The following is a 72,089-nucleotide window of genomic DNA, read 5'->3' as shown; positions in this document are numbered from 1 at the left end:
ATGTTATACTTTTAGATCTGTGAAGTACCAACAGAATGGCCAGTGTTTCATTCCTAAAATTTATAACGTGATTAGAAAAAAGCTCACGTTTAGACAGGAAAAATAGTATAATAACTACTAAATAAACACAAATAGATGATTACTTTACCAGCGTGGACTAAAAATATAACAAAGACAAATACATGGAGAAATTGTATTTTGTAAATAATGATGTGCAACTATCTATTCATAACTAGGTGCAGACATGAATTATTGAAACAAACTACTTTAAGCTCTACAAACATGTGTGTTTAAAAGAACGATTGTATGGATTATTAATATATTTCATTCAAAACAAGTTCGATACTTGTTCTGGCATTTTCTGCCAGATTAATAATTTATCACTAAAACAACTATGAGAAGGACACACACGAAGCATAATGTTACTTCATATTATTAGATTACTTTTATTTGTTTTATAATAATCACAAAGTATAAGTCGGTTCGTGAGTTGTTTTAAATGTTTTAATCATAGTTACTATTAACATCGATCATCTATTGGTCTCCGATGGATAGTTGTTTTATTGGCAATTATACCACATTTCATTGTTTTTATATATTCTTTTGAAACATGCATTCTCAGGTGAATCTATACATGACTTTCATCCTACGATTTTAAAGTTGATTTTCCACAGCGCGAACATTTTAAACAGAATTATTAGCTGAGTTTTCTCTGAACCGTCAGACCGCCGATGATGCAAGAGTGCAATTCAAAACTCGCTGTGAAATCAGTTTTGATACTGTGGACAACTTGTCATTTTGTCGCAAATATTTGTGGTAAGTTTATCTGCAACCTTTTTTATACTCAATCTAATTTACACTGCTCTTTCTATGCACTCACAGAGTATATTTTAAATGTTTTTTTTTCAGTTAATATAGTGAAAATAAAATTGCGTCTTATGATGATAGAGTCTAGAAAATTAATAATAAAACAATGCTTTTACCGAATTTTATTAAAAGTCATTTCTAAAACAAATTTGTACATTTTAAAAAAAGAATGTGTCATTAGAAATGTACATGAAAATACACGATATGTTACGTGCAGATTTTTATCGAGACAATTGAAAAAAAAAACCTTGCGAAACTGCTAAAATATGCGAATGTTAGCAGCATACTGTTAAAAAATGGAAATAAATCATGTACATACTAAATCATTCCGTCAAATGAACATATTTATATATATTCTCCCAGTTTATGTAGTTTTGCATTGATAAAAATCGAATTATTTTTTAGTCTAACATCTGTTTCTACTGATTAGAAATCTTCCCAGAAGTCCTTAACATGTTAAAATTTCTCAAAAAGTATTTTCACAATCTTCGATTATACCGGTCTGCCCTTTTCACATGAAAATTCAAAAGAAAGAAATATTGTCTTTTCATGAATATAACAATATACACGTTTGTCTGTGTAGATTCGACAATTGACAATAATATGATAAAGTAGACATTTTTGTACTATTTGATTTACAATTTTAAGAAAGTTAGGATTGTCTCGATGTTTTACATTGTATTGGCAGTTTTCCCGGTCTATTCGTTGAGTGGTTACATTAAGATTAGGTTCGTTTGAATTTGCCTAGTACATGTAACTAATTTGAAAAGTTCAAATTTTTGCCGCATATCAATTGTTTCTTTAATTTTGTTTTGCTCTGGCTTTCTCTGATCTAGCTACATTATATATACACGGTTAATTAGAATGTTCCAGGGAGGTATACAGCTATAACATTAGAAATGTATTTGGATGGTAGCATTTTAAACAATTTATACACACAGCTCATTTTTTAGTCCAGCGTTCGAATTTTGAGTCTAGTATGCAATTTCCGCTTTTCAAATAAAATGGTTAAGTGTCTCTTGCTCACTGCTTATACAAATCAACCAGAACTGTCAAAAAGGGTATCTCTGCTGGTGGACGTCTCGTCTCCGAAGGTATCACCAGCCCAGTAGTCAGCACTTCGGTGTTGACATGCATATCAATTATATGGTCATTTTGTTTTAGATTACTGTTACAAAACTTTGAATTTTTCGAAAAACTAAAGATTTCTGATCCCAGGAATATATTTATTACCTTCGCTGTATTTGGCAGAACTTGTTAGAAGTTTGGGTCCTCAATGCTCTTCAACTTTGTACTAGTTTTGCCTCATAACTAAATTGATCTGATCGTCACTGATGAGTCTTATTTAGACGAAACGCGCGTCTAGCGTACTAAATTATACTCCTGGTACCTTTGATATCTATGTACACCACTGGGTCGATGCCACTGCTGGTGGACATTTTGTCCCCGATTGTATCTCCAGCCCAGTAGTCAGCACTTCGGTGTTGACTTGAATATCAATTATTTGGTCACTGATGACTCATATGAAGACAAAACGCGCGTCTGGCGTATTAAATTACAATCCTGCTACTTTTGACAACAATAAGCATGATATTTCTTCTTGTTCTCAAATCTTTTGACAAATGCCCTTATTGTACCTTTAGATAGCCTATTTGGTTTTTTTTCTGAGGAATCTTATTGCATCCAGACAACAACACTGTGTTTTTTCAGTAGATTTCAGCAGTTGTTTATGTACATTTATTGATACTCAAATTGTATATCCGTTTTAGTAATTAACATAAAACACAACATTGATTTAAAGACATATATGCATCTTCGATAAACTTACCGTTCGCAACAGATGAAGTACATGGTACCTTTGATATCTATTTACAATTATAGAAAATTTACGTGCTAATGATTGTATAGTAGAGTTTGTATCAAGCATGAATGTATGAACGAACTGACAATGAAAAAGTTCAATGCGACAAAAATGTTTGGCTGAGAGAATACCAACTAGATAGAAAAAAGACCCAATAAAAACCAGAAATATCCATAATTGTGATCATTTACAAGCGTACGCAAGTTTAGTTAACAAAGTTACTAGTGATAAAATTAACAGTCCCAGTATTTTTCACCAGTTCCGCATTTCAACAATAAATGTCTTTTTTTTGTGATGCACAACATGCACAAGGCCAAGATATTTACAATTCATACACTTTTTGAGCATATGAAGAGTTTATAAAACAATTAGGACAGAAGGTATAGGCACAACCGTACAATTAGAGCTTTGAAAAGGAGAGCTAAATTTTAGAAAGTAAAATAGTTGCCCAAATGTGTTAACGGAATGTTTTAACCACGCAATACCTGCAGCTTCATGACAGTCCGAAGTCATGTTTTCTGGGCTGGTGATAACCTACTTTGACTTATTCGGATGTGTCTATTTTTTGTGTTGCATTTTGTCGGGTTATGTAATGTATTTCGATTGTTTCCTGTAATTAGTTAATACTTCAGTTTTATCATATATATCTTTTGTATAGTCATTTTATGAAATTTACTGTTTGCAAAAGTATAAATTATTCTAAATAATAGGGATGTTCTGGTACCTAACAGAAAACCCTGACCGTTTTTGACACAACTTTTTTGAACTTTTGGTCCTCGATGCTGTTCAACTTTGTACTTGTTTCGGCTTTCAAACTTTTGTATCTGGGCGTCACTAGTAAGTCTTGTGTGGACAAAATGCACTTCTGGCGTATTAAAATTTTAAACTTGTTGCCTTTTGTTAGCTATTATTCGTGTGTTTCTTTGTCAATTGTGTTCTCCTATTTGTGTATATTGTAGTCCTGTAATGTTGTGTTGTCATTTTAATGTTATATTTCACATGACCATAAAAGAGGGAGGTTTGGCATGCCACAAAACCAGGTTCAATCCATCATTTTTTTCTTTGAAAAAAATGTCCTGTACCAAGTCAGGAATATGGCCATTGTTATATTATAGTTCGTTTCTGTCTGTGTTACATTTTAACGTTGTGTTTCCGTTGTGTCGTTTGTTTTCTCTTATATTTGAGTGTGAATTCACATTACTATAAGACGTGTCACGGTACTTTTCTATCTCAAATTCATGTATTTGGTTTTGATGTTATATTTGTTATTCTCAACGGATTTTGTCTAATACTTAGTCCGTTTCTGTGTGTGCTACATTTAATGTTGTGCCGTTGTACTCCTCTTGTGTTTGATGCGTTTCCCTCGGTTTTGGTTTGTTGCCCCGATTTTGTTTTTTTGTCCATGGATTTACGAGTTTTGAACAGCGGTATACTATTGTTGTCTTTACTTACCTACAACAGAGATACGACCAGTAATAGTTATAACATTAACGGTGCACCGTATGAATATTTTAACAATAAAATTCCTTCATTGATGTTTGAAATATATCAATTACAAAGTCAAACAAAGTACGAAGTTGAAGAGCATTGCAGACCACAAAGTCCGAAAGTGTTTGTAAAATACAGTCCAGGTAATTTATCCGAGGGATGGAAAATCCTTAGTATAACAATCATTTCAATGTTAGGTACACAGTTTATTTATAAATGTGAGAAAAGACCAATGATATTTCAATTTAACACAGAAGTGCTACAAATTTTATATTCATTTAAGAATACTTTTTCTGGGATGATTAAATATACATCAACGTTCAATTTTATACAGAAATTACTCAATCTAAATATGACATTTTATCCTGCAATTGCGTGTCGTACTAAACATATACAGCCACTGTTGTTTAATGTTTCTGTATGAATTTTCGTGACCTCAGAATGTGTATTTCATTCGCATTCCAATGACGTATTGTTTTACCTTCTTTGAACTATGCATTTATGTTCTGTTTGTGTATTTTATCATTTGTTTTAGAGCAATATTAAATAAAATGAAAATATATTGCCTTCCATTCTTTTAATCACTGTCTTTAAAATCTCAAAAATGCATAATTGTCAACTGCTTCAATGTTGCTTTCGAAAATGGACGAAATCCGAAATTTCGCCTTGAGGGTGTGTGGTCTGATTTAGACGATATGAATGAAATTGAGGTTGTAAGTGATCTGAGGCTTGGCTAAACATAATACAACCGGTTGAAGACACAGAATTGTCAGTGCAAACAATGTCTACACTCACCACAGACAATACTGCTGTTTCAATGGCACCAAACAATGAAACCAACAATTTACAAAAAAACAGAAACTCACAATGCGATAATCAGTGACCAAACATCAAATGTCCGAGTTTGAAATGACCTCCTGTTTCCTAGTGCAAATTTATTTTACTTTCAAATTTTCTAGTTTGTCTTTCGGAAGATCAATGTATGGAAAATGTATAAATAGATTAAAAGTCTAAATAAATAACAATAGGTGTACATCTGCTCTTAGAAACAATCTACACATACTGATCAGGGTATTTTAAGTTATTGCATACTGCATGTTATTTTAAAACGTTGCAACGAAATAGACTATGAGTAAGAAAGTTCTGTTCCAACAAGTCTTCTACAAATATCTTTACTGTCTAGCATGTTTAACATATTTTATGGTTTTTATTCTGAACAATATATAGCTCTTACATTTGTTTTGGACAAAAGTAAATGAGTGTACTTAACTACATTGGCAATTAACAACATTTCCAAATCGATGTAGTTGTGATGTGTTTAATTTCATTTTAAAAAATGTAATTAAATGTATTACATGTAATTTCTTTGGGACGTAATTGACTCCAGTTCTGCATTAAATGCCAACTTCGAATTTTGAGAAACTTTTGTATTTACGCATCAGATTATGAAAGAGTCAGTCAGACCTAAATGCTCACCGGTTGTGTTTTTGTGATATAAGAACAATTACTTTTATTATTTGTTTATGTAATTTTATTTTGCAGTTGCATTGAATGTCGCTCAGCACAAACAAACAACGCAGTCGTCCACATACAATGAAGGAAATACTAAATCTGAAAATGCAGTAGATGGAAATTATGAACAAGATATGATGCTGACCAGGTGTTCACACACAGCTATATCTTCCAATCAACCCCATTGGTGGGCAGTAGATCTTGGAGCAATTTATACTATAAGTCATGTTGTAATTTTTGGAAGATCTGACTGTTGTTGTAAGTTATCAATAATATATATCTTACTTTCTTATTCTATGTGACACATTTTCGTTACAAAATGTAATGAATGATGTTTTGAAGAGGATAAAGTATCTCCTTGAAAAACTAGCCATAGGTCATGAATATTAACATGTTAATTTCATTAATCATAAGTTCACGAGACGGAAAGTTCACCATCCACTTTTTGTGTATGGAACTCCCAATTAATATCGTAGCTGCATATGACCAATCCTTTCGGATTTTTGGGTTCTTAATACTCTACAACATTTTACTTTATTTTGGATTTTGAACTTTTTTATTCAAGCGTCAATGGTGAGACTTTAGTTGACGGAGCGTACGTCTGACATGCACAGTTTTTATACTGGTCCATGATCAGAATAGATACGGAAGATCATCGCTTCATTTTGAATAAGAATTCTTAGATCGATGATTCCGCCTATAATGGAGCTATTCCATCATTCTATTATTGAACTCTGCAAACTCCATGTGAATGAGTCAAACACGACAGGTGCCGTATACGGAGCAGGAAATGCTTACCCTTCCGGAGCACCTGATTTCACTCCCGGTTTTTAGTGGAGTTCGTCATGTTTCTTATTTATTATTTATAACTGTTGATGTAAATAACGCGCGTTTCGAGTACAAAAGACTCACCAGTGACGCTCGAATCTAAAAAAGTTAAAAAGGCCAAATAAAGTCCGAAGTTAAAGAGCATTGACGATCAAAATTCTTAAACGTTTTGCCAAATACAGCTAAGGTAATCTATGCCTGAAGTAGAAAAGCCTTAGAATTTCAAAAATTCAAAATTTTGTAAACAGTTAATTTATAAATATAACCATATCAATGATAATTCATGTCAGCATAAATGTCTTTTGGTTTTACGAGTCTTTGTTTACTCCTTGGTTTTGATTGTTATTGTGTCAAAGTAACATCGCCGTCTAAAAAGGAAAATTACGAGTACAAACGACTTGTTGGCGACATTATGACTACGGTAAGTGGTATATTATTAGTTATATTTGGTATGTATTTTAGCTGAGAGACTCTCAAATTTCAACATTGACGTCATTAAGCCATGTAAAAACGCAACCAATTGGTTTGAAGGAGTCACTATACTGTGCCACCACAGACAGGAGGCTACAATCTATCTGTATGCTACCTGTTCTAAAGGGGCCACCGGAAGGTATGTTCGCATACAGCAGCCAAAAGGAGAGAATGGTTTAGGCCTATGTGAAGTAGAGGTTCATGGACTATTTGAGCAGGATTTAAATTCAGGTAAATTAATTTGTTTATATACTTTAAAAAGGGCTATACAAACTGGACAATAAATATTATGGGCGATAAACAAATCCAGCAGATTAGATTCTCAATATATCTAATCACTGGTTATATGTAATCAGGGAATTGATGTGTGATTAGGATGTGAGAGATTTGGCTAGGTAACAAATCAGGTTTAATCCACCATGTTCTACATCAGAAACTGTGTGTACAAAGTCATTAATATGACAATTGTTTCCTATTCGTTTGATGTGCTTGAGCATTTGATTTTGTCATTTGGGACTTTCCATTTTGAATTTCCCTCTTAGTTCGGTAGATTTGTTATTTAACTTTTTATAATCAATTTTTAAACCTGCTCAGCATATAACTTATACCCCACTAAAACAAAAAGTTAGATAATTATTATTCGAGTGAATTGATTTCAATTTTCTTAAATTGCACAAGATCATCTGATGCAACTTTTGATTCTGAATAGATTTCGGGGGTACTAAATTTGTTATTAACTACGAAATGAATTTGGAATTGTTATACGAAAGTTTTAGCAGGGGACAATAACTAAACATTGCAACTTTACTTTCCATTACATACAATTTTGAAAGGAACTCAATATTGACGACTTCGAGTCTAAACTCATGGTTGCACCTTTGCTAATTCCCCATTCATATATAATCTAGTAAGGAGTCACATTATTACTGGTAAACTGAACATTGTCGACAACACTTGTCTCCGAAATGTGATATGCAATGGCTCAAAAAGACCTATCACCGGTTTTGTACCCCGAGTGTAACATGTGGAGCAGGATTTGCTTACCTTGCTGGAAAACCTGAATCCATCCCGAGATTTGAATGGGTTCGTGTTATTCAATCTTTAGTTTTCTATGCTAGTTTTGTAGACAAGGTCTTTTGGAATCTTGTTTGTGTTGCCATGATATTTTCAGTATACAACGTATGAGTCTGAATATTCCCTTGGTATCATCTACCTCTACTTGACTATTATTGTATTAAAGTTTACACTTACAAAGCGATTTAATTTGAACAAAAGTTGATCTATTGAGAGTTTTGGTATGGAATAATGTTTTGTTTTACGATTACGAGACAGTTTAATATTGCCTACATATACGAAGGGATATGTGGATTTTATCAGAGCAAGTTTTCGTCCCCGAAGGTATCACCACCAAGTAGTCAGCACTTGACATTTTACAGGTGTTGACATGAATATCAATTATATGGTAATTTTTATAAAATATGAAATATTCGAAATTCTAACTGGATTTTTTTTTTATCCAAGGCATATTACCTTCGCACAGCTTTTTGGAATTTAGGGTCCTCAATGCTCTTCTTCGTACTTGTTTTGGCTTTCTAAATATTGTGATCTGAGCGTCACCGATGAGTCTTCTTAAGACGGAACACACTTGGTACATTTGATAGCTATACGATTTGTTTAACTGTCTTCTCAAATATCCAATTTATATACTATGTCTTAAACTTTATTGTTATTTGTATATGCACAAACGCAACACAAGGATGACGTTAATCGTCTGAACTGGATCAATGTTTCTACTATCAAATGAACCGTATTAAGTGATCTAATATCGCAGGGCCTTAGTACAGTAATTGGCAGGAAAAGTTAGATTAAAATTAAAATCGATTAAGAGTTATGCTATTAGAGGCGGTCTATGTTATTTTGTTTACCAAATGACTGCTGCCAAGTCGCATTATTTTGACGATTGCAATATTTTCGAGAAAAATTACTATTTTTATTATTTCCTTTTTTTAAACTTCAGTGAACTTGCCATATACATGTGGATTTGAAGGTCACAGTTATGATGGACTAGAAGGATTAATTAAAACAGCCAATGTCAACAGCGAAATTCAGTGTACATACATGTGTGCTTATGTACACGGATGTCATGCTGCAGACTTCGTGAGAAAGAACAATGCATGTTATTTAATGGAGAGAAAAAATGGGTCAAATGTTGTTTTTGATCCTGACCACAATGTCTTTCTTGTCAATTGACTATATATATATATATATATTACTTTTTTTTTATATAATTTAATCAAAGTTTTATTGCACTTTTGCTGTTAACAATTTACTCAATCTACAGCTTCAATTAAGTATCCCTTAAATTAATTTATTAGTTATTGAATATTTAGGGAAAAATATTCAATAAAGTATATCTATAAAGTTAGTTATATTTATTAAATACATTAGAAGAGTTCTATAGAGTACAATTTTATACCGGAATACGGTACGTTTCTTAACCTAAACTGTATTTATTTATTTACTAAAGCTTCACTGAACCGTGAAATTAATGGTGATCTTTGATACTGATAGCATGACTTTTCAGCCGACAGTAGAATTTCGAAATTTTTGTTCGTTTACTCCGTTGAATTGTTCAAAGGTCTTAAATGATGAGGTAAGACAGTTTGTTTTCACAAATTATATTTACAACATAGTCTTTAACAGTCAATGTTATTTTTTTTTATTTTTTTTTGTGATCAAACCAAAGATAAAAAAAAAATGATCGAAAGTACACGTGGTATAATTTACATATGAATGCAGAATCGAAGCATTGTGTTGTGTAAACTAATAACAATACTAATTCAGTGTAGCTTTAATAAAGATGATAAATTATATAAACATGACAAAAGAGTAAAATTGAGAGTTTAATGTGATGCACATCACCTGACAGGACACATGTGCAGTCATGAACTAACGAGGTCGCAGCTTGAACATGCTTTACATTGATAGAAATTCGAAATATTCTCATGCTTTAAATATAATTCTCTTGGTTTTGTCCTTATTCTATTCATGTTAGTTATGTCCCTGATTTCATTTTTGAAGATTTTAAAGATATCGATGACATTGTCTTTCTTGTCAGACATGTTTTATGCTTTATAGATGGAAAATAAAATGATAGATAATAGACAGTTCATATCAAAAAAGGCTTCATCTTCAATTTTATAGCCGGTTATTAAACTTTCAAGACTAAGAATATGCTTATCAATTTAATAATGTTAATATCTGGTCAACTTTATGCCAATAATGTACATTATATGAACATGAAAATAGAAATCATCATGTTGCTTACAATGGAAGCACAAACTGCTTGCTACTATTTCCCATTAATAAAGTAATTCATTACAGGCTAGTATAATATATAATGTATTATTGTCCATTTAAACATTTTTCAATTTGTTTTTTCAAGGTAGTTAAAAATAAAGTTGAATGTGCATATCAATTTTGTAGACATCTTATTATGCAAAATTCTATCCTATATTAGAATTCCTGTTGGTTTATCATTTGTAAATTGACTTTGTAAGAGATATATATTTCTTTGTTGCTCATATCGGTGAAATTTCATGTTTAAATTCATCGATTATTTTATGTTGACAACACTATGTATATCATCAATAAATTGAAATGGTGTGCGATGTGTTATTTGTTTTATAATTGAAACATATATCAAATGTTCTGGAGGTAATACAATAGCACGCATTTAGTATGATATACAAAGATGCTTCTAACTCATGAAGAAGGAGTAGACAAATGTTAACATTTTACAAACCTTAACTTAAAACTTAAAGTCTCTAGCATCTTTTTAATATATGTATGCAGTTTCTTTACATTTAGTCTATCCCTAAAACGCCACCAATGTGTAAAACAAATGCGAAAGATACCAAGGGGACATTCATAATAAAGTCGAAATACACTGACAACGCGATTACAAGAAATGAAAAAGAGACCAAAAAGAATATAGTACACTAAACAAAGCTTATGAAAATAAAGTCTGGAGTAATTAGAAATCAAACAGTAATTAGAGATGATTGCAGGTTCTCCGTTCCGTGAACTAGCTAGTTCAAACTCGGTACTAGTTCTAGTTAGGTGGGTCCCATTTGTGAAACAGAGGATGTGATTGCGGTTAGCGACAACTGGAAAAGAGATCGAAAATAAATTAACAACGCCATGGCTATAAAAAAAAGACAAACAGACAAATAATAGTACACAAGACACAAGATATGAAACTATAGACTAAGCAACACGAACCCCACCAAAAACTAGGGGTGATCTCAGGTGATCCGGAAGGGTAAGCAGAGCCTGCTCCACATGTGGCACCCGTCGTGTTGCTCATGTTATTACAAACCCGGTAAATAGTTCTATTCGGTAGGTGACATTTGTGAAAAGGGAAGGGGATTGAAGGTACGACATAAGGAGCATATCCGAAATCATCTGTGAAAGGGCTATTCCATAAGGGTCAACCTACTCTTTGTGGCGTCCGTAAAATGTATGAAGGGATAATTTCAACTTCATCATTTGGATCTCTTGGTTTAAAAGCTTTATTAGCATCAACGCTCTATCAAGGAAATCATGATAGGAAAAACAATCCCGGGAATATCGTATCAATTGGGAGATATATACTCCGTATAAAGGCGCTGGTAAAATGTAACTACATAGAAAAGGAAAGTTCACAATTGAGAAGCCAAAATCATCTCTTTTGTCGTAAAGTTTTGTTTTTGACCGACCCTTATTGTCCATTTCTAGATGAAAGTCAAGATATGAGGCAGACTTAACTATCTAGTGTATCCTATATCTCGAGTTTGATGGTATAGATGCCTTCAACATAGTCACCAATCTTTGATTTTTTTTAGTGAAAGAACATAATCTATATAGCGGACAGCAAAGTTAAGAGATATTGCTAACCTCTTATATTTCTTTCTAAGAAGTTCATGTATTAAGTCAGCCTTATAATGATAAAGAAACAAGTCGATAAGGAGAGGGGCACAATTGGTTCCCATTTAATGCCGATAGTCCGTGTTCACTTTAGATATTCCATAGCATGATAGCGTCTGTAAATTTTTCAAAGGGATGATTTTAACTCAACCACTTGAAACACTTCATATACAAGCGTTCTTATAGTTATGAATCATGTCAGTGCTATTAATATACATGTAGTTAGGAATGGAATTTAAATGAATAAGTATTTAGCGATAAACACAAGTGGTGTGACATTTTGCATGAAGCACGGAAGAAGTTGATGCTTAAAAACTATGTGTAATCACTTATTTTCCTGTCGATCGATTGATACACAATCTGATTTTAATCAACATATATTTACTGTTATGTAGTCTTACGAACTAAAACAATATGAAAACAATTTGAATATGTACATATATGTGTGCTTATCTGAACGGATGTCATGTTGCAGACTTCGTGAAAATAAAAAAAAAGTGTTACTAGTACAACCTAGTCAAAGAGGATGCTTATGGTTATGAATAATGTGATAGCAAAGTTATGGTAGAAAAACGTTTAAATATGGGGATAAATAATCAATTCACTTATTGTGCATGTGGTCCGGGAACAAAGTTATCGTCCCTTGATTTCATACACCTTCTAAACTGATTTCTTCATGTTGTATGCCTCGAGTAGCAAGAAGGTGGATGACATTACACTGTAAAAATAATTGGGTTATCAATTTTAAAGTAGTGCTTTGATCCAGCTGAAAAGGGTTACAAATGAGGATTTTGGAAGCTGTCAAAAGATTTCAAGGCACAATTAACATCATAAAATTGTTCATATGCTGAATAACAACTGATGACGTTTTCTAAATTTTAATATAATTTGTACCAAAATTAGTCCAACAAACTGTAAACATATTATTGAGAAAGCGCAGGATGGCTTTTTTTTTCATCTAATGTTTAGAAGAAATGCACTACGAGATAACTGTGTTCTCGGGTCATGTGTTTCATGCCAGTGTTACAATGCCATACAGTGGTGTTCGTGAGCGTGTCTTGATTTCTCAACATTAAAAGTGACATATTGAATATGCCATTCATATCATTCTTTTTTTGGCTGAACATATTTGTTGCAGTTGTCGTGTTGATATTTTCATCAGATAGACTTTTTTCCAAGGAGTACTTATTGGCAAGACACTATAACAGACAGAACGATTAAGATTTGCAATCTTATAAAGCAACAAGTATACATAACCTCCTAAAAGAAAAACATACATCATTTGTTTGTTAATATCAGTTTTATTTGTTCATGTATATTGATTTAGATTATGCGTTGTTATTCAATAAAGTAAACAACATCGCAATGCATGTTTGTATATCATAAATCAGAGTGAACTTGAGATTTTAAAAACTACTGCAAAAGGTCGAACTCCGAAACAGCGGTTACGTCCTCTGTACTACGCTACTTTGATTTTGATAGTTTAGCGAAGCAACGTCACCACTGTTTCGGAGTTTGGCAAAAGGTCTGCTTCATATCTTTCCTCAATATGACATAGATGAACGAATCTACGAAATAAACTTTTAGTCAACCGTAAAATTACCTCTTCCACTCCGTATTTTACTTACAATATGGAATCTGTAAAAGATACAAGAGAAGTAATGTTGCCTCTTTTTATTGAATCATGTATCCGATTGTTTAATTTTGACTCACTATTGGTTCGTATGGCGATTGAAAACTACCTGAAATGAGACGCTAAATTTCACTCTTGGTATGTATGATGAGTTTATTTACAACCACTGGGTCGATGCCACTGCTGGTTGAGTTTTAATTCCCCGGGAATATCACCAGCCACGTAGTTACACGTGCACGTAGCACTGCTGTGTTGACTTGAGTTATCATTGATATGTTCATAATTAAAAATTAACTGTTAACAAAACTACCTCAGGAATGGATTACCGTTGTTGTATTTTGCAAAATTTTAAGGAATTTTTGGTACTCAATGCTCTTCAAATTCGTACTTTATATGGTCTTTTTAACATTTTTTATCAAGCGTCACAGATGAGTCTTTTGTAGACGATACGCGCGTTTGGCGTATATACAAATTTTTTAGTCTGGTATCTATGATGAGTTAATTTTCTCTCTTAACGAAACTACTTTTCAAATGGATGCACTTTGTTCAATTTTTATGTGCTACATTGATTTGTAATTTCCTAATCAATGTATGAACAGTAGTGACATACTGTTACTTGGATTGTAATACTCATGAATTTGGAGACATATCAGATGTCATCTCAGAACTTTCTGTGGTAATAGCTTAATTGAGTCTCAACATATATACATTTATACTGCACTCGTTCTATTTGAGCAGTCAAATTGCGTTCACAATATATTTCTATGTCATATACAGTCACTGACATGGTATGACTTTTCCTCATGAAAATTTAAATAGAAATTGCCGAGATTATAATTACTTATTCATACGACCTCTTCAACCTGTTCTTGTTTCCAATGTATACAACGACTCAAACTTATTTCTTTTGCAATTTTTATAAAAAAAAACCAAACATATTTCACTTGTTAATATGTTTGGTCTGCATACTATAAATCATTATATTATTAATTCTTATATTTTAACAAATTTGATTCGTTTAGGGATAGTCACATGTTAAACTATATTTTCGAAGGTAGAGAAAAAACGGCGGATAGCAAAAAGCATATTGCACAGAGCATATTGCACGGTTATTTTTAGAATATCTAAAAACCGATTTACTTTGTGACGTCATATAATGACTTTCATGATATCTTTAAACGTTTTGAAACAAATGATATCTGTGATCGATTATTTGACGAAAAAAGTCTTCAAATACCTAAGATGTCAAACAAACAAACAAAATAATTAAATAACAACTAATATGTTGTTATTGTCAAGGAGACAATATGATGTATAAAATTCAAACAAAATCAAATGACGATTTTGATACAAATATACATAATGGTCTGAAATTAATAATATAACAAATATAGCCTTTGTATGAGGTCAATACAGGATATATCGACCCAAAGAAGTATATCGACCTTGAACTTCGTCCTCAGTCAATATACTTCTTTCAGGTCAATATATCCTTGTATCGACCTCATACAAAGGCTATATTTGTATAATATGTATGCTTATTGTTGATATTTTAGTTCATTCTTAAACAAATTCGTTCACCATCGATTGCGAATTTCAACAGGTAAATGTACATTTCATCGTGTTGTATATTTCTCCGCCTGTATGATATGAGGCCTTTTTATAAAAGGGGGAAATGTCCCAATATTTATATCAATGGTGACATTTAACACATTAGACAACAATTGAAAATGTTTTTTTTTTAGATTGCAGTATAAAGACAATAATAGTGCATTGACTTGACATATCAACGATATAAGGATTCCGTCCGAAACGGGGAAAAAGCTCGACAGAGCCTCGCATTTCCCGGTTTCTAAGCCTTATCCTTATATCGTTGATATGTCAAGTCAATGCACTTTTATTGTCTATATAACCATGATTACACACGCAATTCATAGAAATGTGTTCGTAGGATGTTACGTAAACAACGATCAATAATTCATAACTCGTAATATTAAGAAGAGAGACAATGAGAACATGGTGGTGAATCTCTTTCTAATAGAAACATAGATAATACAGCATGTATGTTGTTAAAGTCGTATCTCGATGCAAGTATCATTATTTTTTTTCTCTTCTAATTGGTTGAAATAACTTGAAGTTCAATGACATACTTGGGGTATGATTGCCAATGAGACAGCTGTCACCACGAGACTAAATGACATAGAAATTTGAAATAACCAATTGTCCCCATACGAACTTCAACGAAAGAGTAATAATAATACCACATAGTCAGTTATAAAAGGCCACGAAATTATAAACCAATTTAAACAAGGGCACTACTAACTGCTAAATCTATGAACAAAAATAAAATAAACGAAAAACACTTTAGACACAAAGGAAGAAACGACAACCACTGAATTACAGGCTCCTGACTTTGAATAGGCACATTTAAGCATATTAAATAGAACATAATTATATACATTTAAGGTGGTATGGGTGTCTTCCTCCATCTTGGATTGTAAAAAACAGAGAATCAAAGGTCAGTTTTCCATCAAGTTAGCAAAATTTGATGCAGGAATGCAGATGTTTAATGTACATTTTCATTTAAAAGTACCAATTTATAAGAATATAACTTCTAAATATTGATATTTTTGCAAATGTTAATTATTTTTGGTTGTTTTAATTTTTTTTTTAAATTGGCATTTTAAGGGGAGGTAACTCTAAAAAAAAGTGCATTTTCTGAAGGATTCTGTATGGAATTTTCCTATTTTGTATTTTAGCCGGAAAAAACATACGGTGACCCTATCTTTTCTTTTGATATTCTCAAAGCAGTGTCTGAAAGCTATCTTTTCCTGAAGTATTTAACAATTCTATCATTTTGTTTAGGTTTCTAATCACAAAATGGTGTTTTTTCCAGTATAATCCATACAAAATGTGTCATTTTGTCCCGTCCTGTAGCTTGAGAAAATGCGCGGTGACCTATCATTTTTATTTTATTTTTCAACATGTATCAATAGATCCAACGTTTTGGCAAAGTATGAACAAATTTTATCATTTTTATTTTAGACTCCCATACCACCTTAATTTCGATTGCTGCATATGTATCCTGATGTAATTATTACACACATCATATATATTCTGAACGAGAAACCGTTAGTAAGTTGAATAAATCAGTTCTGCAAAGTATGCTGACCGGGCTAAGAGGCAGGGAATTTAGACTGTCACGTGCACACAATTTGAATATTAGTATATCACAATGTCATTGTTTTTATGTCGCCGTGGGAATTTATTGTTCAATGTCGTCGATTACACCAATAGACTTCCGGTCAACTGGGTTATGTCATTCATTAAAAAAACCTCGACATTTGTTTATTGGATGTTATTTTGCCTTGCAGAGATGTGTTTGAAAGGTTATTGTACGTGGCAACAGGCCACTTCATAGAGATATGTTACAAATGTTGTACATGGCAACAGGTTACCTCAGAGAGATGTTACAAAGGTTGTTCTACGTAACAACCGGCCATCTCAGAGAGATGTTATAAACTTTGGCCACTGTCCACCGCAGAGAGCTGTTACAAACTTAGGTTAAAATTTATTTTGTACCTGGCAACATGCCACCTCAGAGAGATGATACAAAGGTCATTGTACGTGGCAATAGGCCACCTCAGAGAGATGTTACAAAGGTCATTGTGCGTTGCAACAGGCCTCATCAGAGAGATGTTACAAATGTTCTTGTACCTGGCAACAGGTCACCTCAGATAGATGTTACAAAGATTATTGTACATGACAACCGGCCAACTAGATATGTTGTACAGTTTTTTTTTACTTGGAACTGGCCACCTCAGAGAGATGTTACAAACTTAGGTTCTTAAACGTTACAACAGGCCACCTCAGAGAGATGTTCAACTTAGGGTCTTGAACATTACAACAGGCCATCTCAGAGAGATGTAACACATGTTCTTGTACCTTGTAACAGGCCACCTCCAAGAGATATTACAAAGTTCTTGTACACGGAGAGAGCGTGACACTCTCATAAAACGAAACAACAGGTTTAACTACATGCTTTTTACGTCAAAATTCCGACCGGACGTTCATGCGTATTTTTACATTTAATGAAACCAAACTATGGCAAGGGTTTTATTTTCGGAATGGAGAAAGTCCTAGGATTACCATATGTATATGATTTAGTCAGATTGACGACAAACCTTGGGGTTCAGATGTCATAACTATACTTCACAATAAAACATGCTGGTTTACAAATATAACGTAATATAATGCATAATACATCGGTTGTCTATGTGATACGAAATTGCATACAATGAGGCGGTCAAATGGAAGAATTATAACTACACGTAAAATCGTATATATGGTATAAAAGGGTATACATGCACATTTAATATTTCTACTTGATACGACATCCATACAAGTCTTTCATATGATATAGAATATCATGTATTTAATTATGCCATATATGACCAAACTAAATTCGTATACTATGAATTGGTACGACATTTATTTTTGTTATGGTACGAAATGAGTATGGGACAAAACTACACTATATTTGCAAATACATGATAAGAAAACAATCTAGATAGTAAATTTAACAGGCATCTAAACCCAAGGTAGTTTAAAAGTTCAAGATAATTCTACACAATCTGCACCATATACGAAATTTAACAAACTAAGGTAAAGTTTTTCAATATTTTATGTTTTTTTATCGGTTAAATAATCCGAGAGTGATATATTATTTCAAGATGATTTTTGTTCATTTGAAATGTTTTATTTTTTTAGAAAAACAAATTTTATGCACATGCAGCAGTTTATCACAAATCACCACACAGGTAACTAACTATCTTATATATAACTCTTGTTATAGTGTCATATATTTTCGTTTATACAGACACACTAAGTGATAATATATAAAGAAAACTCACCCAATCTTTTTATTTTTATATTGAATTTTACAATAATTTATGATTGTCTTATATTGATTCTTTTGTTTGTCTACATATAAATACACTTGGGTTTCTACCTACTGAATAGATTATCATTAATCAATACACATAAGGTTAACACTACATTAAATTTTCCTTTATTTCTTCAGAAAAAAATGAATCTTTCCTTTGGAAAAGAAATGCGTGAAAAAGGTTTCACTTTAAAAGAAGGTATAACTTTTGTGAACCACGGAGCATTTGGTGCAGTGCCAAAACAAGTTCAGGATGGCCAAAGGAGGTGATTTTTTTAAACAAAGTTTCGTTACCTGAATGGAAACTAGCAAAGTATTTAAGCTTGTTAATACTTTTCTGTCCGTTAATTATAAAACAAAAACCAAGCATTTAATTTGTTTAAACCATGCAAAGTATTTAATCACATCAAATTTGATGTAAAATAGATTTATAGAAAGCAATATTTTACTTTGAGTAGTATAACCCAATTCACCTATCGCCCATATTGGGTTATGCTCCGCCCATTTATGCTAATTAGCTATTGCCACGGAGAATCAGACAAACAAAGCGAAAAAGATGGCGACCGCCAAGCCTTATCGTGCGGCAAGTTTGTCTGATCTGCCAAACAATTTCCAGTTGGGGTATCTTAATTGTGAAATTTCTTTGAAATGCAAGCAGACTGGTTTCAAATATTTCAGCGAGGGATATATTCATAATGTGAAAATGTTGAAACAAGTCGTTGAGCAGACAGTAAACATCTCCGCAAAATGTCATAGAAGTCAACGAAAGAACGAGATCCCACACAGTGTTGAGATCAATGTTAATGGAGGACAGATAGAACTTTCCAACTGTTCATGCACTGCAGGGTACGTTTATTTTTCAATCATTAATTTTATCTGCATGTCGATTCAGCTGTAATCATAATCCATGTTATTTGTAATCCTCTCCTTTTTTTTACTACATGGCTATGGCCACATCTTCTGTCTGTAACTATGTACTTTGAGATTTCGCCAATATAGACGCACCCCTTGATTGACAGCAAGGGTACAGCGGTTCCGTTGTTAGTTGTATATCTGACATTACAAAAATATTCTGTCAAGTCTCTTTTTCCACAAAAGAAGTATGTTCCTTTAGGATAAGGGGAACTGTCCCACTTCTTTGTGATTTTTATACAGTGCCATACAAAAACATTGCATATGTATGCATGGCAATGGTTTTGTCTATTGTAAGGGATAACATAATTTCTAAATGATTTAACCAGTATTAACTTTCATTTGGTTCAAAATATGGACGTATTTCAATAATAAGAAGAGGATTTTGTTTCCCGCTACCTACATTTATGCTTTGAGTTTGACAGGCCGCTTAAGTATTTTAAATCGACTGGTAACGTCATATGACCACACTGTAGCTATTCTCCATGCCTCAGTGTATCAAAATATACCAGTCATATTTATTTTCACTAGGTAAACCGGCGGTGTGACGATTCGTTTTGAGCAGAAAAATTGACCAGGGCAGTCGATGTGAAAAAAATGTCCGTTTCGAAAAATTGAAATAATCGCTTGAATGTATTTACATGGTTTATGTCATGTCGATTTTTTTATAAATATATTTTGCTTTAATACTTTAGATGAAATATTTTCCAGATCGGTCTTTAATTCCATTTATTTTAAATGAAATTTGCGATTTTTCGATGCGTCGTTCACGGCCAATTTTCTTTTAATCGCGGAGCGACATCTGTTGACAGCGTTTCCTCAAATTATCTCCACTTGATTGTCTTGTCGCATATCCGGGGTTTTAACGGACAAATCAGATGTTTGCGCTCCGGCTGGTTAATAGCAACTTTTGGACAGTCGGTACAATAACCGTACATATCTTCATCATTTGTAATTGGTTCAAGATTTTATAGAGATTTCAGGATATGCAAAGTACAGCGAGTTTAGTGTTTGAAATGCTACAATGAAATATACTTTGAATGTCAAACGATATACTAGGACTACAGTAACATTGAACTTTTATCTGTTTATCATATAATGGTACATGATATATTAATGGAGATATGGGCGTAAACATCAATGCGACAGAAACCCATTAGACACCAATACAGCTTTATTTGTGTCCTTATTGTACTAATATCTTTTTTCCTTAATAACTATTTAACAAACACCAAGAATGCAAACGTTTTATTTTTACAAAGGTATTTTGCAAAGTTTTTTTAATTCATTAGAGGTTCAGCTATCAATACGACAGAAAATGAATACGAATATATATATGTTTAATTATAATTTTAAGCATGGGGTAAGCATATAATCTTGTTTTATATTCGGGTCAACAGTAGTAAAATCGATATTCAGCATGTTCAGATCTCATCAATTCATTGAGAAGTTACAAATAACTGAAGAAATACAATAAACTCAGAAAGTAGCAAGATCAGCTGAATCGACAGGGTACGTGTTTCCAGATATATATGTAGAACTCTAAAGTGCGATAGGGACACTCAAGTGCGATGGTTACGCTAAAGTGCGATGGTCTACGCTAAAGTGTGAAGTTTCACTACGCTAAAGTCCGATGGTTCGCGAAAATATAGTCGTTAGAAACGTAGTTTGATAATAACGTTAATTGTCGTTAATACAAACCAAAAAATGAACATGCCGGATGATAGGATTATTTGTTTAACAACTTTTACACCTAATTAATGTCCCTGACTTACTAGTAATTAATTTAGAATTAACCGTTCTTTGACGGCCGAAGCAGTGTTTATTTTTGTTCTAGTGCTGGAAGAAGGACTTGTTTATTACAGTCCACCATTTTACAGTATGGCTATAAATACAAGAGAGTATACGCATACTAATCCTGCTTCTATTTGAAGCGTACGGATACATTTGAATCATTGTTTATGTTGCAGTTGACTTTGCGATCCCCGTTCAGATGCTCTCGATTTTAATGGAAAGTAACGTTGGTAAAATAGAAATACCTGTTTTTATGCGTGAATCATAAATTGTCTGATAAAATATTAGTTTGTACTGTACATTGTAGGAATATAGAAAGCTCGGCAAAAACTGTCATTCTCTGGCATTTAAATTAAAGCTATTTCAAATAAATGCTGCATATTCTGACAATGAACGAATTTTGTATTTGTAATATTCAATGACGACTGTAGGGAAAACGGTACTATTACATTTTCTTAGCATTAGGTTGGCCTTTTGTGTACCCAAGGTTGGTGAAAGAAGTCAAATTAGTAGCGCTGTGATTGGATGTAAGGGTACAATATATATATCTTTATTTATATATGAATAGCTGCAGTGTCTATATTTACAATATAAATATTGAAACCTATTGAAACATTTTCTATAGAATTATTCGAAAAGACTTCCAAAATTTCATAAATTTGGTGCAAAATGACGGTGGGCATGAATAACATAACCAGCTTCGTTGGAAGTTGGTCATGATACTATTTGGCTTTAATTTTAAAACAGAATAACAAAGTACTAACACAACAAATAACTGTTCTATCCAGGTCGTGTTGAAGGCCGTACATTTAAGAATTGAATGCTCTTTTTTGTAAATTTATTGGGGTGTAAAAGCGTTGACCGAAGTACATTTTGTATGATGCGCGGAAGCGCTTCATACTAAAAATGTGCGCACGGTCAACGCTTTTACAACCCTATAAAGTTACAAAAAAAGCATTCAATACTTATAATTACATTTTTACCTATAGGATCATGAAAACACGCCTTTTATCAAGTTTTTATTTCATTTACCTGTGCACTTTATTGTGGGACCTCGTGTCATCATGAATGAAAAGTTGCATTGTGTAATGCAATTGATTAAGGAATATCACGAGATTGCTAGTTAGCCAATCAGAATAACGTATTATAATGAAACATACATCTAATGTAATTATTGACCTATAATGGTTTACTTCTTTTAAATTGTTATTTGGATGGAGAGTTGTCTCATTGGCACTTACGGCACATCTTCCTTTATCTATTTTATCATAAAAAGTGGTAAATTAAGAAAATGCTGATATTGTCGCCTATGGCAGATTAAATAGTACCGTTTCCTCCTGTATGGGAGGTTGTAACATTAGTATGAACGGCAAGCTACATCAAAATATTCAATACGCTCCGAATTGTTCAAAATTAATTTTTACTTAAAATATAATATTTTGCGACACATAATTTACCTTTTTAGCAATTATTACGTGGTCGGTCTACTAAATTTAGAAACAATCACTTTAGTGTACCGGTGATTTATAAAGCCTATCACATATGTTATACCTAAGCATACTAGCTTTTGCAAAATGCAATTTTCTAACCGCGATGTTTTAATCCCTCAAATCTTACCATTTTGGTCCGTCGCACTTAAGCGTGATGTACCATTGTATTTTAGCGAACAAACAACCATCTCACTTTAGCGTGATATATCAGCGTACTTTAGCGTAGATCATCGCACTTTAGCGTGACCATCGCAGTTTAGAGTACCATCGCGCTTTAGAGTCCTACATATATACATTACCCGCCATGCAAATCGACACTCGGTAAAAATGTAAAAATTAAGAATAGGACAAAGTCAGCAAAGTAACGTATCAAAAAGTAAAATCACAACAAATACTGAACTCAGAGGAATATTCAAAATTGAAAGTTCATAATCATGATTAAATAGCAAAATCGAATGATGAAACATATCAAACAAATGGACAGCAACTAGAACGCCGGAACTGTCTTATAGTGTACATATTTAATAAGTGTTGTCGCTTTGCCTTTACGTCCTATCATTTCTTCTTTATCTTATGTGCAGATGTCTTTATTTCCTGACACGGCATTTTTGTGTTATGGCAACTTAGTCATTCGTTTGGTAAAAAAATTGTAAGATTTGTCATTGCTAAACTTTGTTGTGTTAAATATGCATTACATAATACTGTAACTACTATATATTCTGTGAATACTTCAAAACTTTATGATCAACCACCTTTACATTCTCTCATATTTTATCTATGTTGTGTCTATACTTCTTTTATGTCAGCTAATAATTGCGTCCTGTCTCGAGTGTTATTGTTATGTCAAATGTTCTAAAGGTTTTGTTTTGATGCACCTTTGTTTTATGTAAACCTCATGCTATTATAGACTTCTGGTGTTATGTTGTGTTTATATATATGTATCTCAAGTGAAAAACACAATACATCATGGTATAATTCATATGCGTTTTGCCGTACAGTTGATACTCTCTGTGACCATTAATTACGTCATGTGCAAATGCCTTTTTACATTATGTACAAACAACTAATACGTGTTGTGCAAACCGCGTTTACCTTATGCGCAAACATCGTTCACCTTATGTGTAAACATCGTTACTTTATGTGCAAACATCGTTCACCCAATGTGCAAACATCGTTTACCCAATGTGCAACACCTATGACGTTATTTGCAAATGCCTATCAAGTTATGTATACAAACTACATCATTATGTGCAAACACTATTACGTTATGTGCAAATACCGCTTACATTATGTGCAAACACCATGAAAGTTATGTGCAAATGCCTATTACATTATGTCCAAACATCTATTACGTTATGTGCAAACACCTATTACGTCATGTCCAAACACCTATTACGTTATGTGCAAACACCTATAACGTTCTGGTAAAAGCTTTTTAGACACAGATTAAAACAAAACGCGTCAATGATATGCATTTTGAAAATGAAGAAAATTAAAAGTTTCATCTTTTTAACAAACTGGATTTTTATATTTATATTGATTGGTGTAAAAATGCTATATATGTATCTAGTTTCATGGGGAATTATTTTGCTCTACTTTAAGAGTGTGTGAGTTATGTATCCATGCTTTGAATATTTGTTCACTTTACTTGTTGAAAATTTTAACATATAAACAGACACGACTCTAGTTTCCAAGAGGTGCAGCGGAAAGGAACAATACAAAAAAAAAGGAAGATGTGGTACGAATGCCAATGTGACAACTTTTTACAAGAGACCTGGATGATTTGTTAAGACCCTCCCAGTAGGGTTTTCATGTAGCGAAAAACGTGTACTAGATTAATGCTACAAATGTAATGATGTCTCCCACGATTCACGTAGCAGCTAAGGAATTCTACAAAATGTTCAAGATTTTATTTTTGTTCATTTCCTTTAACAGTTGTGAATATTATTCTGAATAACCTTCCTAAGACTTATTATTTTCTCCTTCTCTGACAAGGGGTATTGAGACGGGTGGTTGTCCGGATAAGGGATGGTCAGATGACCCGCCCCTCTTATCTGACAATTGATTTAAAAACTAACAGGGATGTTGGTAAATTTGACCCGATTTGGGATCAGACAGGTAGACAGGTGTAACAAAAACAAATATCCTGTTATCCACAAACATGACGCATACATATATGTCTTCCGAACGAAAGGGTTATAAGCCTTGTTTCACCTTAACTGACCATACTCCAAATTCAATTCCGCAAATTAAAACTTCAGATAATGACTTTAATTTATCAGTATTTGGTTCGGTAACTTTTCAAACCGTGTCATCAGGAACGATACAAAACAATACATATTCTAGTAAGTTGGTATTTCTTCTATGATGTTTTTAAAGTGATGTTCATACCGTGTCATGTGTTGTCTATAAGAATGAAGAAATACTTTCGTTGCTATAAAATGGTCATCATAACATAATTTTCCCTTTGAATTTCAGAAAAAAATGACTATCTATAAAAAAGATGTGGTATGAATGCCAATGAGACAATTCTCCACGAGAGACCAAACGACAAAGAAATAAATAACAATATATCCCCTTATGGCCTTTACCAAAAAACTTATACCGTATAGTCAGCTAATCTATTTACTTTTTTACCCCATTTAATTTTTTCACCAGTTTAAAAAACAATGGCTACAGTTAAGTAATTCTCTTTTATCCTGCAATTAGCTAGTTATTGTATACAAATAACAGGTAAACAACATTTTCTTTTGCTTTGTTTGTACTTGTACAAATAAATTTTCCTGTTACCCGCTTCCATGTTGATCAATCGGTTATATGGATATTTCTTTCTGCGTAATAGTTCCTTTTGGGGTTTTCTTCAAGTCCGCGTTTCAATAATTGTAAATATCTTCTAGACAATGGTTAATATTTAAACAACTTAATATGCCCAAATATCAGGTGTAAATTGTAAACATTACATATACATTGTCAGAAATATAAAATGTATTAGTTCTCGCTGCGAAACAGGAGAAAATTCGGCAAGCCTCGCTTTTCGTCCTGTTTCTAAAGCTCGTACAAATAAATTTCACGCTTACCAACAAAGTACATTCATAATTAATACATGGGGAGGGATTGTACCTGATATTCATATGATGAAGACATAATCTTTCAATCAGTTTAATTGAGGTCTGGAGCTGGCATGTCAGTTAACTGCTAGTAGTCTGTTGTTATTTATGTATTATTGTCATTTTATTTATTTTCTTTTGTTACATCTTTTGACATCAGACTCGGACTTCTCTTGAACTGAATTTTAATGTGCGTATTATTATTCTTTTACTTTTCTACATTGGCTAGAGGTATAGGGGGAGGGTTGAGATCTCATAAACATGTTTAACCCCGCCGCAATTTTGCGCCTGTCCCAAGTCAGGAGCCTCTGGCCTTTGTTAGTCTTGTATGATTTTAGATTTTAGTTTCTTGTGTATAATTCGGAGTTTAGTATGACGTCCATTATCACTGTACTATTATGCATATTTTAGGGGCCAGCTGAAGGACACCTACGGGTGCGGGAATTCTCGCTACATTGAAGACCCATTGGTTGCCTTCGGCTGTTGTTTGCTCTATGGTCGGGTGGTTGTCGCTTTGACATGTTCACCATTTCCTTTCTCAATTTTATTATTCCACAGTTGTTGATATGAATTTATCTTTTTGTTCAATATTTTAACGAATAGCCTCGTATAAATTAGAAACATAAAGTTAACTTATTTTCCGAACGGAGAGCCATAAATTTAATAAATATTATTGCGGGAAATACGGTAAAAACGGTATGCATCGATGCGTTTAGTTATGGACGCGAATGGTTCGATAAATATAGCTAAATACACAATTAAGCCAAATGTTCATAAAAGGGATTTGCTGCGCATCATTATTCTAAGAAATCTTATTTTAAAAAATATAGAATTTCATACAAATATATTCAATTATGTCTAAATGTAACCATTCTAAAATATGTTTTGACAGTTTCCGTTAAATATTGCCATTTTTAGATATATCGGTCCCCTTTTCTCGGCTACTGTTAAAGCGATATGTTTTTTTCAATAGGTAGCGAGGCATGAAGTTCATATGATTCAATCCAAATTATCCTCAAAGTGCGGATATAATCTTGAATTGATGCAATCGTGTTCGCCTTGAAATCGACGTAACATATTTAGTCGAAATTCTTTTAAAAAATCTACTATATAACGAAAGGAAAACTGTGACAGACTTTAGCACGAAAGGGAAGGCTTTAATTATTCTATAATTTTCCTGTTACTGATTATAAATTAAGAAAGTTCACTTCTCATGTTTTGTATTGTTGGAATTTTGGAACCCTCTTGTTCATCCGTTCACCAGCCAAACGGACATGTTCACCTTACAATAATTTCATACACCAACTAAAGTAGCCCTTTTGATGGGCGGAAATTTTGTAAAGTAAGGTATATATTGGTTAATAAGGTTTGAAACATCCAGGTCTTTTGAAATATACAGCGTTTATTAATAGTTTTGGTCGTCATGTTCAAAGCACCATGAAACAATTGCCAGCTAACTCTCAGTTTTCAAAAATCTTTAAATGTGCGGTATGTCATTAATACGATTAGAGTTCTCAAAATGAATCAAGATAAAATAAGGAAAATAAGACATTTGTAAAAAATATAAAACCCTTGTTATGTTTATTATTTTTTGAGAACAACTTTATGTAAAAGATATGAATCAAAGTACTGAAGTATTGAACATCGGATGACCGCAAGTTCTTGTGGACGGTCACAAGCACTTGTCTCACAAAAACAAATCACATCTCTTTACCTGAAAGTGACATTTAAGTACAGATATATATTTTGTTTCTGTGCGTGGATGATAAATTCAACCTCATCGTAGAAGTTATACAAATCAGTAAACTCTGGTTTTTTTTTTGTTATACATTATTTTAATATTTGTAAATTACAGTTACATATATATAAAATTTTCATCCTTTGTTTATCATTCTATTGCACTATATTAATTATAGTGCTTTGCATGTGCATGGTGGACAATCTTCTGTAATAAATTGATTTTCTAATTGATTAAAATTTGAGTGGGCATTCATATTTTCCAGCAAAACATTCAATGTCCTGCGCAGGGAGAGGGAGCAAAGGCAGATAACTCTGCACGGGAGATTGTAAACGTTCTTGAGATATTCTTCCGCATGCTGTAACACACTTTTTCTGTACGTGTGTATAAATATTAAGATTTTTTACTCTATTTATGTTTCTAACGAGTTTAACGACATTTAAAAAAAAAAGTTTTAAGATAAAATTGAGAATGGAAATGGGGAATGTGTCAAAAAGACAACAACCCGACCAAAGAGTATACATTTGAAATAAATAAAGAACAAGTGATAAGGAATGTAATTTTTTACTCGATAATGTCCGCGTATTTATTATAATCATGTTTATAGATCGGTTACAATCTCAAAACGAAGATTACGTAATGGAAATTTAGGCGACAACAATACACACGAATGCCCTCACGTTCATCCGATATAAAATGAACTGAGAAGTTGTGCATTAAGTTATCATCAGATAAACAAACACATGGACCTATTTTTTCACATGATTTCTCATTCAATCACCAGGAGTGGAATCAGAATTTTTGAAAATGAAGGAGCTGCGTTTGTTGGTTCTATAAGCAGTTTGATTAAGAGGGGGCTCGGGACTCAGTTTTGCCAAAACTTCCTTCTTATTAAAAAAAATACAAGATAATAGATGACGAGAAAATATCTTCGTCCTCGGTCAATATAATCTGAATAGAGGCATATATAACTTGTTGATTTTGTCAAAAGTCTATAATTCATATATGTAATTCGGCGCCTTTCAAGACCTTATGTTATGATTTTTTTGTATGCAAGATATGGCGACCTTTGAAATGACCCGCTTGGTGCAGATGAAAGAGAACATTACATTACATTAGCGCTCTCGTTTGATTTGTTTTACATAATCCTTTCGGGGCCTTTAATTGTTGATTATGCGGTATGGGCTGTGCTCACTGTTGAAGGCCGTACGGTGACCTAAAATGGTTAATATCTGTGTCATTTTGATCTCTTGTGGAGTCTCATTTGCAATCATACCACGTCTTCTTTTTTTATATCAACTTATTTTCCTTTCACATTTTCTGTAAAGAAATGAGGTTGCATTTTGTTTTTTACATATCTTTTTTGCTTCGAATAAGTCCGAATAACAAGGCAGAACTTTTAGTTTCAGTCGATATACACGCCATCTTGAAATAATTACTTGTCACATATAAATTCTGTTTTGTTGCTTCATGATGTGGCTGATATTCAGCAACAACTATTGGCTAAAATGAGGTAAAAATAATTACAGACTGTTCTTTTCTGAGGATATTTAGCCATCAAATGACGGAAAATTAACAAAGTGTGTTACATTTCAGATCAAATGTTATTAATTCATAGTCGTTTTATTATGCATATATTACACACTGAAATTGAAAATTGAAATATCAACCATTAAAACGTCTTGATTTGCATTGCTAATCTGCAATATCATGAATATGCACGATTTGTTTGCTAAAACATGTTCCTGTACAATTTTTTCAAAAATGTATTAAATGTATTTTATGACTTTTGTTAATCTAGGCACACCTTCAGAGAGACACAACTCTCGATTTGTGTCTGTATATTTGTAGATATTTTAATTTTCAACAAGTAAAGTGAACAAAATATAAAAAGAATGGATGTTGACGCACACATTTTTAGTAGAACAAAAAACTAAATATTTATATATCATTTTTATATCAATCAATATACAAAAATACTACATTTCCAATACTAAATCAACAACCCGATGCACACATATTACCTTCAGTTCACATTCAGCATCCAATGGATATTACCTTGAAAAATAATACAGGGAAGTAGTTCAGAGCTTTTTAGAAAGCTAAAACTTATAATTGTCTGAATTTTCAAAGTGAATATTACTGATGCGTTTTGTTTTAATCATTGTCAAAAAAGCATTTACCAGAACGTAATAGGTGTTTGCACATAACGTAATTGGTGTTTGGACATAACGTAATAGGTGTTTGCACCTAACGTTATAGATGTTTTGACATAATGTAATAGGCATTCGGACATAATGTAATAGGCATTTGCACATAGCGTAATCGGTGTTTGAACATAATGTCAGCGGCATTTGCACGAAACGCAATAGTGTTTGCACATGATGATGTAAGTGTTATACATAACTTAATAGGTATTTGCACATAACGCAATAGGCGTTTGTACATAAGGTAAACGAGATTTGCACATAGGGTAAACGATGTTTGCACAAAGGGGGAACGATGTTTATACATAAGGTAAATGAGGTTTGCACACAACGTATACATAATGTAAAAGGCATTTGCGCATGACGTAATGAATGGTCACAGAGAGTATCAATTGTTCGGCAAAACGCATAGGAACTATACCATGATTCGTTGTGTTTTTCACTTGAGATACATATGGAATAAACACAGCATAACGACAAAAGACTATAATATTATGAGGTTTACAAAAAAACAAATGTGTATCAAACAAAACCTTTAGAACATTCGGCATAACAATCACATTTGAGACAGGATGCAATTTTTAACTGACTTATGTAAAAGAAGAATAGACACAACATAGATAAAATATGAGAGAATGTAAAGGTGGTTGATCAAGTTTCGAAGTATTCACAGAATATATAGTAGTTACAGCATAATGTAATGCATATTGAACACAACAAACTTTAGCAATGACAAATCATACTACTGTTTGACCAAACAAATAACTTATTTGACACAACACAGAGAGGCCGTGTCAAGAAATACAGACATTTCCACATAACATAAAGAAGAAACGACAGCACGTGAAGACAAAGCGACAGAACACATTAAATATTTACACAATAAGACAGATTCGGCGTTCCATAGTATAAGCAACTGTCATATGCCTGACTTGGTACCGACAATTGCAAACCAACTCAATTTTTCGGGTAGATAATCCTGTTTTCAGAGCGTCAATGTGGCGATTTACACCCTCTATAACGTGTATCGTATTGAAACCATAAAAAAGCGTCACTCCTTTTGTGAAATTTTAAAATATTATATTGAATATTGAACTTATTTCACGCAACTGTAAAAATCTAATATTTCGTGATAGTTATTCCATGATGACGCGGTGTGTCAGTGCAAGATTACCATTTATGAGCCCTGGATACAAATTATCGATAAAACACCTAATCAACTATATATGTACTATGTGTTTCAAAGCACAGGTATCGTGTCACCCAATATCAAAATTCAATACCCAAAGAATCATTTTTAAAAAATTTTAAACTTGGTAAAACTAGATCACACGCATAACAAAAAAATAAAAACTGCATGATAACACAACAATACAGAAATTAAAGGCGACAATTCAAATTAAAAATAGAATCGGCATCTTTATGGGGAAATTTGAAGAATCAGTGAAATAATTGAATACTTATAAGTATATAATTGATTCTTCTGCATGTTCTTCTACATGTTTATCGCAAACAACAATCGCTTTCAAAAAACTTACAGACGCATAGAAATTAAGAAGAGATTGCTATAAACAGGAAAAGAACATTAATGAAGTACATAAAATTTTAGGAACACTTATTAAAATGCAAGACGAAAATTAAGAACTAAAATTTCCATGAACAATGTGTCTTTTTATGATGAACAATACAAGCCAACTGATTTCAAAAGATTAACAAAAAATAATAAAACCTGACAAAACGGAGATTTCAGTAACATAGTGTGCTAGTTACCTAATACGATATACATATATATGGGGCCAGTAAATTCTGTATTTGGTGAGAGCTAAGCGGCGCCTACTAACAATTAGTTTTATCCTCACGCTTAAAATTATAGATTCATACTGGAAGATATTTTAGGATTATAATAAGATGAAATAATTGAGTTCAGAATGTAGTTGCTAAATTTGGCGTATATATGAAACAAAAATACGGTGTTTAGTCGTGACGGGACTATTTCTTCAAGTAGTACATGTACTAGTACATGTTAGTATACAACTACTGTAAACCAACTTATTTTTGCTGATTCTTTATTTTGCCTATAGCTCAGACTAACCCATTTCGCGGCGTTTTATTTTCTTCTCTTATCGAAGCAACTATTGCCAATTTTTGTAATCTTTCCTGAAAAAACTGTCGCCGATGGTAGAGATGCAAACTAATGCTTTTTTTTTTGCTACGTATATATCATTGTAGTTCGGTTTTTGTTGCATTTTTGTGTCATGTTGTTTTGTTGTTCTTGTCTTATAGTTAATGTGGTTCCCTCTATTTTAGTTTATAACCCGGATTTGTTTTTCTCTAAATCGATTTCAACATTCAACAGTGATATACTACTGTTGCCTTTATTTATACACCTAATCACTACAAACACAAACAAATTCATAACAAAATAGCACAAAAAAGCATTTAGCACATATTAAACAAAAATGAAATAAGTTGAAGTTATGACAAAAATGATTTTTCTCAAATACATGTATAACTCAAGAATTGGTAAAAAAACAATTCGATAATATTTTAAACATACTTTATGACAAAGGGATCTTACAAAAGTATAAAAAAGAGTCATGTATTTCCTTTCAAAACATGAACATTTTTACCACAAACTCGGATATGGAGGATAAAAACAAAGAAACGCAAATAAGTTGGTTTGTAAAAGCCTGATATATCAGAGTTTTCATCTGCATTTTTGCCAAAAGATCTTAAACAATTATATTAATTCAAATCGTTTTTATTAGTATTTAATTCCACCAACAGTATAGATTGCTAACGAAATTACTAATCTTTTCTTATTGTTTCTATTCGCCAACTAGTGCAATACTTAGCCAGGTTTTTCAATAGAATCTATTTATACTATAAATTGCTGCCAGAAAGAGTGTTACCTCTATATATCTTTATTCTCATAAAGCCAATGCATTACATCGGTACAGAGATAACAAATACAACAATAAATATTTACAATATGTACAAAACTAGCGAGAGAGGTAACAAAAGTTACAAGCCAGGAGTACAGTAAAGACATACTTTGTACTTAACTTTCCATGATGCAAAATCATCAGAAGGAAAATGACAGTCATACAAGTGGAAATTTGGAGCGCTGTCAAATCTTCTAACAACAACTTTTATAAGGGTTCGGATGAGGTTTATAGAGGCAGCAAGAAAATATATAAAAATAATGAAACTGTAAAGTGTTTAGAGAATATTGACATGTAGGAGGTGCTAATATATAAAGAATAAAGGACAATAGATGAAGAAATATAGAATAGAAAAAGATGGCAACAGAAGTAATGATCATCCACCCTTTCCATATACATGTATATACTTTTTAAATTGTTATTTCATGTATTTGAGCCAAGTTTAATACATATTTAAGCAAAGCAAATAAACTATTCAATTAAATGTAAACACAATAATAACCTTGATCATAAATATGTAAGACATAGGTTATATAATAGGTTCAATGTTGTGAAAATATCTTTTAAAAATTGTTCTATTTTTTTTTAATACCAATCATGCCAATGTTAACGTTCACAACTATTTGTTTGACATTACTATAATATTAATGAATAGATGTTTTTATAATGGCCCTGTTATATGTCCAAGGTCTGTAATAATGGTCGAGAAAGTCTGTAATGGCCCGAGGCAAGGCCGAGGGCCATTACAGACATCCGAGGCCATTATTACTGACCGAGGACATATAACAGGGCCATTATAAAAACACCCATTTCTTAAAACATTTATTAACCATTTGAACAAAAGTATATGCGTTGCTACCAACTTGATGTAATCTCTTACTCTTTAAATGACAGTTTAGTTTGAAAAAATAAATTGTACTTCACCATGATAAAGCTTTAAATATACCAAATATCCAAATAAAGTTGAAAGAAGTTATGTGTTGAAAAACAGGATGAACAGTGAACCCTTTAATGTTTATTGAGGGTTACTAAATTAAACAAAATACAAAAAGGTATTATACGCTTTACAACTTAATTTTATTAACTTTATTAAAAACCCGAACTGGGCTTAATACAGACAAACTGGGCATTAATACAGGGCCATGTTTTTCTGTAATGGCCCTGTTTTTCTGTAATGACCCTGTTTTTCTGTAATGGCCCTGTTTTTTCTGTAATGGCCCTGTATTAATGCCCAGTTTGTCTGTATTAAGCCCAGTTAGGGTTTTTGATAAAGTTAATAAAATTAAGTTGTAATGGTATAATACCTTTTTGTATTTTATTTTATTTAGTAACCAGCAACCAACTTTAAAGAACCATATACAGGGATCAATGGTCATCCTGTTTTTCAACACATAACTTCTTTCAACTTAATATCTTGGACATTTGGTATATTTAAAAGCTTTATCATGGTACAAATATTTTTTTTCAAACTAAACTGTCATTAAAAGAGTAAGAGGGTACATCAAGTTGGCAGCAACACATACACTTTTGTTTAGTTGGTTAATAAATGTATTAAGAAATGGATGTTTTTATAATGGCCCTGTTATATGTCCTCGGTCAGTAATAATGGCCTCGGCGTTGCCTCGGGGCATTACAGACTTCCTCGACCATTATTACAGACCTTGGACATATAACAGGGCCATTATAAAAAACCCCATTCATTAATACTATATTATCGACTGTTGGTAGGATATAACATTGTCAATATATCCAAAGATCCCCCTGTCGAAACAAATTTTATTTTTATTTGCAATATTCATTTAAACACCTGTTGCCGAAAAAATAGTACTAATTATGTATATACAGAAACATAGTCAATAAATCTAGATAAATCAGGTCAATTTGCACCAGTCTACACATAAACAACATCAAATAACAGTTCTATGAAAGTTGACCGTGACGCTGTTGTCAGCTCTTCCGCCATCTCTCTCTAACAATCTAAAATATAAAGTTCAATATTAGCCGCAATGATGATTGATTTTTTAGGGTGCTGTGTAATTGAACGATACTGCCTTTTTATTTCTAAACAAAGAACGCAATCCTACAGATAAATAAACGTTCTTAACCTCAGCTTGACATTATAAATATGAACATAGAAAAAAAGTCTGTACATTGTACTGGTAAGGAGTAAAATACTTCCCAAAATGTTTTAGAGCTGAAACATATAATTTTTGTTTATAACTTAATTCCGTCTAAATATTCCTTTATTAATTGTCTTTTAAACAAAATGCTAAGTTGTATTTTCAAGTCGATGAAATAATTATCAAATTTGTCTATAAAAATGTGAAGATATTGCAATACAGAGCTAATATACGTACCAGGTGGGTCAATAAATCTGGCACAGTAGTCCAACAACCTGAAACGAGAAAAATAAAATTCAGTATTTCTGTAGTACAGAGTTAATACACGTACCAGGTATGTGATAAATCTGGCACAGTAGCCCAACAACATTAAACAAGAAAAATAAATTTCAGTATTTCTGTTTCTAATTAAAAAGTACTTTTAAATTCGCATGTCGGTTACATCAGCCACACCCATGACACACGTGGTGCTTGAATAAAATGTTAAGAGAAATCGATGAAGATTTGCAGGCGATGTAATTCAATCGCTAAGACACTTGGCTCGCTCTTCTACAGCATACGAAAGGGCACATACTAAGCCCAGATACACTGCAGTATGTAGGCCACATAACAGTTAATATATTTATTTAAACATAATGTGTGTTCAGCTTTGTATCACCATCACTAGTGATCAGACGGATAAAATCTATCGAAGAGTTGTAACTGGTGTAGACGTACTTATATATGATATATATACAATGTATAACATTGACAATTTAACAAAATTAATAAAGGTTGAATCAGTAAATGTAATCCTTCTACATAGTACTGTAGTGCTTCTGATGAATTAAGCCAATGTCAGCTTATTTGAACAGTTTGATCGTGTGTTGTACTGTTTAGCCACTTTCTTAGGGTAAGCAGTAAGATTTTGCACCATTAAATATGTAAATCAGCAAATGCCTAAACTAAGTCAGGAATATGATAGTTGTTATCCATACGTTCGATGTGTTTGAGCTTTTGATTTTGCCATTTGATTAAGGACTTCTTTTTCTTTTGTTACCTATTCTGATATCGGACCTAAAAAGTTTACTTCTTTTTAACTGAGTTTAAATGTGTTTGCTTAATCTACATTAACTACAGGCATAGGTGTAGAAATGAAATATCTCTAAACATGTTTAACACATCGCAGTTTTGCGCCTGTCTTGAGTCAGGAGCGTCTGGTTTTTGTTAGTCTTGTTTTTTAATTTATTTTAATTTTAGTTTATTGGTATGTTTAGGAGTTTTGTCTATGTTTACTGAACTAGTACACATTATGATTTAGGAGTCAGCTGAAATCCGACTCCGGGTGCGGCATTTTCTATCTCTGTTGCATGTCCACTGGTGACCTTCGGCTGTTTTTTACTCTTTGGTTGAGTTCTCTCTTTGACACGTTCCCAATTTCCATTTTATTTTATACAAGTGTGAGGTTTCACAAGTTGATAACCAGGTTTTAGTCCCCAATTTCTTCTGAAATTACCTGTACCAAGTCATTCATACGGCGTTTTTTCCCCATTGTATTTCATGTATTTGATTCCGTTGGTTGACAAAGTCTGGCGTTTGATTAAGTCAGGTTTTTATAAACTTCCCCTTTTTGAATTTACAATGAAGTTTTGTTAGTTTTGTTTATTGTTGAAGTTTGAAATGACCTTAAATAGTGATAAATTCAAACAATAAATGAATTTACATGCTGGATTTGGTAAATAAGATCTATAAACTGCATTTTCGTTTAGGAATGTGAAAACTAACTTTTAATAACAATTGAGCAGTACATTTAAACATCCAAACTTCGCATCTATTAAAAAGGCTAAAATAATTTGGTAAACGTTAGAAATAATTGTTATTTAAGAAATCTCTGCCTACATTACACACCATTTATAAATTTTATACATCGATAACGGCCATTAAAATCTTAAACGTCAGATTCAGGAAAACAATTATGATTATAAAATAACCGAAATTAGGTTTCCTGCTGTTCAACTAATTTCTATTTTTAGCTCACCTGGCCGGAAGGGCCAAGTGAGCTTTTCTCGTCACTTTGCGTCCGTCGTCCGTCGTCCTTAACTTTTACAAAAATCTTCTCCTCTGAAACTACTGGGCAAAATTTAACCAAACTTGGCCACAATCATCATTTGGATATATTGTTTAAAATATGTGTGGCGTGACCCGGCCAACCAACCAAAATGGCCGCCGTGGTTAAAAATAGAACATAGGGGTAAAATGTAGATTTTGGCTTATAACTTGAAACCAAAGTATTTAAAGCAAATACGACAAGAGGTAAAATTGTCTACTAGGTTAAGATCTATCTGCCCTGAAATTTTCAGACAAATCAGACAACCTGTTGTTAGGTTGCTGCCACCAAATAAGTAATTTTAAGGAAATTTTGCAGTTTTTGGTTATTATCTTGAATATTATTATAGATAGAAAAAAACTGTAAGCAGCAATAATGTTCAGCAAAGAAAGATCTACAATTAAGTCAGACATGACCAAAATTTTCAAATGACCCATTAAGGAGTCTATTGTCCTTTATAGTAAATTTTAAACAATTTTCATAAACTTTTGTAAATTTTTGTAAATTTTTAGAAAATATTTTCCACTGTAACATGTGTAATTACTGGGCAAAGTTCATAATTATAGATAGAGATAATTGTAGCAACAACAATGTTCATTAAAGTAAGATCTACAAACATATCACCATCACCAAATCACAATTTGTCATGAATTTATCTTTGTCCATTGTTTAATATGCACATAGACCAATGTGAGCGACTAGTTTGGTTTAGGAATTACTGATGGGGGCTTTTTTGTAGACAAAACGCTCGTCCATGTATCAAAACTAGTGTACATATATTGTTTACTGCATCGGCACAAACACTAACAAGTGAATGCAAAATCGTCACTTTGGTCAAAATGTTGTGTTAAGAGTTGTTCGTGTAAAATCTTATTCAGGAAAGTGCTTATACCATGTTCGATTTGCTATGTATTTTGATTTTGTGTCATGAATGGATATCCTATATATTTTGTTCTTAAAAGTGTGCATTCAAGACGAGCGTTTGGTCTACTCAAGAATCAATAGTAAAGCTTGATTAAAACAATTAGGAAGGCTAAATTCAAATAGCGTTATCATGTTTATTACATAAAAAGTGCCAAATACGGCTTCTATACCTGAGGCATAAAATGATTCAACATTTTTATAAACAGTAATTTGACTAAAAATGAAGAATATCAATGATATAACATGTCAATACAAAATCCCAACACTAGTCTTGATATATCCTGGGTGACGAAATCTCAACAATCAAACGCATCGACCAGGTAGTTGAAAGAGCTCATTAAAGATACCACGCTTTTACACTTGCACGCCAGACGCTATTTCGTCTACACAAGAGTCCACAGGGATATTTGAATAAAACATAAATGCAAGGCAAAATCAAACACGAAGTGAAAAACTTTTCACCTTTTAAAAAAAAGATTACCAAAGGTGGCTAAGGAAACATTTATATAAGAATCATTTAAATGGTGTTTGGAATATAAAGCAATGCCTGTTAATCATCATACTGTTGCTAGAGTTTAGTAAGAAGATTGTGTATTGTTACGAAGTAGTTAAACAAGCAAATATATGGGCAGTTTACTGATTTACTTAAGCTAGCCAAGAATTAGAACTACTTTTTTTTCGAAAGTCATTTTAGCGGGTTATACTATCAATGACTATATCATGAATATATTATTAAATGATATGACAAATCTACATGTGCAATACTGGTGACGTTGTCCTGTCGATATAAAGAAGGCGTAAATATTGTTTTTCTGACAGGTAATAAGAGACTTTCACTTCCGGTTTCAATTTTTGTACTTTACACTATTGAAGAAAAGTAAAATATTTCTTGAAAGCAGACGATCACTGTTTTATTTCCGTTGATTAATCTTCAGAACGCAGACAATTCTACTTCAAGAATAGTTAAACAGCTGAATTATTCTTCCCAGCTACTTTTTTTTTGCTAGATGAAATGGCTTGTAATAGCAATAGAGATCATATCAGACAATGTTGACAAAAAGTTCATCGTGAAAGCAAAAAGACAAGTTGAAGTTAATATATGAGTTTCTGTATCTTCTTCAACATGCTGAACAGTTCAAGGTAAGTTTCTTGGTGACTTGAAATGTTTTAAATCGTTTGATAAAAGTGTAATGAACTGGATGTTTATAGATTGGCCCTGTTATAGATTCTCGATCAGCTGGATTGGCCCTCTACTCTAAGATTCTCGGGTACAATACAGCTTATCTCGAATCTATAACAGGATCAATACAGAAACAGCCAGTTAATTACACTGTGATTTGTGACGTAATCACTATTGTTCAAGATATTCAAAATGTATCATCTGTTTAGTGCCTGAACTCATGCATTTTATTTTATCTTAATCAATATTGTTTCTGAAACGTTTATGATATATGATCTTTATTTGCTACCGATGCGATTGATGCGACTCAAAATGGTAGACTACTTATCACGACCATACACAACTGTCTTTAGTAAGGATACCTTTTAGTATTAACGCATTAAAGGAACCGTGTAGCCATATGCATGATGACATATGCACATTTGAAAATTAAAGATATACAAGCTAATTGTCGGATATTGTTTACACATGAAGACGTTGTAAAATGCCCCTCACTACTGTGTTTTTTTAAGAAGATCATGTTTTGATTTTTGTACAAACTTTCGAAAGTCACTCTGACTCTCCCTTTTATAAACCAGAAGCGTGAGTAAAAATATAATTGATCTTCGCTTTGAGCATTCTATTTAAGAAATAATTCAAGTCCCCATGAATTATTTCTATTTTAAGAGGTCAAATACGGCATTTTTTTGGATCGAAGCGCTCTAGGTAAAGGCATATATTTTTCGTTCCCATAGATAAACGCCCTATAAATTTGACGTAAAAGAACGGAGCAATCTTAATTAATGACATGCTTAAACTATGTACAGGTACCGTGTTAACAAAGTTTGATGAATTTAAATGATAAATTTACTTACCAGTATATGTCTTATATGTTTAAAAAAGCATATTTTGAAATTGATTGTTTACGTTTCCTTGTTGTGGTGATTTTTGGTTTCACAAGCGTGTATTTTCCCGTAAAATAATTATATTCTATTCGAGTACGATCAAAACAGCCCAAACAATATATTCAAATTTTACCACGACTGTGTACTCTTAGCGTTCGGAGAACATCATGTTAGAATAAAAGAAAAAGAAAACTTTGGTCCGCCGAAATTCATGTTAATCATAACTACGTGTTACACGTTAACGCACAGTTACACATTTACATGTAAAGTAGGGATCTATTCATTCAGCTACTAATTGTTTTTCCGGAAGAGGAATGTGTATGTTTCTAATTGACATTTAACATCAAGCAATCCGAAAATTGATGTTAAAGTTCCCCTCAAATTAATCGTCAAGATTATCGTGTTTTTGCATCGTAACTTTGTTTTTAGTTCATGTCTTGTACAGATATTATTATGCGGATCGAATCAATCAGTCAAATGATTAACTTTTATTTCACTTAAATGTTGACATTCTTTTCCTTAAAATAACTTTACACGGACAATGCACGCGTTATTCATCTCTAGCTAAGAAGTTAAATTGAAGTTTACAAGAATATGGATTTAATGAAGTCGAATAATTCACTTGTAAGTGAATAATTCATTATCAATTTTTTTTAAAAAGTTTATTTTGACATACTGGCTGCTAAAAGCGAATAATTATTTCACTATTTCCCTTCATAAATGATTGAATGAAAAAAAAAACATTCTTTATAATTTTTATATATCTCGTAGCTAGTGGCCCTTTAAGAAACCAACACTAAATCAATCAACATTACAACGAAAATAAATTCTAAATACTTACGTTTTGTCTAGTATATTTTGTGCCAATTTGTTATGTGTTTGCTCATCATTTTCAGGTTTCCGGTATGCTAATCCTGCTACGCAGTAATTTGCAAAATTCTCACAGTTGAACTGTTTTTCATCATATTTTAAATCATTTATAGCATATAAACTCTTAAACAAAATGTCTGCACGAAGTTTTGTTACTTTTCTACTAACAAGAAATGTTTCATCAGATGAGTTTTGTATAGTATCGTAATAGCTAACATTGTCTCCAAAGTGCATCATAATTTTTTGACAAACAGCTTCTCCCTTCGCATCAGCAAGATATACGAACTGGAAAGAGTTTCTGCCAAGACAAACACTAGTCACGATGGCATGAAACCTAGATGATCCTCTGTTGACGATTATTTCCATTCCTTCTTCAAATTGCTCTTTTTCTGACAATCGGCATACACGGACTTCCCTTTTATCCTGGAATAATAATCCATCATGAATGGTTTCTTTTGATTTGCTTTAAACAACGATGAGGCATTTCAAAATCCTATCTTGTGAATTTTCTCAATTATATGCAACAATCAGGAATCCACGTGTTTTTCCATAACAATGTCACAACACTTTACAAGGTCAAATAAAGTATGATTTATGATTTTGCTAATTGTTCAAGACCATTCGAAGACATTAGAAGACATGTTTATCTCAACTTATTTTTACTCAAGTGGATAGGTGTGTCATTTTCAATCGCAAGAATTGCGAGTTTTTTCCTTATACTTTTACGTTGATGTTTAGATCAAAGTGACAACTAAGACATCCCTACGGTCAGTCTTTCGTTAATTTTGATAGGTTCTGACAACTCTCGGTGTATTTTGGAAATAGACTAAAACGAAATGGTACGACGAGAGCACAACATCTTAATGATCATGTTACTCGAAAACGAACACACATAGGCTAACGTACGATTTAAAATATGAATAAATAAGATTGTCTACTATTCTCTTTAACATGCTTAAGAATTTCGGCATACGAGCTTAAAAAGATAAAGCCTATTTTGTAAGAGTTATACCAAGTATTGCATCATCAAATTTATCTTGCATAGTGTTCCTGTATTGTAGCGATAAACAAACAAAACTTTTTTTGTGTGTTTCTAAGGAATAATTTGGAAATTTGATGACTTGGTTACTAAAGTGTGTAAACAGGTCACACAAAGAACATTTGATTGGTTAACCTCCAGTGACTGATATTATCGTATTTGCAATGAAATTGTACGTGAAATTTTGTTCGCACTACTAGAAAGGATAAAACCTTACTCATGCCAAGTATTTGAAAGCAAAAATAAAGCGTACACAATTTTTGAAAAAAAATAAGAAAGACTTAAAGGGGAAAACAATGTTGTTATTTTGTACGACATCAAAAGATCAATGTAGGATAAAAAAAACTTAATTCATATAGGTTGGGGTGGATGGAGGGTGCTGCTATTTTATTTATTTGACATCGATTTTTCATATATCAATATTGGTCAATCAATTTTTCCCAACTTAAGTAAAAAGTAAGGGAGGGGGTCAGTGAATAATCTAACTGAATTAAGTTTAGTTTATCCTATATTGAACTTTTGATGTCGTCCCTTACTCCTACATAAGTTGCTTACCAATGCCTTGCTACGTTGATGAAGATTTTCAAGATTCTCTTGTTCTACAATATGATAATTGATAAAGAAAAGTTAAATGAAAACGTATATACACCTATCATCGTAAATACTGCAATTCATTTCCACAAAATTGTAAAAGAAATCATCGTGAGCGGTCAAATTATTATTTTCAGCATATCTTTCTTCTAGTAATTGTATTGATGGTTTTATAATTGATTTTTGTGAAATTTAGTCTTCTTTCAACATGTTCAATTTATATTGCGGAATTATGTTTTATTATCATTATCTGCATAATGTGTAACCCACCATGACATTTCCAGGTGTATGGTACAATAAACTGTTTGTTCGAATATCGACCTAGTGTTAGCAATGAAGACTTCGTATTTTCGAAGGCAACAATTCATTAAATACAAAGTTAGTATTAAATTGACGCTAGGTAATCTCCAACAGTTTATTTCAAATGATGAATTTATACTACAGTACAAAAACTCGTCGCTCTCCTTCAGAAAATGTTATTTGAATTTGCTGTAGTGTTGGTTTTCCCGTTTGAATGGTTTAACACTAGTAATTTTGGGGCCCTTCATAGCTTGTTGTTCGGTGTGAGCCAAGGCTCCGCGTTGAAGGCCGTACGTATATTGACCTATAATGGTTTACTCTTTTTTTTAAATTGTTATTTGGATGGAGAGTTGTCTCATTGGCACTCACACCACATCTTCCTATATCTAATTAGTATACATTTAAACCAAAAAAAGCGTTTAAGATTATTTTTCATAATGGAAAGTTGAAACCATAACGTTGGTAATCCGTCAAAACGAAAAACGAGTTGATAATCCATTAAAAATAATTTTGAAGTATTTATGTTTTTTTCTCTTTTACATGCGCTATTTTCTTAAATGGTTTTGTAGAGCAGTGGTATTTTTTTGTTCTTTTTAGGTAGACAAACATGTAATTTAGTACAAATATGTTTTTTTGATATCAATTGCTAAGGGTTTCGTATTTTGTGCAAAATTGCTGCACAAGATTGAATAGAAAAACTCTTAATAAATAACCGTTTTCCATTTTAATCAATAATTTTCTGGAATTCACCTGAATATATATTATTTTCCCCTCGAATGCTGTTTTGCAGTTCCTTTAATAATACATCACCTATATTAAGACAAAAATATTGTACAGATTGCATTGTTTGTTATGTGTATTTGTCTCCTATGAATATGCAACTATTCCAGTCATGATTACGTCCGATAACTCTGCATGTGACTGGTTTAATTATGATTATGATAAATGTACTGGTTATTAGTGTGATGATTGAAAATATATATAGATAGTTCATCTCTGTTACCATCCATTCGAGGTTTTCTTTTGTTAATATGAAATATTATCATGAAATGATTTCATAATAAATCGTACACATAATACTAATATATATATAGGTCTTGTCCAAACATCGTGATTAGGCCACGTTGCCATGTTTGTTTTCTTTGATCACGTTGGTGACTTAATTAGTATCTCCACAATATAGCTATATCCTTGATTATCCTACAAGTTACAATAACGTGTCATTTTTAATTGTAATATAAACAGTTACATCATATTGAATTTTTTGCATGGCAAAACAAGTGTCAAATATCGTATACATTTGAAAATTATTTGATCGCCATTTGTTTTATGTAACTTCATAGTTATCAAAACCAATCGCATGTATCCACTTTAACAGAGAGTAACAATGTTTAATTCTATGCTGCTTTAAGGTAAGACAATCATTGAAAAGACATGCATCTAACACTTTTTCGATTTTCATCATACGTACAAATCTTAAAAAATTAATATTCACATGTCGTCCCAAGCTATCAATGTAAACAGCATGATTCATGCTATATAAATCTTTATTTTTAGTGTGAAAGACTGTTTCTAATAAATATATTAGAGAACATGTGAGAAAAGAAATTTCTTAAAAACAAAAAGACACACTGCGATAAATATTTAAAATAATACTTTTTGATTTATAACTTAAGGAATACCGGCATGTCGTGTCGTTTTAACCTTCCAACAGTGGCCGCCATTTTGAAAATATTGCTAACGAATGCCAAAATATGAACTTTGCAATCAAATTTTGAAGCAAAAAGTTTGATATCTAAACTGATAAAATTTTCGATTTCCTTTATATGAATATGTTGTCGATCTTTTTATGAGTTGGGAGGATATAAGTAACAATAAAAAAGATTAGAATATTGATTATACAAAAGGGTCCCATTGCTATTTTAACGATTGTTAACGCAGAAGTCAACGGAGGCTGTGTGGTTATGTCACCTCGATTTTCAAACTTATGTCGGAGCACGAAATCATAAATCTGAACTGAAACTTAAAACATTTTTAATTGTAAAAATTTGTCTACTTTAAAACGCGGGGTTGGGAGGAAAAATACACAACATAACAAACAAGTTATCACCGTTTAATATATGTACCCCGTTTACTTACATTGATAACCAATCGGCCATTAATGATATACAACTTGAGTGTAAAAGTCACGTGATGACCGAGAAAGTTGGATATGGTGAAAGACCAATTGCTAGCATGTTTCAATTACATGTATCAATGTGAAAAAAAAAGTGTTCGAAAAAGAAAAGAAAAAAAACCAAACTTGTTTACAATCAGTCTTATGTAATGGACACTGGTCAGCGATGCAACTACAATTCAAAAAGTTTCTCGTTAGATCAGAATAAAAATCTTCATTTTAACAAAAATTTATAGAACTAAAATGGAATATCTTCATCAAAATTATGGAGTGAAATAATTTGATATAAAAAAATGGATAATTTCCAAAAGACAAAAAGAAAATTATTATCTACTCAGGGAATAATAAAAAACTGTTTTAATAAAGGGTCCATTTTATGATTGAATAGAAAATCATTGGTCTTATGAACTGGATCTCAAACAGACATGTATAATAAAGATCTAAATTGTTTTTTGTTCTATGATTTCTTGAGAAAAAAATCAGGAGGGAAGTATAACAATAGAATAAAAAAAAAAAAAGTTTTTGAATCAAGATGGGAACAAATTCTTTGTCCCAAACAAACAAAAATCAAGGCCCCTTTTTTAGCGCCACACACGCCCAAGAGGAACACGCGGTCACATTTTAAAACTGCATAAGGTTGACACTCATTTTCTTTTTAGTAAAGCAAATTTTTCTGGCAGTTTTCCGACGGACAAAACTGTCAAATGATGTTTGTCCGTATCTTCGACATACATATATACTTCAAGTGAATAAAATTTAATTAACGTTTATTAAAAATCAAATTAAAATTAAAATACATAGGGGTCATTCGGGTTCTCCCACTCAGTGCACCCAAAGGGTATCTTACTATACACATCCTGGATTCTTCTAAGTTTAGTTTAGCAATAATACAAAAGGAAGATATAACAGCAAAAAAAAGTATTGAAACAGTGCAGAATGTGTCTATACACAATTCAGGAGAAATTTATACTGTTGAGATAGTGGCAAGACATTTTAAGACAGTCAAGAATGTGTCGAGATATATTCAGACAGCTTTATGACAGTCTAAAATGTGGCAAGACATATTCCAACATTATTAAGAATGTCAAGAATATGTCCAGACTGATCAAGACAAATTTAAGACAATCAAGAATTGGTCGAGACTAATCAAGACTCTAATCTGATAATACAGAAAGGGTCGTTGAATGTTTAGACAATGTTGATACTGTCAAGACTCTTGTCAAGAAAAATCAACAAACTTATTAGACAAATTCATACTATGTTAGGAGTTTTTTTTTAAATAGTTCAGACAAACAAATAATGTCGAATAAAACTTTATGCAAATTCAGATTGGTCTTTTCAGACTTTTTGACTTCTGTAGTGTAGTGTGCAATGAAACCAGTTTCCATATTACAAAACATCTATTTAATCAGGAAACATTACCATACTTCCAATCTATTTGGAAACGAGTCATTTGGAGGTGCGTAAACACATAAAATATAAAAAAATACATATGCGTAAAATATACACTACCTGAGGTGCAACAAGCTTTCGTTCATCCCTATTCCTTCAATTTTGATGTGTATATATAAGTTTCATTCGCATGAAAGCTATCGAAATTCCAAATGTTTTCTTTTGTGTGCCTTACTTAAAAAGTTTCCGTTTAGAACCCGGCATCTAGTGTTTGGTTGAATATGGAACAAAGAATTAATTATACAAGCGTAAAAGACAGAAAATACTGACATGCAAAATTATATCATTTAGGATTTTATTCATTAGATAATAACGTTCGCCTTCCAAGGTACAGCGATTTTCCCCATTACTCATAAACGCATTTCTCTTAGTCATCTGACAAATACATTTATGCATTTTAAACTGAGAATTATATTGATACATACTTGGTCTCTTCATTCCTAATCTTTCTTCACAATAAATCGTGAGCCTAAAACAATGACATAATTTCTTTAATTGTTCACACCTTTGTTTTTTGGTCTTGAACGATTGTGACCTTATTTATTGACAGTCATACATCGTTCCGAAGTATTATATTTCAAAGAAAAGTTAATTTGATCATGCTTATATAAAAAAAACATCTGGTAAAACAGTAAAAATCATACAGTAATTTATAAACTTTAAATGTATCTCTTTTTACAATATCTCAACAATCATGTTATTTTCCTATCATTGATAATTTATAGTAAACAACAGTAAAAGGCTTACTATGTCAAAACTTTATTGTCATCATTGATAATCATAAATTGGAAATAGAGATCTTTTCACCTTTCTGTGGATCGTTTTTTTTTGTCATGAATATATTTTTGTTCGCTTCTCTTGTCTTACGCTACATGCTTATGGTTTCACAAGACGTTGATTAGATATGTGACATTAAATAAAAACATTAAGTGTTCTTTTGAAAAGTCATACTGTGATCTAATGTATTTCTTAATTAAAGGGGCACTAGCTGTCAAATTCATTTTCACTGATTTAACTCAAATTCTCATATTTGATTGATAACAATGTAAAAACATTTATCTTGATTATCAAAAGTCTAAAATAAACAATTTACAGGGCATATGATCGATAACTTGTATATTCATTTCCTGTGTACTTTAGTCTAGACGCAATCTAAATAACTATTGAGTTGACCTCGTAAATGACTTTATCAGGTATATAAACAAATATAGATATAAAGAGATTAGTCGAAATCGTGCAACTGGATTTTACTTGGTTTATATAAAGTTTTCCCGACAATATACATATTTTGTATATGTAAAGCCCCAAGTATTGATTGTAAAAATAATTAAATATTGCAGCACATCGATACTTATGTTATCATGTCATTAAGGGGGGAAAAACAAATAACACCTACTTTTGGTCCAGAATAGCTGTCACAAGCGTATCTGTCATTGCAAATTCATCTTTTTGGTTGCAAAAAGCTAATCCTGTAGCACAGTAATTTGCAAAGTGCTCACAGTTAAAAGAAAGCAGTTGGTTATTTGCATCTTGCTTCAATATTTGAAAGGCATCGAAGAGAAGTTGTGCTCTTTTCGAAACAAGACTTTCTGATTCATTGACATCGGGTATTTTATGTACTTTTCTGATTATTCTGTCAATTGAATGCTCGCCATAATCATAGAAGAGCAGTTCATCGTCTTCGATACGTTTTATCTCTTTTCGAGGTTCCGCTATCACAGTTATTTGTTTGTCCATAATTGAATCCTTATCATCTGTCATGTGGATGGTTTCATATGTGTTGGTTTTATTACACACACTAGTCACAATACCATGGTGGTTGTATGCTGATCTAGGAAAACATAATTGCATTCCTACTTTCAACTGGTCAAAATCGTTAATTGGGGTTTCATTTCTTTTTCTCTGTAAGCATAATACATACATAAACAAAATATTAAGTTAACTACAGGTTGTGGTATTTATTAGACTATGCAAAAGTACTATCATCACTTGAGACAAATTATCATTTTTACAGTTCCTATATTCGAAATGTGTAATACATGTTTAAAAAAGGGGTGAAAGATATCAAAGGAACAGGTACACTCATAGATCGAAAATAAAGTAACATCGCCATGGCTAAACAATAAAAAAGACAAACAGACAAACAATAGTACACAAGATACAAAATAGAAAACTAAAAACTTTGCAGCACGAACCCCGCCAAACCCTGGGGTGATCTCAGGCGCTCCGGAAGGGTCAGCAGATCCTGCTCGCGTCTGGCACCCGAAGTTTTGTGTCTATCTTTTTATTATAATATCAGTTAGATTTGTAAGAACTATATAACAGAAAAAAAGAAAAATAAGGTCGGTTGCACAATGCAAAATTAACACGATATCTAAAATGTCTAACGTTATGACGATTTAATTTTGTTTCTACCAAATTATAAAAATAAGGTGAATACTGGTAGTCCGGTTTAGGTGATTTAAAGACCTAGCAATAGTTTAACAAAACATAATACTTTTCTAATAAGCATACAACAAAAATACATAAAAGAAAGTAAATAGTTTGCCTGTACTGCTGACAAGATACATGTTCACAGACATTAAATCTTTTAGGGATAATAACTCCTATAAGATGTCATTAAATGGTTTCCGACCAAATGTATCATATCTAAATCATAATAAGGCAATCAGTTTAAACTAGTTCAATTAAATGTATCTATAAAAGTGACAGATGAGATCACAAAAAAAGTCAAAATTTAGAATATGGCCTCGATCTTTGTATTTTTTTTAAAAGAAAGCAATGAACGAGACGAATGCAAACACTATTGAACACGTTTTTAATCATATGAAGTCGTCCGCATATAATCTACGATATACCATCATTCAGACAACCCTGAATAGAAGATACAAATGTATGTCATAAATCAGTCAGGGTTGATAAACATATCTGCTTACGGATAAATAATCTCTATAGTCCAGTCGATTTGTGAAACAATAGTTCAGATAGTGGAAAAAGCACCAATATGTAGAGTATAAGTTAAGGCCATTGTAAACATTCAAAGCTATAGACAAAATCAGACTGGCTTCTCTGGGCACCCATTTGAAAATTGCCACCAGAAAATTAATAATAAAATCTGTTAGAAGAAAACAACGAAACAACAGAACACTGAAGTTCAACAAAAAACAAACGACAACGCTACATACATACAAACGAGCTATTAAATAACAAATCCCACATTCCTAACTTGGTACAGGACATATTAAGAAAAAAAAAAGGGCGGGTTTACCACTTCAATGACTACATTACATGACGGTAATACAGAATAAATAAATGCAAGAACAAACATGAGTAAATATAAATCAAGATAAGGTTTGTAATTTGTTATTTGATTAATTTCTTAACAATTACAAGCATTTGCTTTCATTTACGAAAATCATGATTATAAATGAAATCCTTGGAAATACTTCTAAAAAATTTAGTCCTATAATTTTTTTAAAACTTTGATATCGGAATAACGACCACATGACGAAAAAAAGGCCCATTACAAAAAAGATAGAAAGAATATGATAATCAACATATATTATAAAAGCTCGTGTACTTAAACCAAACCCTTATATTGCCACTTTTCCTCATATTGTTTTTTTTAAGTTATTATATTTAATCAAGGATTTTTAGATGAGTTGAAAGTTATATTATCACTATGATTCCATTAAATGAGATGTCATACTTACAAGATTATCTGTATCTACAAGATTGAGGGAAACAATATGATTAAATGTACATAATGTAGTTATATATTTGGCTAGCATGTATCAATTACTAAAAAAAATATACCGATAAAGAAAGACAAAGGCCAGCCATACTTTTTCAACAGTTAAAGGAAGAAAACAACACTAAGATTAATTGGAGTTTCAAACAACACACACCTGTAATTAATGCTTACTTCTAATCAGATTCCAATTTCGTAAGATATCGCGTAAATGTTTGTTATATGAACAAACGAATGAAAATAATAAATAAATACCAATTGAAGGTCTTTCCACATCAATGTTCTAATTTATTGAAGAGAAACTATTTTCGGTTAACTCAAAGTTACTATTGGCGTCCAAGCATAGGTCTCTTCGTATTGATTTATTCAAAACCTGTTTCTCTATAGTTATGCCTGTAATAAAGGTGATACTTCTATTTCTATTTCCAGTTTAAAAATCATTTCCGGTCTCACAAGATAGCTTTAATGACACGGATTCCAAAAATAAAGTTCATGTCTGTTTGCAATTAAGTTGTTCAGATATTGTCCATGATATATATGTATTTGCAAAAATAGCTACTTCCGGTTTATTTAATGTACCTTCGGTTTAGATTTTTAAATTCATATGTCAATCAACAGTTTGCAAGTGACCCTATGTCTTTATCATGAGCCAAGTTTCAGTAATAATCTTTTACCTCAAATTAAATCTTTTCAGTGATAGCAAATCCTATAAGATGTCATTTGATGGTTTCAGACCAAATGAATCATATCTAAATCACAATTAGGCAATCCGTTTGCATTGTACTTTTAAATGTATCTATAAAAGTAACAGATGAGATCACAAAAAGAATCAAAATATAGAATATGACCTTGACCTTTGACTTTGACCTCAATAACATTTTAAAGTTTTAAACCTAGGACATCAAATCAATATACCTTTGGTCTTTATCACCATTCATGCTATCCATTTATATATTCCTTATGTCAAATACAGAAGGGGAAATAACTCTCGTACAAAGTTAAAGTATCGCTTCGGACAAAATTGGACCAACCATCCGGAGGATATCACGAGCAATTTAGTAAAATAAATTTGTCGCTTCCTTTTACGGTAACGAGAGCGCTCGAAATAATGAAAATTCAAAATATACAACACGTCTTTGACCTTTGGCTTTGACCATAAATGTATTTTTATGAACCCAGGGCCTCAAATACGCATACCTTATGTCTGTATTACTTACCATGCATGTCATACATTGAGATTTTACTGATGACAAATTCAAAAATGGAAATAACTGCCATATTGACTCTACTAATTGATTCGTTATAATTGGACAAATCATCCTTGTGATATAATGAGCAATGTAGTGGAATTTCGCTTTCGTTTACGGTTTTGAAGGAGATATCAGAACAATGAAAGGTCAAAATTTAGAACATGACTATGACCTTTTACCTCACATTTATTTATATGAACCTAGGTCCTCCAATTCACGTACCTTAGATCTGTATTACTTACCATTTATGTGATATATTGACATATATATTACATATGTTAAATTCAAGAGAGGAAATAACTGTCATATGGAGTCTATGAATTGATTCGATTAAATTTGACAAATCATCCTTAGGATATAACCAGCAATTTGTTAAAATGTCGCTTTCTTTTACAGTTACGGAGGAGATATCGGAACAATGCAATGTCAAGATTAAGAACAGCCTTGACCTTAAATTTATATATATATGAACCCAGGACATCAAATATACACACATTAGGTCGGTATTACTCACCCTTCATGTGATACATTGACATATCACATATGTCAAATTCAAAAGGGGAAATAACTCTCATACAGAGTCATCGTATCGCTTCTGTCACAATTGGACAAACAATCCTGAGGATATATTAAGCGATTAAGTAAAATGAATGTTTCTTTTTTATTACCGTCACGGAGGAGATATCATAACAAAGAAACAGTGTATGTGGAGATAACTCTTACAATGCAATGAATAGGCTTCAACTAAACAGGATAAGTATCAAAAGCGCAATAACTGTTCGATATCATATCCAAAAGACCTGAGCGACATCTTGCGAACTCACAAAACAAGTTTTGAAATTAAGCAGAAGAAGAAAATTGGAAAGACCCTAAAAATACTCAACTTCCATGAAAATGCAAAACATATGTTACATCCTCATGATGTTCTGTCCAATACTTTTGACCGAGCAACACTAAGACTCCATAGTTTATATGGGTATTTGACATGAGTGATATAGTATCGCGTGAACCTAAAATGATAAAGACCTACATTGTAACAATGAAGTCTTGTTCTCAAATATAAAGACATTGTTTAAGATTTTGACTTTTGATTTTATTTGCCATAAATAATAGACGATGTATTGAATATATCAAGAGAACTGTCCCAATGTACAAAAAAAAAATGTTGAAGGGGTACGGTGTCTTTTGAATGAAGTATTTAGAATCAGTTGTAAAGTGAATGAAGTGATGTGACTCTAAAACAATACAAAGTAGAGACCTAATGTTTTTTGCTTTGCAGTCCTGCTTTACTGATAAAGCCATATAATCTGTCGCATTAGGTTAAAAGATTGTGCCCTTTAAACTGTCAACTGTATAAGTCTTTTTCATTAAAAACTCCTTGTTTGATTTCATCTAGCAAAATCTTTTTTTTTTTCATGCAAAACTTGTTTCGCAAAATGTGTCTGAGACACTTTTTGTTATTGAACATTTTTAGCGCTCTCAAATTTGATCTTGCCGAACCAACAAAAGCAAGATTCCATTATTTTTTGGAATGGCTGAATTTAATCAAAAGACGTAGTAACACAAATGAACCTACACTGAACGGATACAGTTCACCTATGATACAATGTACATACAGAGTTAATACAATAAGGGACGAATAATTGAAGTAAAAGTATTATATCGCTCTGAAATGCTATACAATTTCAGGAAAACATCAACTTTGAAAACAATTACGCCATTTGCAATATCAATATTATACCATGTATACAGAGCTAATTATATATATAAATGAACATAATTTTGTAGTTAAGTATACGTCTTCTGTCTGTATAATCTTCCGTGAAGGAACACCATGACATTTCTTGTATGGCAAACACAATTAAAACTTGAACATGTGGGGTAAATATCAACAGTAAAACTATAATATTGGTGCTCGAAAAAAAATCGTGATCTTCATGAACATGTGCTGGAAGTGTGATGTGTATGCAGTATAAAAGAAGAAAGTAAATGATTTTGATGTTCATAGTACGAAGAAGTGTAAAATTATTGTAATTCCAAACAGTTATTAAATGATAATTTTCGACCTTTGAAGTTTTCCTTTGGTCTTTAAAAAGATGTATTGTCCGAAAATAAAATGTTTCATAGAGTCACAACTGTAGTAATTGTGTTTGTTGCTGCTGTAGTCTCATAACCAAATATTAACAACATAGCTGCGTGTTCACTGTTTTAATAACTACTCATGAATTTAGGAAACTTCTCTTTCTTTACCAAGGGACTTTTAATACTAACGGGACTCGTCTCTATTGATTTTAACTGATTACTAAGACGCCTGTTTAAAGCTACCATCTAACAATAGACTTAGTTTCGTCTCTCTGATATACGATGCTAGTAGTTATTATTTCACAGTACATTGTAATTATATAATTATTATTAGTTGTTAATATAAAATCTGATTAATAGCAATTTATGATGACAAAAAACACCAGATTTTGAAAGAATAATGAATTATTAAACTTAGACTGATCGCTTTGAATAACACCCCAGTTGTGTAAAATAGTTTGCATATTAAACAAGATGGCGGCTACTGAAATTTCAAGGAACAAATACCTCAAAGTTCAAAGATCAATATTTAAAAAATGATCTGAGAAATCTTTGGAAAAACAGCATTTTGTAATGACAAAATGTATCCAATTAATTAAAAGGATTTTTTGTTAAACTTATTACCCGGCCACGTCCACCTGTATTTTTTGTCTATCTGCTGAGTTAATATAATATAAGCCTTTTTCAACTGATTTTTAAAGTTCGTTCTTATGTAGAACTGTTATACCACTGTCCCAGCTTAGGGGGAGGGTTAGGATCCTGTTAACATGTTTAACCCCGCCACATTATTTATGTATGTGCCTGTCCCAAGTCAGGAGCCTGTAATTCAGTGGTTGTCGTTTGTTTATGTGTTACATATTTGTTTTTCGTTCATTTTTTTTACATAAATAAGGCCGTAAGTTTTCTCGTTTGAATTGTTTTACATTGTCTTATCGGGGTCTTTTATAGCTGACTATGGGCTATGGGCTTTGCTGATTGTTGAAGGCCGTACGGTGACCTATAGTTGTTAATGTTTGTGTCATTTTGGTCTTTTGTGGATAGTTGTCTCATTGGCAATCATACCACATCTTTTTTTTTATATGTATAGCTATGAAGAACGTTTCGTAAATGTGAAATGATTTGCTATAAAGTCACGTGACATCAGCTACGACCGAGATCAGTCTGATAATGTGAATAGACATCGTAAGTGACCAGTCCCGTTTGTATTGAAAGTCCCTGCTTAACCCAATGAGTAATCCATTAAAACTAGTACTTATCAAATTAGAATAATTGGTACACTTTTATTTTGGACATGTCTTCTATGACTTTTCATGACGTTAAATACTAAATCACTGGGGTTGTTATCTAAGGTATGATGATTTTCCTTAATTTAGAAAAATTCTAAAAAATATTTGAACATTACCTAGATATGTGGATGACTGTATAAAAATCCATTAATAAACAATTTGTCTAGATACGAGAAGAGCCATCCGATCTTTTATAATACTGATTATCATTGTAGAACATCGTGACTTTCGACACAGACATATGTTGTACACGTGACCTGCGTGTATACTTATATTTGTATGGTTGTTCAATTGGCAATCATATCACATCTCCTTATTTTCATATTAAGTATACTATGTTCTGTTCAGGTTAAAAGACTTTACAATGTACCCAGTGCCGTTTAAATTCTATGTTGCGCTGTGATGTCGTCAATTTGTTTTTTTGTTTTGGGGTTAAATTTCCTATAAAATATTTTCACAAATTATAGGACTGTATCGTGTCTTTATGCTAGCAGTATGAATAACGAACGATACAAAATTTATCGCTTTTACTTGAAAATTCAAGTAAAACCTATCTCATTCATAGATTCATTCTGTAGCATCGAGCATGTTACATCTAATTAAAGGAACATGTATAAAATGTTTCTTTAGATGTTTGTACGTGGAAATATGTAATCTACATTCAAGAAAATTGCTTGTTCTCAATTCCATGCACCAAAGCCTATACATCGATCAACATACATAAGGAAAATTCAAACATCATCATTTGAAAGCTAGTGATGTATAAATACACAGAAAATCTATAAGCTATATGGCCAACAGATAATTAATAGAAAAACTGCTTTAATACTGGACTCGTTCTATTTGAGCAGTTAAAATGCGATGACCGTATATTTCTATGTCATACACAGTCACTGACATGATATCACTTTTCCTAATGAATTTTTAAATAGATATTGCCGACATTATAATTAATTATTCATACGCCCTATTCAACATGTTCTAGTTTTCAATGTATACAACGACTTATTTCTTTTTCAATTTATATAAAAAAAAACATATTTCACTTGTTTATATCTTTGGTCTGCAAACTATAAACCAGTATGTATTATGCTTATTGTTGTTAATTAAGTTCATTTTCAAACAAATTCGTTCACCATCGATTGCGAATTTCAACAGATATTGTACATTTCATCGTGTTGCTTATTTCTCCGCCTGCATGGTATGAGGCCTTTTTATAAAAGGGGGAAGTTTGCAAATGATTAAGTCAAATGATAAAATAAACACGTAAAACAAAAATTGTTTTTTTTTAGATTGCAGTTTAAAGACAATAATAGTGTATTGACTTGACATATCAACGAAATAAGGATTCGGTCCGAAGCGGGGTAAAAGCTCGGCAGAGTCTTGCATTTCCCCGTTTCTAAGCCTCATTCTTATGTCCTTTTTGTATCCTTTGCCGGTAAGATAACATGCTATCAGTATGTATATTTGTGTAACGCTTCATATGTAATACTAACCTGGAATATACTTTATGTTTGGGTGTGTCTTCTGTTCGTGCACGTCTGTAAATCAATAAAACAATTTGCCTTTTACTTATCATCATCATTTTTAAAGCTTTTTATGACGTAGCTATAGTTTTTACAGAACGAATTATGCATTAACTGTTCAAATTTTATACTATTCCTTTATTTTGATAGTTGATATGCTTAATTACATCTTTTTAAAATTATTATATTCATTTCTAACTTTTACATTGTGACGAACAAATGACAAAAGCAAGATCTGCTTACATAAACATATATATGCTATACATTTAAAAGGTTATGTAATACAATGAAGTTAAAACAATGTCAATAACAAATGTTTACATGAAAACAACAAATTATAAATTTCTGTCGAATATTTGATTATTTCCGAATGTAAAAAAAGTTGTAAATAAGTTTAAAATATCTATACTCAATTTTAAAACTCTTCAATGACGAAATGTCCAACTAGTACGGTCATCTAAACATGAAGAGTGATTACAAATATAAATTATTGCATTGACTGATAATTATTCTTCTCGATTTAAAAAAAATATGGCACTAATATCCAGCATTTTATACACGTGACGTTACATGTACATGTTGTAGGTCTGCTGTTTTAGGACTGATTCAGACCAGATTCAAGAACAAGTCAGCTTAACTTTATCTCTATCTATTAAGTCATAGATTCTGCAGACCAGATCTAAGGACAGGTAAGCTTTACCGAACCAGAACTAAGGACAGGTCAGCCTGACCAAACCAGACCTGTTGACTGGTATAATGTTTTTCTGTCGTGTAGAAAAGTATGTTGGTTGACAGTACACTTATGTAAGGCTTGGCGACAGGTCTACCTTTAAATTAGTCCTATATCATCACTGATCGCATGTACTCAAATGATTTTCATCAAATAATGTGGTATTACCAATGTTATTTTAACTGATCGGGCGGAGCTTACGGTTTAGTTTGCATAAGGACAGTCTATTTGAAGATGTGTGTGATAAGGATGATTGCCGTTATAAATATTACTGATTTCTAATCACCTATTAGTGTCATCAAAGGAATTAACAAAAGAATGACCGGACATCTCATTGATGAGAAAATTCCAAAACACCTATCTATAGATGGACTGGATTATTATGTTAGAATCGGTTAAACTCCGCCCAGACAAGTGAAATACATTGAGTAATACTGTTTAATACTCGCTACGAACTTTGGATCATTTCAATTTTATCTTGGCGCAGATCAGGCCAGAGTTAACTTTTAATCTGAACAATAACAGTCTTTAATAGCAGAAGTGGTCACAAATTAAATTGTGTGTAGTACTAATTTTCGCAAAGTTGTAACTTCCTAAACTTCATTTTTGAACCTATAGTCAAGTTACCTCTTTGCGCAGCATAAACCACTCCCAGGTCCTAGTTTGCATTTTAAACACCTAACATATGACCGTTTGGTCAGCTAGTAAACTAGCTAGTAAACTAGCTGACAGGTAATGACTGCAACCATGTGTACCTTTATTTGCCAAAAGAATTTACCTCATATCTTTAAAGATTCGTAAAAAATATTTTAACTGGTATATTAGACGATAGTTTTGTATAAAAAAGTCTACCGTTTCATAAACAATATTTGTTTGGCTGTTTATAAAATAAAAAATAAAATTACCTGAGGCTAAATTTAAAGAATCTAGAACCGTCTGATAACCTTAAAGTAAAAAAAAAATCATTTTTCATAAGTATACAAACTAATGTATATAATACAATAATTTAAAAACAAATGATTGAATAAAATGCACAATTTTCACCATTGGTTTGTGTGGTAAATAGCATGGAAACATTCTTCAAAAGAAATTAATAATGTAAACTGAAAGGAAATTGTCATTGACTTATTTTTATATACACGATAGTGAGAAGATAAATATAAGTAGTATATACTGTGGTATTTATACTGTGGTATTTATCGTGCGCCGGTACAGATGAAATTTCATTTTAAAATTCTAGGTTGATGTTTATTACTTATGTTTCCTTCAAAAACTCGTTTTTCCCACAACATACTCTTCAGTATTTCTTCAACTAAAACATTTGAAAAGCAAAATGTAACACGAAGTTGAAAAGAGTTTTATAAGGATAAAGCAATCCATGCCTTGGCTTTCAACAACCTTGAGTTAGTGTTTTATATAGAACAATTTTATAAACAGTAAGTATTAGCAGTTCCTGTATAATTTAGGACTTTGGACTGCAGCTTATTAGAAAGTGAATACAAATTGGATATTTTCATACAAATTCAATTAATAATGATAAAAAAAACCCTGTTTTCATGGTTAAAAAAAGTAATAATGAAAGCTATTCAGCATATGGAATGATAAAATATCCAAAACCTTACTACATGTTTGTCTACAACGGTAATGTTTATTCAAACATCATCGGAAAAGTCTTAACAAAAAAATATAGTCATTTATGTTCTTTTAGAAAAAAGTATAGACTTATTCCCTACTGCATGCTGTCTATTCTTTCTTTTCCGATAATTTATTTAGTTGTCGAAGTGTAAAATTAAACTGTTCCTAGTTTTTTTAAAGAAAAGTGTTAAATTTTGAAGTTTTATAAGGAGTAAATGTTTGATCCGTCGTAATTCAAAGTATCATTTTCGTTATTGCGAATTTTACAATACTGATTATGTGCAGGAGACAGTCTGGTCTATCATACAGAATAGCTTTTAGTAACTGTTAATGTCATGAGATCGATATGTTTTTGTCCATTGTTAAAGCTTTTGTATTGTACTATTTAATTCCAGCAGATGTTTTGAAGTTTACTCATATTTTATGTTTTTTACACCAATAATTTAATTTTAAATTTAAACGCTCAATAATGTCAGATCCAATGGTATGCAACATGTTCAGTAGTGTTGTAGTAAGTTGATGCATGCCTTATTTTTTTTTTATCGTTATTAGTTTTATTTATAAATACACCAGGGTTTTTCAATATTGCAAACTAGTCCAGCCATTTTCTAAATTTTATCATCGGTACAAAGACATCATTTAAGACATTATTGATGCAAGCTATACTTTATTGTAGTTTTAACATTGGTAGACATTATATTTGTTATTATTTTTGCCCGAACGAAAGTGAAACACGAATATAATGCCTACATCATCATTGTAAAGTAGGATTTTATCCTCTACTACAATTTGATAACATTCATTATTCTGCAGTAGTCAATATACGAATGTGCAAACACATTTTTATTGGATTTAGAACATGGGTTTATTCACAAAGCTAATGAAGCATGTCATATTTACACATTTGATATTGTACACCTGCACTGTATACGTTTATGGGTTTTATAATGACATATTTTGTTTTCAATTTTAGATTTGTATAAGTTACCTCCTAAAACCGACACATATATATCTTCACTCTGTATGGGTGAAAACTTGTTTTTAGCAATGCATTGGTATACTCCCGCATCGTTGTCATCGGCATTGGGGACCAATAAAGTTGAATTATTTTCTGTTAATGTCATGCAATACTTAGTATTGTTTATTACAGGTGGATTGATGCGTATTGATTCCCCATCTTTCACTTTAATCCAATGAACTGAAGCTGGCAAAGGATTTCCCGACACACTGCATTTGAGAGTTACAGAGTCCTTGATATTTACAATGTATGATGTGTTAGTGACCATCATCGGTAGGTTCTCTACAAGCAAAAAAGATAAGATACTCACACACAACTCATTACTTGATCTAGTATCGCTATTTATCAGAATACAGTTCCGTCATTGTGTCATTAAAATTTTGACATTCATCTTACGATTTAATTTTTACAACATTTACACATTTTCAGATATTTAAAAATATATTTTGAAACCTTTAAAATAAGTTTGTTTTGATAAAGATACTGGGAAAACAAAAGCTGAGGAATATATTTTTTTATTATGTTATTGTTTATAGTAATTTTGATATCATTACAGAGTGGAAGCAAAGGTATTTGACCAACAGTATTAAGGCAATGTTTAAAGTTTTTTTTTATATGTTTAGATCGTAAATGGTATATAAAATCATGTTCAATACAATCTTTTGAACGCTATTAACATGATCAAACAACAAGTTTTCGGTTGATTACCAAACTCTGACTGTTTAAAATTTTTTTTTGAAAAAACTAACTTTTAAAAAGGAAAAAAAACTGTAACAAGAAATCTATAAATTGCATACATATATATAAGCAAACTCACTGCATGCATATAAATCATAAAAGTTTAACAAATAGAACCAGCAAAATAGAAATTAACATAATGTTTATCTTGTGAATAAAACATACATAACAACTATTTAAGATGCATTTTATTATATATGTTATACATGCATACATTTGATGAATATTTTATCAATTAAAATATATTTAAGTTTGGATTATCTTTAACTATAAAACATTGGATACTGGAATTTGGCTCTCCGTAGACGGGATTTTATGTAATTATACGGTTCTGTCATTGTGCTTTAATTCTTTTTTCACATTCTGGTATTTCCCTTAAGTTTTTTTGTAAACATCATTATGAATTAAAACGTTTAGAATATGTTTTTTTAAATTTAGATGTTAAGGAACTTAAAAGTAACATATCGGCATCAGGACACCGAACAAAATAACACAGAAACTAAATGTGTCAAGGCCACACGAATGGCTCTGTCCCAAAAAATTAAACACAGCAATTTCAATAACACATGTGGACACAAACATGATGGTAGTCTCACATATAAAAAATCAGTTCAAAATTCGGAGGCGTATATAACAAACGTCCGTATAACTGTGATTTGCAACAATTTATGAAAGTCCAAAGCCCGTAATTTCGGCAAAAAATAAGCGGAGCGGAACAAAACTTAACTTGATCTGTAACACATCATGGTTAACTCACATATAAAAAAATCAGCCCAATATCTGAAGGCATTTAGAAGAAAAATCCGTATAACTGTGATTTTCAACAATTTATGAAAGTCCAAAGCCCGTAATTTCGGCAAAACAATAGCGGAGCGGAACAAATCTTCATCTTGATCTGTAACACATCATGGTTAACTCACATTACAAAAATTAGCCCAATATCTGAGGGCGTTTAGAATTTTTTTATCGTATAAATGTGATTTTCAACAATTCATCAGAGTCCAAAGCCCGTAATTTCGGCAAAAATTAGCGGAGCGGAACCAAACTTAAATTTGATCTGTAACTCATCATGGTTAACTCACATACCAAAAAATAAGCCTAATATCTGAAGGCGTTTTGAAAAAAACTTCGTATAATGGTTTGTTGGGGAATGAAGGAATGACAGAATGACGGAATTGCGGAATTATGGAATTACAAAATGACGGAATGACGGACAAAGGTAAAACTATATGGTACCGGCAACATCTTTGCGGGGCCATAAACAAGAAGTATGTCTACATTTATAATCGAAGCGGTCTAAATAAAGAGTGGAATCACATGTTTATCAAATAGTGTTGAACATGTTGAAGGCTACATTTAAATATTGTTCCCGAATTTTGAGATGTTAGGATTTTTCTACGTTTCAATCTTGAGGTCAACATCAAACAACAACATTTCGGCTAGTAACAAAGCATTTTGTAAAATTAATATACATGTTAACATTAAAAGAAACTGATTAATAGATTTATTTGAGCATATTTATCAGAAACATGTCATGCTAGATTTTAAATTGACGAGTTATACAATCTAATTGTCATCATACTGCTTTGTCCTTGTGTTTCTCGGTTCTTTTTATATTTTGACATAAATATGTACAACATTAATTCAACAGAGTTAAATATTTCATTGATTGAATCTAATGCTGAGCTTTAAAACTTAAGTTCAAATTGTTACCACTATTACCAAATTGAAAATACATCATAATAAGATTCACACGAAGAAATGTTCAATAATATAAAATCGACCAAATTGTAAACAGTAAAATCTCAAAAATACCGGACTCTGATGAAAATTTTAAATGGAAGGTCCCTTAATACATGACAAAACCAAAAGCTCAAACACTTTAAACGAACGGTAAACGACTGTTATATTCCTGACTTGGTATAGGCTTTTTTTTGTAGGAATTGATGATTAAACCTTAATCGCTAGCTAAACCTCTCACCAGTATGACAGTCGCATACAATTCCATAATATTGACGATAATGTAGGAGCAAAGTAAACAAACATAATAGGGAAAAATGTGAAAATAGGGATACAACAGTCAACAATATGTTATAATCTTAATCACTATACAAACAAACAAATGTGTAACAAAGATACACAAACGGGCATATAGCCAAAGCATATAAGCAAAATGAGAGAAAACAAACCAAATTACACGTCTTACAATAGCACAATTTCACAATGACATGATTTACAAGTACCGAGTAACGTCAAATGGATATTACAAAAAGTTACACAGTTAAATTAATGTAATATACAAAAAAAAAAAGAAAGTTATATGAAATGTATAGCGTTTTTTTTATATTATTGTAGTTTTCGTCATTAAAACAAATTTGACATATCAAGCAGTTCATAAAACTTTAAAAGCCTAAGCGTGTATTTATTTCACCAATCAGGTTTATTGACAAGTACGGAATACGTACCTGGTAGGGATATAAATCTCGAGCAGTACTCAATCAACCTTAAACGATAGAATAATATTATCTGTTTAAGTTTTGTATTTAGGATATGTGAGTTAGATGACTGTATATGTAGCTGACCATCAAGTCAATGTAACGGCCTCAAGTAAATGTAACTGTAATAAACTTGTTCATAATAAAAATTTTGTTGAATAGAAATTTTCCAACATCCAGTCTTGTTGATAATATTTAGAATCGGAAGAATAATACATCTTACAAAACTAAATGATATTTTTGTTAGGTGTGGATAATTGTTAAATTCTAATTATTCGCAATCTTGAATAATAATGGAATAACGATTTTAATCAGAATATTAGGTTGAAATCGCATTCTTAATATAATTACTAATCCGACATTATTGACAAGTTTATATAATTTATACAAATGGAAAAAAGTATTGCAACACCAAATTGAAATTGAAATTAAAAAAACACTCTTTATATTTTTGTGATATAATTTGTTAAAATAGAACTAGTTAAACATTATTTAAATATCACCTGAGTTTGATCAATAATTATCGACTCGATAAGTCCTTATCTGCACATGCATCTACTGTACCCATAAACAGCAAAACAGGTGTTTTTATCCCCATGGTTTTCCACACTTTAAATAACCAAATTTATAAAGTTATGTGATTGACACCTTGTAATGGGTCCTCCACAACTCTAAACCGCAGCAAGATGGCAGATTATCAGCATGAGAGAAGCAGGAATGTCGCGGTGACAACTGCACGTATTGTTGGTCATCGCCATTCCACTATTACGTTTTGAGAATAAAAATTAGGCAATAAACGGTGTTAAAGACTATCCGAGATCAAAAAGACCCCCTATGCCATCTGCTAGGGAACATCAAGCATAATGAAGCTTGGTCAGAAGAAAACCCATTACATACAATACAATCATAAAAAAAGAGTGGTGTTCATACAGGAGCCTTTTAACTGGTTATCGTGCAATAAGACCATTGTGGGGACCTTTGCTTACGAACAGACACACAGTTATCCGTATCCAATGTAGTGTAGAGCTCGCCAAAGTTGAAAATTAGAATCGTGGAGGAAGATCCATTGTTCCAATAGAATTTGGTTTATCTTCCTTGGCCCGGTCGTAGCCCAGAATTGAACCATATCGAGCATATATGGGACACTATTGGGCGTAATGTGCGCTAAAGGACAACCCAGTCCAAACACGTGATGAAATAAACAATGCCCTTCATCAGAAATGGTTGGTGCTACCTTAGCAACAAATTAGTTGATTTATGGCGGGTATCAGAAGACGTTAAATGGCAGTTAACTGCTTGAATGGAGGATGCGCACAAAGTACTAATTCTTTGGCGTATAACGATGAACCATGATGTGAACAATCATCTTAAGATTAATTTTGAAATGCCTGACGTTATGTTCGACTACAGTAAAAGTTGTAAAATGCAGTTTTTTGTACAAAAAAGCACTTCATTTTGTTTTAAAATTGTGGTTAGATAAATCTTTTTTTTTTCTTTTTTTTTATTTATTCAACAACAATATATCACATGCTGTTAACAGATTTCTTCACTGGTACAGCTATTTCAGTAAAGATCTCTGTTTGTTAGTACCTTAAGACCATGGTATCGTCAGGTAGTATTTAGTTAGTTTATATATTATTTGTCATTTATACATTGTTTATCATTAAATACATTAATTCTCTATAATTTTACAATTACAACTCTGAATATGAACTTTATATAAATATATATACATATATATTGTTACTATCTGATAGATGTTGGGGATAAAAACAGAATCATGGGTTACCTAAGCGTGTTCCAAATTTGATTTGTGGTTTAATGTATTTCTCTGTTGTCCGGTATAACGGTAAATTCATTTGTTATTTTTTGTGTGGATTAATTACTTTCACCACGTGCTTGACAAATTTAAATGAATTAACCACGGAAGGTAGGTTTACATAAGAATCTTGTTCTCATGATGTATTAATCATTTTTTTTCAAACATTTTTTGTTCGATAAAATGCCAATGTAATCATAAACTATCTTTCAATATTATTATACAAATATTTTATCATATTCCATCCAAAATAAAAAGGCTGATTTTTCAAGTTTTAAAAAATCAAGGTGTTGCAATACTTTTTTCCATGTATAACATATTGCTGATTACAATTGTTTATTTAAATTTTCTGTCTGTTAAAGTTTTCACGATAATTGCAAGCAAATGCAGGTCACATAACAAAGATAACTATGATTTGTTTGAACACATTTCCAGAAATGAACACGACAATGGAAAACTATTTTGGTTCAATCCACCATTTTTTGTACATAAGAGCCTTTACCAAGTTAGGTATGACAGTTGTTATCCATTCGTTTAGTGTGTTTGAACTTTTGATTTAACCGTTTCAATAGGGACCTATGAATTTCCTTGGATTATGTACCTTTATGGTTGAATTGTTTGGTAAAATGTATATACGACATTCACGAGATCCTATTCCATGTTATCATTTTTATAAATGTCCTGTAAACAAAACTTTGAATTTTTCGTAAAACTAAGGATTTTCTTATCCCGGGCATACATTAGCCTTAGCCGTATTTGGCACAACTTTTTGGAATTTTGGATCCTAAATGCTCTTCAACTTTGTACTTGTTTGGCTGTATTAATATTTTGATATATGCGTCACTGATGAGTCTTATGTAGACGTAACGCGCGTCTGGCGTACTAAATCATAATCCTGGTACCTTTGATAACTATTCATAGCATATGTACAACTGACTAATTGAGATGTTTACAGTATTTTTAAATAAAACATTAAGTTCACCTGCATATAACCTAAATTCAATAGGCGCAAGAGAAAGAAAATATCGGCGCAAGTAAAGCAAACATCGGCGCAAATGAAAAACGCCGCATTAAATTAATTATTTCGGTGATCTACGATGGCAATTGACGGTCAAATAACTTGATATAAACATAAATATTGTCATAAATAGATAGCAATGACGTGAAACTAAACATTTATAGGTCTGTTTAGTTTCATAGAATTGATTTAAAAAAATGTAAGTCGTCGCTTTTCATGTATAAAAACGAGTTTGTGTCGATTAGATCATTAAACTAATTATACATATGGTCTACCTTTGTTTAATTTTTTGTCAATGATGATAATACATCTTTAACTAAGGGGATAAATTGAGTCACGTGAATACTGGTTCAATGAGGTCGACTTATTAACTTGCAGAAAGTAAAATAACAAAAATACCGATTTCTAAGGAAAATTTATGATGGAAAATATTTTATCAAATTGCAAAAAACAAAATCTCAAACAGATTAAACGAGTAAAACCGACTGTCATATTCCTAACCTGATACGGGTCCTTAGGAAGGCAATGTCTGATTCAACTTATTTGTAAAGCTAGCTTACCTGCTCACGTGTATGGCAGTTAAATTCCATTATATCAAAACCATGAGTGAGTAAAAATATATTGTCAAAACTGTTTGTCTGATCGAAAATAAGTACGAATACAAAATGCCTGTATGTGTTTTATATTTTCCCATTATACTACTTTACTTGAAAAAAATGCTACACAGACGAATCTAATTGACACGAAAACACAATTTCTTGTAAACTACTTATAGATATGAAATATTTCTGGAAATATAAACCATGCAGACGTCCTAATCTCATCAATTGTTTTAATATAACCTCTTCCTTTATCATGTTTATTTCGACAGTAAATAGAATACAGACATTTATTTTAGTAACATGCTTTTATTTATTGCAAGAACTCACTAGATAGATATAACGTGAATGGTAAATGAGGATAGTATGCTAATTGATAATAGAAAAAAATAATCAAGAAACAAATACTTACTTCGTGTCAAGCGTTTTTGTTGCTTGTTCGTTGTGAGTGTTATATTGCTTACTATATGCTGATCCTGTTATGCAGTAACTGGAAAAATGATCACAGTTGAATTGAGTGTCATTGTATTTTAAATCTTTAATTGTATGAAATATTTGGTACAAAATATTTGCCCGAAGTTTTATTATGATCCCACCAGCATCTAATTTCCTTTCAATTGATCGATCGCCATAGTCATACGTGAAGTATGGCGAGAGTTGCCTATCATATTTAATCAATAATTTTTGGCAATCCGTCTTACTTTCTGAATTAATGCCATCAGAAAGATGGATGATTTCAAACGTGTTGTTTTGAAGACGAACATTAGTCACAACAGCATGATTCTTTCGTCGTGTATTAGCCGATATGACTATCTCCATTCCTTCTTTTAACTCTGTTATTGACTTTATGTGTCGACTTGTTTTATTCTGAAATGTATTTTTGAAATGCATTTTTTGTTATATCAAAGCTAATACCATGTATTCCAAAGTTAAACCTAAGATATATTTGTATATATTATATACAAGTCTTTAAATTGAAAACAACGTTCAAACCTACATTGTATGATTGCGTTGGATAAAAACGGCAATTTTATACGTGTGCATGTAAAACAAAGGAGTATGTCCAGTAGGACCCTTTGTTGGCCTCAAAATATAGCAGTTTTACAAAATTGTTGAAAGGTAAACTTTAAGTTATTTATTGGGAAGAAGAATGCTTCTGCTACATACATATGGGCTGTTTTTGACAATACATTACACATACATCGGGTACTAGCATCATTAAGTCATGCTAAATTACTGAAATCTTCACAATTTTAGTATTCTAGTTAGCTTTCAGACGGATATGTCTGAAATGAAAGTGGACGCATTTGTGTTCATTATTAATATTGAAGTGTAAGTTATATTTGATGATAAACATAGATATAGGAAGATGTGCTGTGAGTGCCAATGAGACAACTCTCCATCCAAATAACAATTTAAAAAGTAAACCATTATAGGTTAATTTACGGCCTTCAACACGGAGCCTTGGCTCACACCGAACAACAAGCTATAAAGGGCCTCAAAATTACTAGTGTAAAACCATTCAAACGGGAAAACCAACGGTCTAATCTATATAAACAAAACGAGAAACACGTATATATTACATAAACAAACGACAACTACATCAGATTCCTGACTTAGGACAGGTGCAAACATTTGCAGCGGGATTAAACGTTTTAATGGATCCAAACCTTCTCCCTTTTTCTGAAACAATAGCATAACATCACAACATAGAAAAACACACGATAAAATATCAATTGGCAGACTTAACTCAATCAAAACGTATGATTACACAATGAACGAATAAATTTGATCTGCGATATATGAATATAAATGCACAGTTAATCAAATATTAAAGATAACATATATGAAGGTTAAGGATGAACACGGATCCGGTCACTTTCATATTTGACAAAAACCGTCTGAAAAATTACATTGTTTGGCATATTTGATAGATTTGTTATATCTAAGCTAGAATCGGAGCATTTTTAATAATCAGTTAAAATCTTCCACATAAACTAATTTAATCAACTGAAATAGACACTTAAGTGTTTAAAACGAGTCAAAATTCTTTCGTCAGATGCACCTGAAATTTAAGGCCAAAATCGGCCCTTATCGGACCTACTCCTTTCGATGTAGAGGGGTCTAAATAATGCACAAACAGCATTTTCCATAAGACCAAAAGAGTAAAAGAGTTAATTTTAACAAAACGCTTTTGACTAACAGATCAAACAACTGATGTTCGTGAACCCTTTTGACTGCTATTAACGATTGCCAAATAGATTGATCACTAACATTTAACAAAATGGATCATTATTAAAATATTAATTAAATACCAAACCAGAATTTAACTAAACGAAAACAAACTATTATAGATGCCATTCGTATCCATGTTACGGTTTATATTTTCAAACATTTACGGGGTCAATATACCGTTGTTTACACGCTAGATCATGCTGGCTTCCAGTACTTTTGAAAGACCAAAACCAAGTGCTTCATTTTTGAGAAACATGAAATATATTTCCATAATTTTAGAACTAATTCTGTATTTTCTACTCTTATTTTAAATTATCAGTCAATATGTGTATTACAAGGATTTCCATTCCTTCTTATATTTGATACCATATCACTATAATACATTTTACCTGGTTTGGTACCTACATTTCACGGTAGGTAAAGTTTCCGACTAGGAAAGTGGTTTTGCGATGGAACCGGTCCCTTTTATGAACGCTTCGAATCACTCTTGAAATGATCTAAACTCCCACACCATAAGATGTGGTATAGTTAAAGTTAATCGAAAGTTAACAGATCTTATTTGAAATAATAAAGCAGACACCGATCTTTATAAACTAGTTCGATAGGATCGAAAATAATTTATGCGGTTGTAAAATTTACTAAAGAAGGGCGAAAAGACCAGAGGGACAGTCAAACTCACACACACACACACACACACACACACAAACATAAGCATTTTATAGTGAACAGAGTACTGCTGGTTATGCTCAAGATGTTGTCAGCGTCAAACGCTATCTAGAAGGATATCAGTTTGCAAGTACTTTTTAACATTGTGTAGTGTATTCTTTTCTGTGTACAATATATTACGGCGCAAAATTTTTTTTTTTAAATTTTGCGTCTCCATGTCCTTCAAATTTCTTCTTACCACTATTGACAAATCTTCATTGTCTACAATATTGATAAAAACGATTAACGTTAGTTGACAGCAAATTAGTAAGGAATAAAATAAAAACATATTAAAGTTTTGTATGAATAATATATATAAGGAATGACTGTAATATTTTTTCTGTCTATGTATTTTTATGTTATTTTGAATAGACTGACAACATATTACAGTTATTTCTTATAATTTAATTCTAAATTTTATTTTAAACCGGCGTAAATCATGAAAAAACGTTGATGACGTCATGGTCCCATGACAAAATTGTATCTATGATACGATAAACGACGTCAGTCAATCAGAAGACGCGTTACATCCAAAATTAAGTTATTTAAATATAATGAGTGAAATATCCTTGTTTATTTGTTTGTTAAAAGGTTTAATCAATTACGAAGCTCGCATACATACAAAATATTTTTTTTAATTGTTCAAGCTTTCTGATATATTGATTTGTCACGTCTTTAGTTTTAACTCATTCACACTATATAGATTTTTTGCTGGTTATCTTGTTTTCATTTCATATAAGAAAGTGTTCACATAATGTTTAAATACATAATTATGATTACGTATTTAATGGAAATATAGTTTTAAATTATTTCAAGTTTTATTAGCGCAACCTATTTCATGCACTTTGATTAATATTTTTTTTAATGTAAAACAGTTTTGGAATTTCCTGCCCGTTCTAGAAACAAACACATCTTTCATAAATTTTCTTTTGATTACATTTGACTTACTCAAATGATCTCACCTGATTTGATATTTAATGAACAGCTTTCTTGGAGTGTTTTTAAAGTAGCATCATCTATAGTGAGACAGAAAACAGATGGTTATACAAGTTCGAAACTACTTAGAGAACGCCCAGAAGAAAATGATTTAAAACAAAATTGTTTCTTTGATAATTTGCATGATCTTATTCTTTAGTGATTTAGTATCCGATGAGAATTTTGGTTTGTTTACCCTATATGGCAAATATTTTTCTCAAAATCTTGTGAAGCAAATATTTTCGTAGATGAATATTTTAAACATGTTAAATGGATTTTTAAAGAGCCAGATTTTGAAGGTAATTTAAAAATTTAAAACAATAAACAAAAGAACTATGTCAATTTGACCCGCTTAAATACGATTATTACACTTGATTTTACCAGATAACGCTTCGTTTTGCTGTGGAGAATCCGTTTACCGATAAGTTATCGGAATTATGAAGCTGTTTGATAAGGATCCGATCTTAACTAATATCAGCAAATGACTCATCGAAACAAGCTTCCAATACAAAAAGATAGCAACGCATTTTAATATTTGGCTTGCAACAATGAGGACTATATATACACTAAAGAAGTATATACTGCTTAACTGACTGTATATAAAGCTAATTCTAACAATGAACACTGCCCATTCCTAAATACTGATATATATATTGTGAACGGGTACCTTAAAACTAATATTTGCTATACAAGATATGCAATTTCATTTCCTGCTATTAATCATCAATTTCTTCATGTTCTAGAAGATGATGGTCGCTTGGTATCATCTTATAGTATTTATGTATTCTAACTTGTTCAACTCGCACGTGTATGTAAGAACGTGTTGGATTTAAATATTCGTTTACCCAAAGAACACCACAATCAAATATAGATTTGATATTCCGTGCGAAATAAAGCTTGCAGTAGTAGAACGCTGTTCAAAAGTCATAAATCGATTAAGAGAAAACAAATGCAAGTTACAAACTAAATCCGAGAGAATCACATCAATGTTTAGGGGAACACAAAAAACAACAAAAACCCTGAAGTGTATTATAAAAACGATTATACAACATACATAGGAAAGAACTATTTAATTAAGATTACAACTGCCATATTCCTGACTTGGTTCAGGACATTTTGAGAAAAACATGTTGGGTTGAACCTGGTTTTGTGGCTAGCCTAATCTTATTTATTGCAATGTTAAATTCACCTCTAAAATGACAACATCACATGACAGAAATGCAGTAAAATAAATGCAAAAACACTCAAAACAGAAACATATAATTAAATATTTCGACATTTTAATCGCAGAATACCTGAAATTAATTGAGGATTGTACACAAAACAGCATAATAGAATAACTGTGTGTCATACGAATGTGATGTCACATGTAACATAAAAAGTAGATATAAATCGCGATTGAGTCTGTAATTATGTGTTTTGATCGATGTATTTTATAACAATTACAAGAATAGTAATAAAGAATTGTGTTAATTTCAAAGGTTCAGCCACATTTGCAAATATAATGTTTGCATCAATGAAAAGTAATGTGTTAAATTGTAACTAATTTTTAATTTGTTAGTATTTTAGTCGTCAGTCCCTTAAATGCATCAGTATCGTCAGGTCAATACGTTTATAGATTATGATATTATTAGGAAATATTAACATTAGATGTATAAAACTATAATACGTTATTCTGATTGGCTATACTGCAATTTCGCCTTATTCCTTAATCAACTTCATTACACAATAAAATGTATCAGTGGTGATGACACGAGGTCCCACAGGTAAATTAAATAAAAACTTGATAACAATCGTGTTTTCATGATCCTAGCTGAAACATGTCATTATACAATGTAA

The 72,089-nt window shown here is 31.9% G+C and overlaps 1 protein-coding gene and 2 long non-coding RNA genes across 3 annotated transcripts; 1 reads left to right on the top strand and 2 right to left on the bottom strand.

Annotated features, from left to right (window-relative positions):
• Positions 1–508: 508 nt before the first annotated feature.
• On the top strand, positions 509–10,692 carry LOC143046701 (uncharacterized). Its single transcript, XR_012969236.1, has 4 exons — positions 509–816; positions 5,759–5,986; positions 7,019–7,258; positions 9,045–10,692. It is a non-coding gene; the product is annotated as an uncharacterized LOC143046701 (long non-coding RNA).
• Positions 10,693–34,344: 23,652 nt separating this feature from the next.
• On the bottom strand, positions 34,345–48,601 carry LOC143046700 (uncharacterized). The gene is made up of 7 exons (XM_076219801.1): positions 47,785–48,601; positions 46,814–46,857; positions 43,511–43,570; positions 42,425–42,468; positions 40,802–41,253; positions 35,124–35,161; positions 34,345–34,743 (listed from the first exon to the last, which is right to left on the bottom strand). The coding sequence occupies exons 1-7, from the start codon at positions 48,309–48,311 to the stop codon at positions 34,736–34,738; spliced, it is 1,173 nt and encodes a 390-aa protein (XP_076075916.1). The 5' UTR covers positions 48,312–48,601; the 3' UTR covers positions 34,345–34,735.
• Positions 48,602–57,918: 9,317 nt separating this feature from the next.
• On the bottom strand, positions 57,919–70,303 carry LOC143046699 (uncharacterized). Its single transcript, XR_012969235.1, has 6 exons — positions 70,238–70,303; positions 69,475–69,497; positions 66,748–67,202; positions 62,870–62,907; positions 59,637–59,948; positions 57,919–57,957 (listed from the first exon to the last, which is right to left on the bottom strand). It is a non-coding gene; the product is annotated as an uncharacterized LOC143046699 (long non-coding RNA).
• Between the last annotated feature and the right edge of the window lie 1,786 nt (positions 70,304–72,089).

The sequence above is a fragment of the Mytilus galloprovincialis genome, chromosome 9, assembly GCF_965363235.1.
Source record: "Mytilus galloprovincialis chromosome 9, xbMytGall1.hap1.1, whole genome shotgun sequence".
NCBI classification, from domain to species: domain Eukaryota; kingdom Metazoa; phylum Mollusca; class Bivalvia; order Mytilida; family Mytilidae; genus Mytilus; species Mytilus galloprovincialis.
This window is presented reverse-complemented; position numbering and strand designations above follow the sequence as displayed.

What these genes read in the sequence shown, in the direction of transcription:
- LOC143046700 (XM_076219801.1), bottom strand. Translation starts at nt 48,311, where the DNA reads ATGTATGTATTATGCTTACAGAGAAAAAGAAATGAAACCCCAATTAAC. An exon ending in GGAAAATAATATATATTCAG is followed by an intron (nt 42,469 to 43,510) that starts GTGAATTCCAGA and finishes ATCATATTGTAG; the next exon opens with AACAAGAGAATCTTGAAAAT. An exon ending in ATCAACGTAGCAAGGCATTG is followed by an intron (nt 41,254 to 42,424) that starts GTAAGCAACTTA and finishes TTATTATTCCAG; the next exon opens with GATAAAAGGGAAGTCCGTGT.